Below are 72089 nucleotides of genomic sequence, written 5' to 3' on the forward strand. Positions count from 1 at the left end.
AAATTAAATCCAAAGTATAAGCATAGCTCCCTTCATTGTTTACCGTAAATCATCCAAAACTATCTCTATGTAAACCCCAATAATCGTTTCCTTAAACCTTCAAACTAACCATTATTGTATTGAACAAATGAATCCATGTAAATGACCTATTCATTTTTCAAATTAATCATTATTGTATTAATTAAATTTGTTTCCATTTTTGTAAATCCATAGTTACATGGCAATCAGATAAGTCAGCCTTATTTCTCTGGAACGCTCGTAACGTGTTTGAAAATGCTAAGAGATTTCCCTACCGTGGTCCGTGTTAGTGAATAGTTAAATTAAATAATGATTGTTTAAACAATTATTACAAAGACACGTATTTATTTACAAAAGTTGGCGGGGGCCGAGCAACAAGTTGTGCTCCAACACAGCTTGTGAACGGTCCACCAGTCATCCGTTAAGTCAACTGCTTGATTGGGACCTCACCAAACTCAAATTCCGACAAAGTTAGGTACCAAAGGAAAGGTGTGCCATTTTATAGGCACCAAACTCAAAATATCCCTTATTATAAATATTGTCTACTTATATAACTCTCTTTGTCCCCCAAGGTTTTGTGTAATCTCTTTTTCGACTATTTTGCTCATAACTTCTTCATACGAAGTGGGAATGACCTCATTCTTTTTCTGTTACCTCTGTCTTTCAGTTCCCCCATATACAGAAAATTTTTAGGATTTGGGTTAAATTGGTGTTTCATCCTTATTTTCAATGTAAAGGATGACTTCCCTCTTTATTTTTGGAATCAACATACGTAGAAATGCAATTTGCATAACATGTAGAGCCTTTAAATGTATTATTTTTTACCGCAATCATTTTTTAGAAAATTTTATAAAAAGAGTTTATCTAGTTTATAGTTTGGTTTTAAAAAAAGGATTTCGACTTCTAACGAAGTCACTGACTTCCTTGAGTCAATGCATCCAAAATGCAAGCTTTTTTCGACTCTCAAGCCTCTAGACATGTAATTTGTGAGGAAATATTTTTTCTGAAATTTTCTTTAAAGGGGAGTCTTTCTGTTTCATGATTTGGTCTTGATCATAGAGTTCCGACATCTAACGAAGCCTGCGGACTTCCTTGAGTCATTTGTGTTATGGTATTTTATTCAAATTTTGCAATGATTATCTAGCTTAAAGAAGATCCCATAATCGTTGAGAAGTTATTAACGGTTGCAAACCTTATCTCCTTCTTTCCATGTTTATTATAGGTAATCTGACCTTTTTAAATTAGAAGTTCATTATTGAAGGGATATTTTGAGTTTGGTGCCTATAAAATGGTACACTTTCGCGTTTGGTGCCTAACTTTGTCAAATCTGAGTTTGGTGCCCAGTCAACGAATTGGCGTTGATTGACCGTGTTGACCATCCATTTAGAGTTAAAAATGTGAAATGTCTAATAAAATTCTAAACTTCGTTTTATTCACTAACTGCACCTTATCTTCTACATACTCCATGTTTGAGAAATGAGAGTTGTTGATTTTCATTCACGAGGTTTTAGGTTCCACTCTTAATACCATTGCCATCTTCTTTCATTGCTAATCTCAAATCATACACTGAGCTACTTATTTTCTCATATGACCACCTTTACACAAAATTAAATCCAAAGTATAAGCATAGCTCCCTTCATTGTTTACCCGTAAATCATCCAAAATCTATCTCTATGTAAACCCCAATAATCGTTTCCTTAAACCTTCAAACTAACCATTATTGTATTGAACAAATGAATCCATGTAAATGACCCTATTCATTTTTCAAATTAATCATTATTGTATTAATTAAATTTGTTTCCATTTTATGTAAATCCATAGTTATCATGGCAGTCAGATAAGTCAGCCTTATTTCTCTGGAACGCTCGTAACGTGTTTGGAAAATGTCTAGAGAGATTTCCCTACCGTGGTCCGTGTTAGTGAATAGTTAAATTAAATATTATTGTTTAAAATTATTCACAAAGACACGTATTTATTTACAAAAGTTGGCGGGGGCGAGCAACAAGTTGTGCTCCAACACAGCTTGTGAACGGTCCACCAGTCATCCGTTAAGTCAACTGCTTGATTGGGACCCACAAACTCAAATTCCGACAAAGTTAGGTACCAAAGGCAAAGGTGTGCCATTTTATAGGCACCAAACTCAAAATACCCTTATTATAAATATTGTCTACTTATATAACTCTCTTTGTCCCCCAAGGTTTTGTGTAATCTCTTTTTCGACTATTTTTCATAACTTCTTCATACGAAGTGGGAATGACCTCATTCTTTTTCTGTTACCTCTGTCTTTCAGTTCCCCAAGTATACAGAAAATTTTAGGATTTGGACGCTTAAATTGGTGTTTCATCCTTATTTTCAATGTAAAGGATGACTTCCCTCTTTATTTTGGAATCAACATACGTAGAAATGCAATTTGGATAACATGTAGAGCCTTTAAATGTATTATTTTTTACCAACATTTTTTTAGAAAATTTATAATAAAACTGAGTTTATCTAGTTTATAGTTTGGTTTTAAAAAAAGGATTTCGACTTCTAACGAAGTCACTGACTTCCTTGAGTCAATGCATCCAAAATGCAAGCTTTTTTCGACTCTCAAGCCTCTAGACATGTAATTTGTGAGGAAATATTTTTTGAAATTTTCTATTAAAGGGGAGTCTTTCTGTTTCATGATTTGGTCTTGATCATAGAGTTCCGACATCTAACGAAGCCTGTGGACTTCCTTGAGTCATTTGTGTTTATGGTATTTTATTCAAATTTTGCAATGATTATCTAGCTTAAAGAAGATCCTAATCGTTGAGAAGTTATTAACGGTTGCAAACCTTATCTCCTTCTTTCCATGTTTTATTATAGGTAATCTATGACCTTTTTAAGATTAGAAGTTCATTATTGAAGGGATATTTTGAGTTTGGTGCCTATAAAATGGTACACTTTCGTTTGGTGCCTAACTTTGTCAAATCTGAGTTTGGTGCCCAGTCAACGAATTGGCGTTGATTGACCGTGTTGACCATCCATTTAGAGTTAAAATTGAAATGACTAATAAAATTCTAAACTTTTTATTCACTAACTGCGCCCTTATCTTCTACATACTCCATGTTTGAGAAATGAGAGTTGTTGATTTTCATTCACGAGGTTTTAGGTTCCACTCTTAATACCATTGCCATCTTCTTCATTGCTAATCTCAAATCATACACTGAGCTACTGTTATTTTCTCATATGACCACCTGTTTACACAAAATTAAATCCAAATAAAGCATAGCTCCCTTCATTGTTTACCGTAAATCATCCAAAACTATCTCTATGTAAACCCCAATAATCGTTTCCTTAAACCTTCAAACTAACCATTATTGTATTGAACAAATGAATCCATGTAAATGACCTATTCATTTTTCAAATTAATCATTATTGTATTTTAAATTTGTTTCCATTTTTGTAAATCCATAGTTTCATGGCAGTCAGATAAGTCAGCCTTATTTCTCTGGAACGCTCGTAACGTGTTTGGAAAATGCTAGAGAGATTTCCCTACCGTGGTCCGTGTTAGTGAATAGTTAAATTAAATAATGATTGTTTAAACAATTATTGACAAAGACACGTATTTATTTACAAAAGTTGGCGGGGGCGAGCAACAAGTTGTGCTCCAACACAGCTTGTGAACGGTCACCAGTCATCCGATAAGTCAACTGCTTGATTGGGACCCACCAAACTCAAATTCCGACAAAGTTAGGTACCAAAGGCAAAGGTGTGCCATTTTATAGGCACCAAACTCAAAATACCCTTATTATAAATATTGTCTACTTATATAACTCTCTTTGTCCCCCAAGGTTTTGTGTAATCTCTTTTTCGACTATTTTTCATAACTTCTTCATACGAAGTGGGAATGACCTCATTCTTTTTCTGTTACCTCTGTCTTTCAGTTCCCCACAGTATACAGAAAATTTTAGGATTTGGGATTAAAATTGGTGTTTCATCCTTATTTTCAATGTAAAGGATGACTTCCCTCTTTATTTTTGGAATCAACATACGTAGAAATGCAATTTGGATAACATGTAGAGCCTTTAAATGTATTATTTTTTACCGCAATCATTTTTTAGAAAATTTTATAATAAAAGAGTTTCTAGTTTATAGTTTGGTTTTAAAAAAAGGATTTCGACTTCTAACGAAGTCACTGACTTCCTTGAGTCAATGCATCCAAAATGCAAGCTTTTTTCGACTCTCAAGCCTCTAGACATGTAATTTGTGAGGAAATATTTTTTCTGAAATTTTCTATTAAAGGGGAGTCTTTCTGTTTCATGATTTGGTCTTGATCATAGAGTTCCGACATCTAACGAAGCCGTGGACTTCCTTGAGTCATTTGTGTTTATGATATTTTATTCAAATTTTGCAATGATTATCTAGCTTAAAGAAGATCCTAAATCGTTGAGAAGTTATTAACGGTTGCAAACCTTATCTCCTTCTTTCCATGTTTTATAGGTAATCTGACCTTTTTAAGATATTGAAGTTCATTATTAGAAGGGATATTTTGAGTTTGGTGCCTATAAAATGGTACACTTTGCGTTTGGTGCCTAACTTTGTCAAAATCTGAGTTTGGTGCCCAGTCAACGAATTGACGTTGATTGACCGTGTTGACCATCCATTTAGAGTTAAAAATGTGAAATGACTAATAAAATTCTAAACTTCGTTTTATTCACTAACTGCACCTTATCTTCTACATACTCCATGTTTGAGAAATGAGAGTTGTTGATTTTCATTCACGAGGTTTTAGGTTCCACTCTTAATACCATCGCCATCTTCTTTCATTGCTAATCTCAAATCATCACTGAGCTACTGTTATTTTCTCATATGACCACCTTTTACACAAAATTAAATCCAAAGTATAAGCATAGCTCCCTTCATTGTTTACCCGTAAATCATCCAAAACTATCTCTAATGTAAACCCCAATAATCGTTTCCTTAAACCTTCAAACTAACCATTATTGTATTGAACAAATGAATCCATGTAAATGACTATTCATTTTTCAAATTAATCATTATTGTATTCTTAAATTTGTTTCCATTTTTGTAAATCCATAGTTACATGGCAATCAGATATGTCAGCCTTATTTCTCTGGAACGCTCGTAACGTGTTTGGAAAATGATCTAGAGAGATTTCCCTACCTGGTCCGTGTTAGTGAATAGTTAAATTAAATAATTATTGTTTAAACAATTATTGACAAAACACGTATTTATTTACAAAAGTTGGCAGGGGGAGCAACAAGTTGTGCTCCAACACAGCTTGTGAACGGTCCACCAGTCATCCGTAAGTCAACTGCTTGATTGGGACCCACCAAACTCAAATTCCGACAAAGTTAGGTACCAAAGGCAAAGGTGTGCCATTTTATAGGCACCAAACTCAAAATACCCTTATTATAAATATTGTCTACTTATATAACTCTCTTTGTCCCCCAAGGTTTTGTGTAATCTCTTTTTCGACTATTTTTCATAACTTCTTCATACGAAGTGGGAATGACCTCATTTTTTCTGTTACCTCTGTCTTTCAGTTCCCCACAGTATACAAGAAAAATTGAGGATTTGGGCGATTAAAAATTATAGTTTGATCTTTATTTTCAATGTAAAGGATGACTTCCCTCTTTATATTTGGAATCAACATTCGTCGAAATGCAATTTGCATAACATGTCGAGCCTTTAAATGTATTATTTTTTAAAACATTAATTTTTAGAAAAATTTATAATAAAACTGAGTTCATCTAGTTTATAGTTTGGTTTTAAAAAAAGGATTTCGACTTCTAACGAAGTCACTAGACTTCCTTGAGTCAATGCATCCAAAATGCAAGCTTTTTTCGACTCTCAAGCCTCTAGACATGTAATTTGTGAAGGAAATATTTTTTCTGAACATTTTCTATTAAAGGGGAGTTTTTCTCTTTCATGATTTGGTCTTCATCATAGATTTCCGACATCTAACGAAGTCTGTGGACTTCCTTGAGTCATTTGTGTTTATGATATTTTATTAAAATTTTGCAATGATTATCTAGCGTAAAGAAGATCCTAGAATCGTTAAGAAGTTTCTAACGGTTGCAAACCTTGTCTCCTTCTTTCCATGTTTCATTATGGCTAATCTATGACCTTTTTAAGAGATTAGAAGTTCATTATTTGAAGGAATATTTTGAGTTTGGTGCCTATAAAATGGTAGACTTTTGCGTTTGGTGCCTAACTTTGTCAAAATCTGAGTTTGGTGCCCAGTCAACGAATTGACGTTGATTGACCGTGTTGACCATCCTATTTAAAGTTAAAATTGCGAAATGACTAATGAAATTCTAAACTTCGTTTTATTCACTAACTGCACCTTATCTTGTACATACTCCATGTTTGAGAAATGAGAGTTGTTGATTTTCATTCACGAGGTTTTAGGTTCCACTCGTAATACCATCGCTATCTTCTTTCATTGCTAATCTCAAATCATGCACTGAGCTACTTTTATTTTCTCATATGACCACCAGTTTACACAAAATTAAATCCAAAGTATAAGCATAGATCCCTTCATTGTTTACCCGTAAATCATCCAAAACCTATCTCTAATGTAACCAATAATCGTTTCCTTAAACCTTCAAACTAACCATTATTGTATTGAACAAATGAATCCATGTAAATGACTCTATTCATTTTCCAAATTAATCATTATTGTATTCTTTAAATATGTTTCCATTTTCCGTAAACCCATAGTTACCATGGCAATCAGAGTATGTCAGCCTTATTTCTCTGGAACGTTCGTAACGTGTTTCAAAAATGCTCTAGTGAGATTTCCCTAATGTGGTCCGTGTTAGTGAATTAGTTAAATTAAATATTTATTGTATAAACAATTATTGACAAATACACGTATTTATTTACAAAAGTTGGCAGGGGGCCGAGCAACAAGTTATGCTCCAACACAGCTTGTGAACGGTCAACCAGTCATCCGACAAGTCAACTGCTTGATTGGGATCCTCACCAAACTCAAATTCTGAAAAAGTTAGGTAACAAAGGCAAATATGTGCCATTTTATAGGCACCAAACTCAAAATATCCCTTATTATAAATATTGTCTACTTATATAAATGTCTTTGTCCCCCAAGGTTTTTTGTAATCTCTTTTTCGACTATTTTGCTCATAACTTCTTCATACGTAGTGGGAATGACCTCATTCATTTTCTGTTACCTCTGTATTTCAGTTCCCCACAATATACAAGAAAAAATTTAGGATTTGGGCGATTAACAATTGGTGTTTCATCCTTATTTTCAATGTAAAGGATGACTTCCCTCTTTATTTTTTGAATCAACATACGTAGAAATGCAATTTGCATAACACGTAGAGCCTTTAAATGTATTATTTTTACCGAAATCATTTATTAGAAAGTTTTATAATAAAAATGAGTTCATCTAGTTTATAGTTTGGTTTTAAAAAAAGGATTTCGACTTCTAACGAAGTCACTAGACTTCCTTGAGTCAATGCATCCAAAATTCAAGCTTTTTTCGACTCTCAAGCCTCTAGACATGTAATTTGTGACGGAAATATTTTTTTTAAACATTTTCTATTAAAGGGGAGTCTTTTTGTTTCATGATTTGGTCTTGATCATAGAGTTCCGACATCTAACGAAGCCTGTGGACTTCCTTGAGTCATTTGTGTTTATGATATTTTATTCAAATTTTACAATGATCATATAGCTTAAAGAAGATCCTAGAATCATTGAGAAGTTATTAACGGTTGCAAACCTAATCTATTTCTTTCCATGTTTCATTGTAGGTATTCTATGACCTTTCTAAGAGATTGGAAGTTCATTATTTGAAGGGATATTTTAAGTTTGGTGCCTATAAAATGGTACACTTTTGCGTTTGGTGCCTAACTTTGTCAAAATCTGAGTTTGGTGCCCAGCCAACGAATTGACGTTGATTGACCGTGTTGACCATCCTATTTAGAGTTAAAATTACGAAATGACTAATGAAATTCTAAACTTCGTTATATTCACTAACTGCACCTTATCTTCAACATACTCCATGTTTGAGAAATGAGAGTTGTTGATTTTCATTCACGAGGTTTTAGGTTCCACTCGTAATACCATCGCCATCTTCTTTCATTGCTAATCTCAAATCATGCACTGAGCTACTGTTATTTTCTGCACCTTATCTCCTTCTTTCCATGTTTGATTATAGGTAATTCGTGACCTTTTTAAGAGATTAGAAGTTCATTATTTGAAGGGATATTTTGAGTTTAGTGCCTATAATATGGTATACTTTTGCGTTTGGTGCCTAACTTTGTCAAAATCTGAGTTTGGTGGCCAGTCAACGAATTGATGTTGATTGACCCTGTTGACCATCCTATTTAGAGTTAAAGTTGTGAAATGACTAATAAAAGTCAAAACTTCGTTTTATTCACTAACTGCACCTTATCTTCTACATACTCCATGTTTGAAAAATGAGAGTTGTTGATTTTCATTCACGAGGGTTAGGTTCCACTCTTAATACCATCGCCATCTTCTTCCATTGCTAATCTCAAATCCTACACTGAGCTACTGTTATTTCCTCATTTGACCACCATTTTACACAAAATTAAATCCAAAGTATAAGCATAGCTCCCTTCATTGTTTACCGGTAAATCATCCAAAATCTATCTCTAATGTAAACCCCAATAATCGTTTCCTTAAACCTTCAAACTAACCATTATTATATTGAACAAATGAATCCATGTAAATGACTCTATTCATTTTTCTAATTAATCATTATTGCATTCTTTAAATTTGTTTCCATATTCTGTAAATCCATAGTTAGCATAGCAATCAGATTATGTCAACCTTAATTCTCTGGAACGCTCATAACGTGTTTGAAAAATGCTCTAGACAGATTTCCCGACCGTGTTCCGTGTTAGTGAATTAGTTAAAATAAATAATTATTGTTTAAACAATTATTGACAAATACACTTATTTATTTACAAAAGTATGCAGGGTGGTGAGCAACAAGTTGTGCTCCAACACAGCTTGTGAACGGTCAACCAGTCATCCGATAAGTCAACTTCTTGATTGGGATCCTCACCAAACTCAAATTTTGACAAAGTTAGGTACCAAAGGCAAAGGTGTGCCATTTTATACGCACCAAACTCAAAATATACCTTATTATAAATATTGTCTACTTATATAAATGTCTTTGTCCCCCAAGGTTTTTTGTAATCTCTTTTTCGACTATTTTGCTCATAACTTCTTCATACGTAGTGGGAATGACCTCATTCATTTTCTGTTACCTCTGTATTTCAGTTACCCACAGTACACAAGAAAAAATTTAGGATTTTGGCGGTTAAAAATTGGTGTTTCATCCTTATTTTCAATGTAAACGATGACTTCCCTTTTTATTTTTGGAATCAACATACGTAGAAATGCCATTTGCATAACATGTAGAGCCTTTAAATGTATTATTTTTTACCGCAATCGTTTTTTAGAAAATTTTATAATAAAACTAAGTTCATCTTGTTTATAGTTTGGTTTTAAAAAAAGGATTTCGACTTCTAGCGAAGTCACTAGACTTCCTTGAGTCAATGCTTCCAAAATGCAAGCTTTTTTCGACTCTCAAGCCTCTAGACATGTAATTTGTGACGGAAATATTTTTTCTGAACATTTTCTATTAAAGGGGAGTCTTTCTGTTTCATGATTTGGTCTTGATCATAGAGTTCCGACATCTAACGAAGCCTGGGGACTTTCTTGAGTCATTTGTGTTTACGATATTTTATTCAAATTTTGCAATGATTATCTAGCTTAAAGAAAATCCTAGAATCGTTGAGAAGTTATTAACGGTTGTAAACCTTAACTGCTTCTTTCCATGTTTCATTATAGGTAATCTATGACCTTTTTAAGAGATTGGAAGTTCATTATTTGAAGGGATATTTTGAGTTTGGTGCCTATAAAATGGTACACTTTTGCGTTTGGTGCCTAACTTTGTCAAAAACTTAGTTTGGTGCCCAGTCAACGAATTGACGTTGATTGACCCTGTTGACCATCCTATTTAGAGTTAAAATTATGAAATGACTAATGAAATTCTAAACTTCGTTTTATTCACTAACTGCACCTTATCTTCAACATACTCCATGTTTGAGAAATGAGAGTTGTTGATTTTCATTCACGAGGTTTTAGGTTCCACTCGTAATACCATCGCCATCTTCTTTCATTGCTAATCTCAAATCATGCACTGAGCTACTGTTATTTTCTGCACCTTATCTCATTCTTTCCATGTTTGATTATAGGTAATTTGTGACCTTTTTAAGAGATTAGAAGTTCATTATTTGAAAGGATATTTTGAGTTTGGTGCCTATAATATGGTATACTTTTGTGTTTGGTGCCTAACTTTGTCAAAATCTGAGTTTGGTGGCCAGTCAACGAATTGACGTTGATTGACCCTGTTGACCATCCTATTTAGAGTTAAAATTGTGAAATGACTAATAAAAGTCAAAACTTCGTTTTATTCACTAACTGCACCTTATCTTCTACATACTCCATGTTTGAAAAATGAGAGTTGTTGATTTTCATTCACGAGGGTTACGTTCCACTCTTAATACCATCGCCATCTTCTTCCATTGCTAATCTCAAATCATACACTGAGCTACTGTTATTTTCTCATTTGACCACCATTTTACACAAAATTAAATCCAAAGTATAAGCATATCTCCCTTCATTGTTTACCGGTAAATCATCCAAAATCTATCTCTAATATAAACCCCAATAATCGTTTCCTTAAACCTTCAAACTAACCATTATTATATTGAACAAATGAATCCATGTAAATGACTCTATTCATTTTTCTAATTAATCATTATTGCATTCTTTAAATTTGTTTCCATATTCTGTAAATCCATAGTTAGCATGGCAATCAGATTATGTCAGCCTTAATTCTCTGAAACGCTCGTAACGTGTTTGAAAAATGCTCTAGACAGATTTCCCGACCGTGTTCCGTGTTAGTGAATTAGTTAAATTAAATAATTATTGTTTAAACAATTATTGACAAATACACGTATTTATTTACAAAAGTATGCAGGGTGGTGAGCAACAAGTTGTGCTCCAACACAGCTTGTGAACGGTCAACCAGTCATCCGATAAGTCAACTTCTTGATTGGGATCCTCACCAAACTCAAATTTTGACAAAGTTAGGTTCCAAAGGCAAAGGTGTCCATTTTATAGGCACCAAAATCAAAATATCCCTTATTATAAATATTACTACTTTTATAACTCTCTTTGTCCCCCAAGGTTTTGTGTAATCTCTTTTTCGACTATTCTGCTCATATCTTCTTCATACGAAGTGGGAATGACCTCATTATTTTTCTGTTACCTCTGTCTTTCAGTTACCCACAGTACACAAGAAAAATTTTAGGATTTTGGCGGTTAACAATTGGTGTTTCATCCTTATTTTCAATGTAAACGATGACTTCCCTTTTTATTTTTGGAATCAACATACGTAGAAATGCCATTTGCATAACATTTAGAGCCTTTAAATGTATTATTTTTTACCGCAATCATTTTTTAGAAAATTTTATAATAAAACTAAGTTCATCTTGTTTATAGTTTGGTTTTAAAAAAAGGATTTCGACTTCTAGCGAAGTCACTAGACTTCCTTGAGTCAATGCATCCAAAATGCAAGCTTTTTTCGACTCTCAAGCCCCTAGACATGTAATTTGTGACGGAAATATTTTTTCTGAACATTTTCTATTAAAGGGGAGTCTTTCTGTTTCATGATTTGGTCTTGATCATAGAGTTCCGAAATCTAACGAAACCTGGGGACTTCCTTGAGTCATTTGTGTTTACGATATTTTATTCAAATTTTGCAATGATTATCTAGCTTAAAGAAGATCCTAGAATCGTTGAGAAGTTATTAACGGTTGCAAACCTTATCTGCTTCTTTCCATGTTTCATTATAGGTAATCTATGACCTTTTTAAGAGATTGGAAGTTCATTATTTGAAGGGATATTTTGAGTTTGGTGCCTATAAAATAGTAAACCTTTGCGTTTGGTGCCTAACTTTGTCAAAAACTGAGTTTGGTGCCCAGTCAACGAATTGACGTTGATTGACCCTGTTGACCATCCTATTTAGAGTTAAAATTCTGAGATGACTAATAAAATTCTAAACATCGTTTTATTCACTAACTGCACCTTATCTTCTACACACTCCATGTTTGAGAAATCAGAGTTGTCGATTTTCATTCACGAGGTTTTAGGTTCCACTCTTAATACCATCGCCATCTTCTTCCATTGCTAATCTCAAATCATACAGTGAGCTACTGTTATTTTCTCAAATGACCACCAGTTTACACAAAATTAAATCCATAGTATAAGCATAGCTCCCTTCATTGTTTACCATAAATCATCCAAAACCTATCTCTAATTTAAACCCCAATAATCGTTTCTTTAAACCTTCAAACTAACCATTATTTTATTGAACAAATGAATCCATGTAAATGACCCTATTCATTTTTCAAACTAATCACTATTGTATTCTTTAAATTTGTTTCCATTTTCTGTAACACCATAGTTACTATGGCAATCATATTATGTCAGCTTTATTTCTCTGGAACGCTCGTAACGTGTTTGAAAATTGCTCTAGAGAGATTTTCCCTACCGTGGTCCGTGTTAGTGAATTTGTTAAACTAAATAATTATTGTTTAAACAATTATTGACAAATACACGTATTTATTTACAAAAGTTGGCAGGGGGCCGAGCAACAAGTTGTGCTCCAACACAGCTTGTGAACGGTCAACCAGTCAACCGATAAGTCAACTGCTTGATTGGGATCCTCACCAAACTCAAATTCTGAAAAAGTTAGGTACCAAAGGCAAAGGTGTCCATTTTATAGGCACCAAAATCAAAATATACCTTATTATAAATTTTGTCAACTTATATAACTCTCTTTGTCCCCCAAGGTATTGTGTAATCTCTTCTTCGACTATTTTGCACATAACTTCTTCATACGAAGTGGGAATACCTCATTTTTTTTTATTTTACCTCTGTCATTCAGTTCCCCACAGTATACAAGAAAAATTTGAGGATTTGGGCGATTAAAAATTGGTGTTTCATCCTGATTTTCAATGTAAAGGATGACTTCCCTTTTTATTTTTGGAATCAACATACGTAGAAATGAAATTTGCATAACATGTATAGCCTTTAAATGTATTATTTTTTACCGCAGTCATTCTTTAGAAAATTTTATAATAAAACTAAGTTCATCTTTTTTATAGTTTGGTTTTTAAAAAAAGGATTTCGACTTCTAGCGAAGTCACTAGACTTTCTTGAGTCAAATCATCCAAAATGCAAGCTTTTTTCGACTCTCAAGCTTCTAGACATGTAATTTGTGACGAAATTATTTTTTCTGAAAATTTTCTATAAAATGGGAGTCTTTCTGTTTCATGATTTGATCTTGATCATAGAGTTCCGAAATCTAACGAAACCTGGGGACTTCCTTGAGTCATTTGTGTTTACGATATTTTATTCAAATTTTGCAATGATTATCTAGCTTAAAGAAGATCCTAGAATCGTTGAGAAGTTATTAACGGTTGCAAACTTTATCTCCTTTTTTCCATGTTTCATTATAGGTAATCTATGACCTTTTTAAGAGATTGGAAGTTCATTATTTGAAGGGACATTTTGAGTTTGGTTCCTATAAAATAGTAGACCTTTGCGTTTGGTGCCTAACTTTGTCAAAATCTGAGTTTGGTGCCTAACGAATTGACGTTGATTGACCGTGTTGATCATCCTATTTAGAGTTAAAATTGTGAAATGACTAATAAAATTCTAAATTTCATTTTATTCACTAACTGCACCTTATCTTCTACACACTCCATGTTTATGAAATGAGAGTTGTTTATTTTCATTCACGAGGTTTTAGATTCCACTCTTAATACCGTCACCATCTTCTTCTATTGCTAATCTCAAATCATACACTGAGCTACTGTTATTTTCTCAAATGACCACCAGTTTACACAAAATCCAATCCAAAGTATAAGTATAGCTCCCTTCATTGTTTACCCGTATATAATCCAAAACCTATCTCTAATGTAAACCCCAATAATCGTTTCCTTAAACCTTCAAACTAACCATTATTTTATTGAACAAATGAATCCATGTAAATGACTCTATTCATTTTTCAAATTAATCATTATTGTATTCTTTAAATTTGTTTCCATTTTCAGTGAATCCATAGTTACCATGGCAATCAGATTATGTCAGCCTTATTTCTCTGGAACGCTCGTAACGTGTTTGAAAAATGCTCTAGAGAGATTTCCCTAATGTGATCCGTGTTAGTGAATTAGTTAAATTAAATAATTATTGTTTAAAAAATTATTGATAAATACACGCATTTATTTAAAAAAATTGGTAGGGGTCGAGCAACAAGTTTTGCTCCAACACAGCTTGTGAACGGTCAACCAGTAATCTGATAAGTCAACTGCTTGATTGGCATCCTCACCAAACTCAAATTCTGACAAAGTTAGGTACCAAAGGCAAAGGTGTGCCAGTTTATAGGCACCAAACTCAAAATATCCCTTATTATAAATATTGCCTACTTATATAACTCTCTTTGTCCCCCAAGGTTTTGTGTAATGTCTTTTTCGACTATTTTGCTCATAACTTCTTCATACGAAGTGGGAATGACCTCATTCTTTTACTGTTATCTCTGTCTTTCAGTTCCTCACAGTATACAAGAAAAAATTTAGGATTTGGGAGATTAAAAATTGGTGTTTCATCCTTATTTTCAATGTAAATGATGACTTCCCTCTTTATTTTTGGAATCAACATCCGTAGAAATGCAATTTGCATAACATGTAGAGCCTTTAAATGTTAAGATACAACTAGTTGGCTTGCTTTTATTTTTTCACAAAGATATACTCCCCCGTTCCTAATAAGATGACCTAGTTAAAATTTTATAGTAAATTTAAAAATGATTTGTCTCTCAAACTGTACAACGGATTTTCGTAAACTTTGTATCGTTGGAAAACATTTTAAAACACATATCTAATAAATATAAATATGGCTATCAAATTTTACATATTTCTTATAATAATACTAATCTATTACTCCATTTATTTATGGTGTAGGTCATCTTATTAGGGATGGAGGTAGTATATATACATGAAGGTAAATCAACTCAATTCCAAGTGAGGCACACTTGCATGATTATATTTTATACTATAGGCTGGAGATGGTGTTGTTGTTTTTTTCCTAGGTCGTTATTGTCTAGCTATGATGCACTTGCATCGAAAGAAGGTTCAAAATCCTGAATATGGTTTCTCTGAATATCGACCGCTTAAAAAAGGTTTGTTTTCATTTATAGTCTTCTCCCTCAGCGCCACTGCCATCAAAAGCTAGAGTTCATGTTAGCAGAACTTTGAGAAGTAAGAAAGACGAGAATGGAAAAAGCTGGACGCTGCTTATATTGGATGGGGGAAAGGAGTGTGGGGTTAAGCCTAGGTTACATGCCATATGTGAGTGAATGTTTTCTTAGTATATTGAGTTGGGTATCAGTGTTACTTAACGTCTTTTCCATCATGAATCCTGAAATTGTCTATTCAGCAACCCAACAATTTTGAAATCTGAGAGCTTCTGGCCCCACCGGAATATATTTCAACCAATAGAATCATCATGTTTTTTCGCACCACCAAATTTTCATACGGTAGGACTCCGAAATATTTACAATAGTTGTTAAAAAGACTTGACTCTCAATCAAAAGCAATAACAAACCTAAAAAAAACGATATAGGGATAACAAACCTAAACCTAAAGTGTATTTGCGGCTTTCACAAAACTTCTCCCTCTTCCTTCTCATGAAACCCTACCGATAAAACACCTTCTTCTTCCGCGGTGGTGATCATATCGATTACCTTACCATTTAGTTTGTTTAGGGTTTTCTCTTGATTCTGTTTCTTTTTTTTCTTTTCTTCTTATTGTTTGATGAATGCGCATTTTTGTCTAACGACAACCTAAACATTTTTTGTTATCAGGTAAACCACACCCTGATCATGTACAAGACACACAAAGTTTTTTCTGTTTGATTTGATTTGGGTTTTTTAGTTTTTGGGTTTTCAGTTACAACCTAACCAAGTTGATTGTTTGTTCGTTGTCTCTGTTCAACTTGATTTTCAATTATGTATATTTTTGTTTCAATTTCGCAGGTGAGGGTTAATCTCAATACAAAAGTGATAGACAGGGTTTGCTTTTGATCTCCATTCTATCCCGGGTTTATCCTAAGATTTTTATTTAACTTTGATAGAACTATTCTTTTTTTTGTTTGTTTGTTTCTGTCAGTTTAGCTTTCTTCTAAATTTCAGCTGCAAAGGTAATGTGTTTACCTTGGTGCTGATCATGGGTAACTGAGTGATTTGGAAGGGGAGATAACACTACGGGAAAAACATACTTCGACAACCCCCCACAAGTGTCGTAGTAAATCTACGACGACACTTTTCGATGGGTTGCGGGCGGGTTGCAGAAGGTCCCCGATTTACTGCAACTTCGAGCTAAGAGTTGTTACTTATATAACTCTCTTTGTCCCCCAAGGTTTTGTGTAATCTCTTTTTCGACTTTTTTGCTCATAAATTCTTCATACGAAGTGGTAATGGCCTCATTCTTTTTCTGTTACCTCTGTCTTTCAGTTCCCCATAGTATACAAGAATAATTTTAGAATTTGGGCGATTAACAATTGGTGTTTCATCCTTATTTTCAATGTAAAGGATGACTTCCCTCTTTATTTTTGGAATCAACATACGTAGAAATGAAATTTGCATAACATGTAGAGCCTTTAAATGTATTATTTTTTTACCGCAATCATTTTTTAGAAACTATTATAATAAAACTGAGTTCATCTAGTTTATAGTTTGGTTTTAAAAAAAGGATTTTGACTTCTAACGAAGTCACTAGACTTCCTTGAGTCAATGCATCCAAAATGCAAGCTTTTTTCGACTCTCAAGCCTCTAGACATGTAATTTGTGACGAAAATATTTTTTCTGAACATTTTCTATTAAAGGGTAGTCTTTGTGTTTCATGATTTGGTCTTGATCATAGAGTTCCCACATCTAACGAAGTCTGTATACTTCCTTGAGTCATTTGTGTTTATGATATTTTATTCAAATTTTGCAATGATTATTTAGCTTACAGAAGATCCTAGAATCGTTGAGAAGTTATTAACGGTTGCAAACCTTATCTCCTTCTTTCCATGTTTCACTATAGGTAATCTGTGACCTTTTTAAGAGATTAGAAGTTCATTATTTGAAGGAATATTTTGAGTTTGGTGCCTATAAAATGGTAGACTTTTGCATTTGGTGCCTAACTTTATCAAAATTTGAGTTTGGTGACAGTCAACGAATTGATGTTTATTGACCGTGTTGACCATCCTATTTAGAGTTAATATTGTAAAATGACTAATAAATTCTAAACTTCGTTTTATTCACTAACTGTACCTTATCTTCTACACTCTTCATGTTTGAGAAATGAGAGTTGTTGATTTTCATTCACGAGGTTTAGGTTCCACTATTAATACCATCGCCATCTTCTTTCATTGCTAATCTCAAACCATACACTGAGCTACTGTTATTTTGTCATATGACCACCAGTTTACAAAAAATTAAATCCAAATTATAAGCATAGCTCCCTTCAATGTTTACCCGTAAATCATCCAAAACCTATCTCTAATGTAAACCCCAATAATCGTTTCCTTAAACCTTCAAACTAACCATTATTGTATTGAACAAATGAATCCATGTAAATGACTCTATTCATTTTTCAAATTAATCATTATTGTATTCCTTAAATTTGTTTCCATATTCTGTAAACCCATAGTTACCATGGAAATCAGATTATGTCAGCCTTATTTCTCTTGAACGCTCGTAACGTGTTTGAAAAATGCTCTAGAGAGATTTCCCTACCGTGGTCCGTGTTAGTGAATTAGTTAAATTAAAAAATTATTGACAAATACACGTATTTATTTACAAAAGTATGCAGGGTGGCGAGCAATAAGTTGTGCTCCAACACCGCTTGTGAACGGTCAACCAGTCATCCGATAAGTCAACTGCTTGATTGGGATCCTCACCAAACTCAAATTCTGACCAAGTTAGGTACCAAAGGAAAAGGTGTGCCATTTTATAAGCACCAAACTCAAAATATACCTTATTATAAATATAGTCTACTTATATAACTCCCTTTGTCCCCAAGGTTTTGTGTAATCTCTTTTTCGACTATGTTGCTCATAACTTCTTCATACGAAGTGGGAATGGCCTCATTCTTTTTCTATTACCTCTGTCTTTCAGTTCCCCACAGTATAAAAGAAAAATCTTAGGATTTGGGCGATTAAAAATTGGTGTTTCATACTTATTTTAAACGTAAAGGATGACTTCCCTCTTTATTTTTGGAATCAACATACGTAGAAATGAAATTTGCATAACATGTAGAGCCTTTAAATGTATTATTTTTTACCGCAATCATTTTTTAGAAAATTTTATAATAAAACTGAGTTCATCTAGTTTATAGTTTTGTTTTAAAAAATGGATTTCGACTTCAAACGAAGTCATTAGACTTCCTTGAGTCAATGCATCCAAAATGCAAGATTTTTTCGACTCTCAAGCCTCTAAACATGTAATATGTGACGGAAATATTTTTTCTGAACATTTTCAATTAAAGGGGAGTCTTTCTGTTTCATGATTTGGTCTTAATCATAGAGTTCCGACATCTAACGAAGCATGTGGACTTCCTTGAGTCATTTGTGTTTATGATATTTTATTCAAATTTTGCAATGATTATCTAGCTTAAAGAAGATCCTAGAATCGTTGAGAAGTTATTAACGGTTGAAAACCTTATCTCCTTCTTTCCATGTTTCATTATAGGTAATCTGTGACCTTTTTAAGAGATTAGGAGTTCATTATTTGAAGGAATATTTTGAGTTTGGTGCCTATAAAATGGTAGACTTTTGCGTTTGGTGCCTAACTTTGTCAAAATCTGAGTTTGGTGCCAAGTCAACGAATTGACGTTGATTGACCGTGATGACCATCCTATTTAGAGTTAATTGTGAAATGACTAATAAAATTTTAAACTTCGTTTTATTCACTAACTGCACCTTATTTTCTACATACTCCATGTTTGAGAAATGAGAGTTGTTGATTTTCATTCACGAGGTTTAGGTTCCACTCTTCATACCATCGCCATCTTCTTCCATTGCTAATCTCAAATCATGCACTGAGCTACTGTTATTTTCTCATATGACCACCAGTTTACACAAAATTAAATCCAAAGTATAAGTATAGCTCCCTTCATTGTTTACCCGTAAATCATCCAAACCCTATCTCTAATGTAAACCCCAATAATCGTTTCCTTAAACCTTCAAACTAACCATTATTGTATTGAACAAATGAATCCATGTAAATGACTCCATTCATTTTACAAATTAATCATTATTGTATTCTTTAAATTTGTTTCTATTTTCTGTAAACCCATAGTTACCATGGCAATCAGAGTATGTCAGCCGTATTTCTCTGGAACGCTCGTAACGTGTTTGAAAAATGCTCTAGAGAAATTTCCCTAATGTGGTCCGTGTTAGTGAATTAGTTAAATTAAATATTTATTGTTTAAACAATTATTGAAAAATACACGTATTTATTTACAAAGTTGGAAGGGGGCCGAGCAACAAGTTGTGCTCCAACAAAGCTTGTGAACGGTCAACCAGTCATCCGACAAGTCAACTGCTTGATTGGGATCCTCACCAAACTCAAATTCTGACAAAGTTAGGTAACAGAGGCAAAGATGTGCCATTTTATAGGCACCAAACTCAAAATATCCCTTATTATAAATATTGTCTACTTATATCAATGTCTTTGTCCCCCAAGGTTTTGTGTAATCTCTTTTACGACTATTTTTCTCATAACTTCTTCATACGAAGTGGGAATGACCTCATTCATTTTCTGTTACCTCTGTCTTTCAGTTCCCCACAGTATACAAGAAAATTTAGGATTTGGGATTAAAATTGGTGTTTCATCCTTATTTTCAATGTAAAGGATGACTTCCCTCTTTATTTTTGGAATCAACATACGTAGAAATGCAATTTGCATAACATGTAGAGCCTTTAAATGTTAAGATACAACTAGTTGGCTTGCTTTTTTTTTCACAAAGATATACTCCCCCGTTCCTAATAAGATGACCTAGTTAAAATTTTATAGTAAATTTAAAAATGATTTGTCTCTCAAACTGTACAACGGATTTTCGTAAACTTTGTATCGTTGGAAAACATTTTAAAACACATATCTAATAAATATAAATATGGCTATCAAATTTTACATATTTCTTATAATAATACTAATCTATTACTCCATTTATTTATGGTGTAGGTCATCTTATTAGGGATGGAGGTAGTATATATACATGAAGGTAAATCAACTCAATTCCAAGTGAGGCACACTTGCATGATTATATTTTATACTATAGGCTGGAGATGGTGTTGTTGTTTTTTCCTAGGTCGTTATTGTCTAGCTATGATGCACTTGCATCGAAAGAAGGTTCAAAATCCTGAATATGGTTTCTCTGAATATCGACCGCTTAAAAAAGGTTTGTTTTCATTTATAGTCTTCTCCCTCAGCGCCACTGCCATCAAAAGCTAGAGTTCATGTTAGCAGAACTTTGAGAAGTAAGAAAGACGAGAATGGAAAAAGCTGGACGCTGCTTATATTGGATGGGGGAAAGGAGTGTGGGGTTAAGCCTAGGTTACATGCCATATGTGAGTGAATGTTTTCTTAGTATATTGAGTTGGGTATCAGTGTTACTTAACGTCTTTTCCATCATGAATCCTGAAATTGTCTATTCAGCAACCCAACAATTTTGAAATCTGAGAGCTTCTGGCCCCACCGGAATATATTTCAACCAATAGAATCATCATGTTTTTTCGCACCACCAAATTTTCATACGGTAGGACTCCGAAATATTTACAATAGTTGTTAAAAAGACTTGACTCTCAATCAAAAGCAATAACAAACCTAAAAAAAACGATATAGGGATAACAAACCTAAACCTAAAGTGTATTTGCGGCTTTCACAAAATTCTCCCTCTTCCTTCTCATGAAACCCTACCGATAAAACACCTTCTTCTTCCGCGGTGGTGATCATATCGATTACCTTACCATTTAGTTGTTTAGGGTTTTCTCTTGATTCTGTTTCTTTTTTTTCTTTTCTTCTTATTGTTTGATGAATGCGCATTTTTGTCTAACGACAACCTAAACATTTTTTGTTATCAGGTAAACCACACCCTGATCATGTACAAGACACACAAAGTTTTTTCTGTTTGATTTGATTTGGGTTTTTTAGTTTTTGGGTTTTCAGTTACAACCTAACCAAGTTGATTGTTTGTTCGTTGTCTCTGTTCAACTTGATTTTCAATTATGTATTTTTTTTCAATTTCGCAGGTGAGGGTTAATCTCAATACAAAAGTGATAGACAGGGTTTGCTTTTGATCTCCATTCTATCCCGGGTTTATCCTAAGATTTTTATTTAACTTTGATAGAACTATTCTTTTTTTTGTTTGTTTGTTTCTGTCAGTTTAGCTTTCTTCTAAATTTCAGCTGCAAAGGTAATGTGTTTACCTTGGTGCTGATCATGGGTAACTGAGTGATTTGGAAGGGGAGATAACACTACGGGAAAAACATACTTCGACAACCCCCCACAAGTGTCGTAGTAAATCTACGACGACACTTTTCGATGGGTTGCGGGCGGGTTGCAGAAGGTCCCCGATTTACTGCAACTTCGAGCTAAGAGTTGTAAGCGTAGTTGTGGTTCAAGTTTGGACTACCTTGGGGTTCAGTTGTGATTCTCTTTCGATTTTATTTTGGAAGCCTACACAACTCTTATTTATGTTGGAAGACTTGATTTCACAACATTTAATCAGTGTAGCAAAATTCTATAACACAACTTCTCTAGTGGATGTAAATAACACTATTACACTTATTAGAATGGTTGAAAAATCTTGCACAACACTTATTTATATTGTTATACTTTTTTTCACAACCTTCTTCTTATGTAGTCATAATCTAACACAACATCCTTAAAAGTTGTATATTTAAAAAAAGAACAACTTATGTTTCCAGTGGATGAATATGTAACTACAACTTTTGTTTGGAGTTGTGTGCGTAAAACAATTTTGAAAAACAATTAGGGCCCAAATCGAATTGCAGAAAATAATTCACATTCACATTAACATACTACTGTAACATATTCTCATCCATTCAAGTTAACCTGCCACTCCAATTGCATTACCTAGCTATCTTCAAATCACCTTGTAGAAAAGTGTTGCGCAACAAAAAATAAATAAATAAATGATAGATTCTTTGAACAAGACTTAAAATATCATATATAAATCGTAAAACAGATATTAGCCTCCCCTTAAAATGTGGCAGTAGCATACACGTTGCTAAATGGAAGCGATCCCCCTTTGCTGCACAATTTCTTCTTGGTAAACCAAACAACGATTATGAGCAACATAACGGTAAATGATACGGTAGAGGCACTGGATTAAACGTGAGGAGTCATAGTTCTCAATGAACTTCATATCAGTTGGCATAGCTTTAGCACCTGCAAATCGCTGGTACTCTTCAAGTATAGCAGGCAAACACCAGTTCTGCATTTCCTCAAACAGCCAATAACACAGCCCGTCATATGCTGTTCATGCAAAGGAAAATTTATCAAAAAATGGATACGCTTAATCACTGAGCTACAGCCTGAAAAAAAATAAAGAAAGGAAGTTGACTGTTAGATCATGTTGACATACCTTTCCATGTCTGCAAGGCAGTAGAAATCCCCCATCATGCGGCTGCACATAAAAGACTGTAGTAAGTAATATGCACTTCAGTAGAAATTTGTTATCAGTAGCACATCCAGAATCCACATTTAAAAAGAAAATCGTCATATACGCACCTGATAGTTCACTATTTATTTCTTGGCTTTTTCCATATCCATCCCACTCCAATCATTCAACAAAGAAGATATGGCAGCTGAAACATATCAATTCCAGTTAATATAAAAATAGAAGACAAAAAGATCAAACATATCAAGGATTCCAGTCTATATAAAAATAAAACACAAAAATATCACACACTCGCGTGATTGATAGTCATAGTAACTTAAGTAAATTCCTTACCAGCACAATATACAAATCGGCGGTCCTTCTTTGCACCAGTATAAATAGGCACAAAACTGCAAATAAAGATGAAACAAGGTTATACATATCCATGGAGAAGATGAAACAAGGTTAATCTTTAAATGTATGGAATAACAGAAGCCCTAAACAAATTCTAAGAATAACAAGCAATTTTTCTCATGTAGAGAGACATGAGTGGAATTTCAAGACTCAAATCCCAAATATAAGGAACTAGATTATCTCCTGCTGGTTACACTTTTCACTCAAGCAAGTGTCAAGAATTATTAATTGCTAGGTACGTGTTTAAGACGTGGGCATAAGATAACATTAGTGGGGGCACTTACAGATTGACCAACTGTGTTGTATCTCATGAAAATTTCCAAATCTAAGCTCCATAATTCGTTATTGGAGCCAGACTGAATTGGTTTCTCTATTGGTGTCAGGCTCTGCAGTTGGGTAAGCTTTATAGTATGTCATTGAACATTTGTTTCATCTTCGATCTATAAACTGACCCACGTCTTTGATGTTCAGCAACCCCGTCCATTTTTCATTGATTGTGATCCTTATATTTTTGTACTTCTCCTCCACATAACCAATGCCAGTGTTCTCCCTCTTGTTGCACCTCTGCATTCTCAAGCATTTTCTCGTCGTCCGTCCAAACATCTTGTTTACAACCAAACATCCATACAGACTCAGCATCATCCCCTGTTAGCATACTCAACCCACGGCAAACCTGCATCACTTCCTTCTCAATTTCGTCTCAAGTGCACCACCATTCAGTTCCTGCAGCAGATTTCTTCTTCAAAGAAGCAGCAACCTCTTAGGTGCAGAAACCTTCTCTACACCCCTAGATTTGGTAACGGCAGATTTAGCTTTGACTAATGGAAACCAAAACTAAGCCAAGAGAGTACTGGCAGTGGTAGATTCACTGCAAATAAGAAAAAGAACATCGAGTTAAGAATTCATGGTCACAAACAGAAAAATCATGATCCATAAATGTAATGCGGCTAAGGGAAAACTGATGCATAATTACTTGATCATATACACCTTTTTGAAGGGAGTTACTTCAATCACAAAATAAAATGGTACCTTTAGAAAAGTGTATCTACATCACTAATAACAATTATTAAACAGAAAATCAAACAAAGAACTTAGCAATTTTCACCTGGCAAGACAACTCTCTGAGTTACCCTCCTCTCCTCCAATTTCAGTAACACCTAATTCAGCAAATTTATCAGCAACATCAAATGGGTTTGGCTCATAATTCCTTCTCCCACCACCACCACCACTAATACCACCACCAGCACCCCATCTACCTCCTCCTCCTCCACTACCACCACCTCTAGGTCTAACTCAGGCGATACCTGAAATTGCAAATCAAACACCATTATGTTGAAACAATGACAAAGAAAAAAAAAGTAAAAATACAAAGTGAAATCCCAAACATTATACACAAATAATACTTACAACCAAAAATTGTCAACACCACCAAGTACAGCAGCAACAAGCTTTGATCTAAAAGGATTCCAGACTCTGTACTCAATCACTTTACTACCACCTTTCATTCCACCACCACCACGACCTCCTTCTTTGCTGCCTCCTCTGCCTCTTCCACCACCACGGCCTCAAAATTTTCAAATCAAACATTCCCATCTCTAATCTTTCCCCTAAAACCTCAATTTCAGTTTCAGTCACTTGATTCAGTTACATCCAAGAACCCTAATATATATATATATATTGGGAAAGAACAGAAACCCTAGCTTCTCTCATCTTCATTAAAAACTCATACATCAATCACTAATTCTTCCTCATCATACTGTGTTCACCAAACCCACTTTAATTTCTCAATTTCTAACTCAATTACCGATTCACTGAGAAAACCCTAGTTCTCGATTCATAACAGGACTCGATCGTATTCTTCATAATTAGCAGAAACACCAACTCCTGCTTCTTTTATACATCCTCACGATATAAATTTCTTCAAGCCATACCTCAATTTGACCTCTCGATTTTAAACTGAAGAAGAGCAGAAAAGAAGAACGAAAAAGAAGAAAGAAGAAGATAGAATAAGAAAAGAAAATGAGTTTCAAAGAAGCATGTGAAGAGGGGGAGAGGCGACGGCGATGACGAGTAAAAGATGGGTTGAGTGAATTAGATTTTCTCAAGTAATGACGTCGGTCACTGTGGAGGAGACAAAGAGCAGAGAAGATGAAGATAGAGCAAAACAGATAGAGTTTGAGTGGTTGAGGTGGGTTTGGTGATACAATCCAGAATGAACGGATAGATTTCGTTGAATCCACTCTCACGGATTGAGAAAAACAATCCGACGGTTGATATTGTATTTTTGATGCTCATACAGATCGAGAAGTATTTGTGTTTCTCCGTGTGCTAATACGAACTCATGTATTCGGTTTATTATCAATCTTTGACATGAAAAAAATACAAAAAAAATATTAATAAATTTAGGACATTGTTATCGACATTCTGATACAAAAAAAATCCAAAAAATGTATAAGAATGAATCGGGAAAATGAAAAATCTTGGCATGATACATCATCGAAATCGATAACTATGAATGTCAGTGTCAATTCGAACTTCAAATTCGGTATAACGACAATCAAACTATGAATCATGAAGATTCGGGAGGGTTCTGAATTAAATCTTGGCATGATACATCATCGAAATCGATAACTATGAAGCTCAGTGTGGATTCGAACTTCAAATTCGGTATAACAACAATCAAACTATGAATCATGAAGCTTCCGGAGGGTTCTAAATTAGATCTTGGCATGATACATCATCGAACTCGATAAATATGAAGCTAAGTCTCAATTTAAACTTTAAATCCAGTATAACGACAAACAATCTCGGATATTGTATGCATACCCTGGCTTCGAGGTCGAAAACTGGCCGTAAGTGGACCACTATAAGCCGAAAACTTGGAAAGAATGACTCCATCCATTTACAGGTAAGATTCCTCTTGAAAATTCCCTGAAACTTTAAACAAACCCTCTTTTGGCATTATTCTATGCATAACCTGGCTCTGAGATCGAATGCTGGCTGGAAGTGGACTACTATAAGCCGAAAAATTGATAAGAACGATTAATCCATCCATTTACAGGTAAGATTCTTTCGGAATATTCCCCATAAATTTAAAAAAACCTTGTTCTGGCACATTGTGTGCATACCCTAGATCCGAGGTCAAAACCTGGCCGTGAGTGGACCACTATAAGCCGAAAAATTGGTAAGAACGATGAATCCATCCATTTAAATGTAAGATTCCTTTGGAATATTCCCCGAAACTTTAAACAAACCATATTTTGGCATACTGTATGCATAACCCGACTTTGAGATTGAAACATGGCCCTGAGTGGACCATTATAAGCCGGAAACCTGGTAAGAACGATGAATCCACCCATTTACAGGTAAGATTCCTTCAAAATATTCCCGGAACCTTAAACAAGCCCTATTCTGGCATATTGTATGCATACCCTGGCTCCAAGGTCGAAACCTGGCCGTGAGTAGACCACTATAAGCTGAAAACTTGGTAACAACGATGAATCCATCCATGTACAGGTAAGATTCCTTCGAAATATTACCCGAAACCTTAAACAAGCCATGTTACCCTGACTCCGAGGTCGAAACCTGGTCGTGAGTGGACCATTATAAGCCGAAAACCTGGTAAGAACGATGAATCCACCCATTTACAGGTAAGATTCCTTCTAAATATTCCCCGAAACCTTAAACAAGCCCTATTCTGGCATATTGTATGCATACCCTGGCTCCAAGGTTGAAACATGGCCATGAGTAGACCACCATAAGCCGAAAACTTGGTAACAACGATGAATCCATCCATGTACAGATAATATTCCTTCGAAATATTCCCTGAAACCTTAAACAAGCCCTATTCCGGCATATGGTATGCATACCCTGGCTCCGAAGTCGAAACCTGGTCGTGAATATACCACGCTATAAGCTGAAAACTTGGTAAAAACGATGAATCCATCCATTTACAGGTAAGATGCCCCCGAAATATGCCCATAAACTTTAAAAAAATCCTATTTTGGCATATTGTATGCATAACCTGGCTATGAGATCGAATCCTGGCCGGGAATGGACTATTATAAGTCAAAAAAGTAAGAACGATAAATCCATCCATTTAAAGGTAAGATTTCATCAGAATATTCTCTAAAACCTTAAAAAACCCTCTTTTTGATATTTCTACCCAATCTCGAAACGCCTAAATTTCTAGAATTTAGTGGGGGGTGTTAGAGAAAATAATTTTTAGCAGAAGTGAGAAAATATTAGCAGAACCGGAGACCAAAATATTCTTTTAGCAAAAGGGAGAAAAATTTAACAGAAATGAGAATTTTTTTTGCACAAGTGAATAAAATTTAGCATAAGTGAGAAAAATTTAGCAGAAGTGCTTATACCTCTACGACAACTCTTATAAAGGTCGTCAAAGGTTGACATGAAGTCCTAGTTAACAATTCGTGATTCGGCATACGTATGGAACGACATACGTACGAGTATTATACGGATTCGTAAATATCAAATTCGGTCAGAAATCCGATCAACGGTTCGTGGTTCGGGAGTAATTCGGAACAACATATGTACGTGTATAATTCATTTTTGGGATATTGATGCGGCATTCGAAATTCGGCTATGTTAAATTAGATAAAATAGGTTTTAAATATGGTTACATATAAAATATACGAAAAAATTGGAATATATGTGTAATATATGAAATATTATCAGCAATTAGGGAATAGCCCAGTGGTGGTAGTGTTGTTCTACTAACATAAGGTGGAGGGTTCAATTCTCACCACGCTTAAAATTTTTAAAATCCTTCAAAAACTCCTTCCACGTGTCCGTTCCATAGCAGCGTATGATTCGCGCACACGTATAATCCGCGAATAATGCGGGAATCTCATATAACACGCATAATGTATACGGTGTTTCAATAATGCGTCATACGGACGCGTTCTAGTGCGGGATTGAATAATTCACAAATAGTACGCAATGCGCTGATTAATTACCAACCATTTCTGTATCGGATTGATAATCATTGGATAAAGCAGATAGAATAACAATAACCATTTCTGTATCGGAGATTGGAGATACGGCAGCAGCTAACTCATCCTCAATCTTCTTGAGATCAGCACGTAAAGTGGAGATTGAGTTTGTACCTTGTTTAATTGTCTGAAGACGATTGTGAAGTTGAATCGTATGAGTGGTTGAGACTTTGGAGAATCGACGTTCAATGTTGGTCCATAGCTCATGGGATGTGGTAGCTCCAGCAACATATCCAATAACAGAGTCTAAAATAGTGGATTGTATCCATAGAAGAATTGTTGAATCATCTTGTTCCCATTCAGTGTATTGAGGATTCACTATATTGCGATTTTCATTAACTCTGGATATGAATTTACAAGACAAGGAAAAGAGCCATCAAGATACTTCTGAACTTGAAATTTTCTAAACAAAGGTGTGATCAAAGCTTTCCAGACAAGATAATTATCATCCTTGAGTTTGAGATGAATGATATTAGAGATAGTATTTAAAGGTAAAGACGAAATTCTCGACGATTCTATGAAAGCAAAATTGAAAGTGGATCTAGAAAAATTGAAAGAATGATTGATTAAGAGAAAATGAAATACAGATCGAAATTGAAGTAAAAATAATATCAACAAACTAAAGAACCTCTGAGATTGAAGTAGAGATGTGAGTGAGCGAATCTGTAAAAACTAAAAATCAACTAGTTGGATCAAAACAGAGTGATAAGAGGTAGCAAGAAGTAGGATCGAAAGATACTAAGAGAAGATCTCTTCACCTGAATAATACCTTAGTGATTTTGTAATACATCTCTTCATAAACAAAAAAAATATAGGGTTCTCACATTCTTTCATTTTGCAGAGAAGAGAGCGAAATTGAAAACAAAGTAATGGCTGAATTCAAATAAAAGTGAAACCGTGTTTGGTTTATAAAGACAGATAGCTATTTAAAGAATGTCACACAAGCGTTTACCACACAGAAATTATGAAGCACCCTGAGTGAGTTACTCGGTACCACCACCATTTGAATCTTCAGTCTTTGCACACTCTTGTAAAGCTGTAATATTAGATATGACATTATTTTTTTTTACCGCAATCATTTTTTAGAAAATTTTATAATAAAACTGAGTTTATCTAGTTTGTAGTTTGGTTTAAAAAAAAGGATTTCGACTTCTAACGAAGTCACTAGACTTCCTTGAGTCAATGCATCCAAAATGCAAGTTTTTTTTGAGACATGTAATTTGTGCCGGAAATATTTTTTCTAAACATTTTAAATTAAAGGGGAGTCTTTCTGGTTCATAATTTGATCTTGAGAGAGTTCCGACATCTAACGTAGCCTACGGACTTCCTTGAGTCATTTGTGTTTATGATATTTTATTCAAAATTTGCAATGATTATCTAGCTTAAATAAGATCCTAGAATCGTTGAGAAGTTATTCACATTTGCAGACCTTATCTCCTTCTTTCCATGTTTTATTATAGGTAATCTATGACCTTTTTAACAGATTAGAAGTTCATTATTAGAAGGGATATTTTGAGTTTGGTGCCTATAAAATGGTAAACTTTTGCGTTTGGTGCCTAACTTTGTCCAAATCTGAGTTTGTTGCCCAGTCAACGAATTGGCGTTGATTGACCGTGTTGACCATCCAATTTAGAGTTACAATTGTGAAATGACTAATAAAATTCTAAACTTCGTTTTATTCACTAACTGCACCTTATCTTCTACATACTCCATGTTTGATAAGAGTCATTTACATGGATTCATTTGTTCAATAAAATAATGTTTGAGAAACAACTCTCATTTCTCAAACATGGAGTATGTAGAAGATAAGGTGCAGTTAGTGAATAAAACGAAGTTTAGAATTTGATTAGTCATTTCACAATTTAAACTCTAAATTGGATGGTCAACACGGTCAATGAACGCCAATTCGTTGACTGGGCACCAAACTCAGATTTGGACAAATTTAGGCACCAAACGCAAAAGTGTACCATTTTATAGGCACCAAATCAAAATATCCCTTCTAATAATGAACTTCTAATCTCTTAAAAAGGTCATAGATTACCTATAATAAAACATGGAAATAAGGAGATACGGTTTGCAACTGTGAATAACTTCTCAACGATTCTAGGATCTTATTTAAGCTAGATAATCACTGCAAATTTTGAATAAAATATCATAAACACAAATGACTCAAGGAAGTCCGCGGGCTTCGTTAGATGTCATAACTCTATGATCAAGACCAAATTATGAACCAGAAAGACTCCCCTTTAATGTAAAATGTTTATAAAAAATATTTCCGACACAAATTACATGTCTAGAGCCTTGAGAGTCGAAAAAACTTGCATTTTGGATGCACTGACTCAAGGAAGTCTAGTGACTTCGTTAGAAGTCGAAATCCTTTTTTTCAAACCAAACTATAAACTAGATAAACTCTTTTTATTATAAAATTTTATAAAAAATGATTGCGGTAAAAAAATAATACATTTAAAGGCTCTACATGTTATGCAAATTGCATTTCTACGTATGTTGATTCAAAAATAAACAGGGAAGTTATCCTTTACATTGAAAATAAGGATGAAACACCAATTCCTAATCGTCCAAATCCTAACTTTTTTCTTGTATACTGTGGGGAACTGAAAGAAAAAGGTAACATAAAAAGAATGAGATTATTCCCACTTCGTATGAAGAAGTTCTGAGCAAAATAGTCGAAAAAGAGATTACACAGAACCTTGGGGGAAAAAGACAGTTATACCAGTAGACAATATTTATAATAACGGATATTTTGAGTTTGGTTCCTATAAAATAGCACACCTTTGCGTTTGGTACCTAACTTTGTCAGAATTTGAGTTTGTTGTGGAGCCCAGTCAAGCAGTTGACTTAACGGATGACTGGTTGACCGTTCACAATTTAGATTTTATTTTAATTACTAATTATTTAATTTAACTAATTCACTAACACGGACCACATAAGGGAATCTCTCTAGAGCATTTTTCAAACACGTTACGAGCGTTCCAGATAAATAAGGCTGACATAATATGATTGCCATGATAAATATGGATTTGCAGAAAATGGAAACCAAAATTTAATTGATACAATAATAATTAATTTGAAAAATGAATAGAGTCATTTACATGGATTCATTTGTTTAATAAAATAATGGTTAATTTGAAGGTTTAAGGAAATGATTATCGGCGTTTACACGAGAGATAGATTTTGGATGATTTACAGGTAAACAATGAAGGGAGCTATGCTTATACTTTGGATTTAATTTGTGTAAACTGGTGATCGTATGAGAAAATAACAGTAGTTCAGAGTATGATTTGATATTAGCAATGAAAGAAGATGGTGATGGTATTAAGAGTGGAACCTAATACCCCGTGAGTGAAAATCAACAACTCTCATTTCTCAAACATGGAGTGTGTAGAAGATAAGGTGCAGTTAATGAATAAAACGAAGTTTAGAATTTTATTAGTCATTTCACAATTGTTACTTTAAATTGGATGGTAAACGCGGACAATGAACGCCAATTCGTTGACTTGGTACCAAACTCAGATTTGGACAAAGTTAGGCACCAAACGCAAAAGTGTACCATTTATAGGCACCAAACTCAAAATATACCTTCTAATGATGAACTTCTAATCTCTTAAAAAGGTCATAGATTACCTATAATAAAACATGGAAAGAAGGATATACGGTTTGTAACAGTGAATAACTTCTCAACGATTCTAGGATCTTATTTAAGCTAGATAATCACTGCAAATTTTGAATAAAATATCATAAACACAAATGACTCAAGGAAGTCCGTAGGATTCATTTAGATGTCGGAACTCTATGATCAAGACCAAATTATGAACCAGAAAGACTCCCCTTTAATGTGAAATGTTTAGAAAAAATATTTCCGGCACAAATTGCATTGACTCAAGGAAGTCTAGTAACTTTGTTAGAAGTCGAAATCATTTTTTTTTGAAACCAAACTATAAACTAGATAAACTCAGTTTTATTATAAAATTTTCTGAAAAGTGATTGTGGTAAAAAAATAATGGCATATCTAATATTACAGATTTACAAGAGTGTGCAAAGACTGAAGATTCAAATGGTGGTGGTACCGAGTAACTCACTCAGGGTGCTTCATAATGTCTGTGTGTGAAACGCTTGTGTGACATTCTTTAAATAGCTGTCTGTCTTTGTAAACCAAACATGGTTTCACTTTTATTTGAATTCCGCCATTACTTTGTTTTTAATTTCTCTCTCTTCTCTGCAAAATCAGAGAATGTAAGAACCCTATATTTGATGTGTTTATGAAGAGATGTATTAAAAAATCACTATGGTATCATTCGGGTGAAGAGATCTTCTCTTAGTATCTTTCGATCCTGCTTCCTGCTGCCTCTTATCACTGTGTTTTGATCCAACAAGTTGATTTTTAGTTTTTACAGATTCGTTCACTCACATCTCTACTTCAATCTCAGAGGTTCTTTAGTTTGTTGATCTTATTTTTACTTCAATTTCGATCTCTATTTCGTTTTCTCTTAATCAATCATTCTTCAGTTTTTCTCGATCTACTTTCAATTTTGCTTTCATGGAATCGTCGAGAATTTCATCTTTACCTTTAAATACTATCTCTAATATCATTCCACTCAAACTCAACGATTATAATTATCTTGTCTGGAAAGCTTTGATCACACCTTTGTTTAGAAAATTTCAAGTTCAGAAGTATCTTGATGGCTTTTTTCCTTGTCCTGTAAATTCATATCCAGAGTTAATGAAAATTACAATATCGTGAATCCTCAATACACTGAATGGGAACAAGATGATTCAACAATTCTTCTATGGATACAATCCACTATTTTAGACTCTGTTATTGGATATGTTGCTGGAGCTACCACATCCCATGAGCTATGGACCAACATTAAACGTCGATTCTCCAAAGTCTCAACCACTCATGTGATTCAACTTCGCACTCGTCTTCAAACAATTAAACAAGGTACAAACTCAGTCTCCACTTTACTTGATGATCTCAAGAAGATTGAGGATGAGTTAGCTGCTGCCGGATCTCCAATCTCCGATACAGAAATCGTTTTTGTTATTTTATCTGCTTTATCCAATGATTATGCCTCATTTGCAACCTTGATTTACATTCGAAATCCGCCAGTCAGTAGCACTGAGTTACATAATCTACTTATCAGTGAAGAATTGTTAATCAATCAGCGCATTGCATATGATAGAATTGAGAATGAAGCCAAAGCTTTTGCTGCCATGAGATCTTCTTCATCTGGTTATTATTGTGGTGGTAGAGGTCATAATCATTGAGGAGGCCGAGGAGGAAGAGGTTTCTTAAATTTCTTTCCCAGAAACAACCATTATTCTTCTCCTGCTGCTACTTCAAATGTCTCTGATGATGGACTTTGTCAGATTTTCATTCAACCTGGTCACAAAGCTCTTGAGTGCACTCATCGAATGAATTTCACTTATCACGGTCGTGCTCCATCAAAGAACATTCATGCTATGCTTGCTGCAGATTCAATTCATGATGATTAATCTTACTGGTATGCTGATTCTGGAGCTAAAAATCACATTACTTATGAGGGTGCTTCACTCACTCATTCTTCACCTTATGATGGCTCTGAAGTTATTGCAACTGCACGTGGACAAGGTATGACCATTACACCTTCTGGTAATTCTGTTAAAACTACTGGTGATCATACATTCCATCTAGATAACATTCTTGTAGTCCCCAACTCATCTCACAATCTACTGTCTGTGCATAAATTCACCTCTGACAATCATTGTGCATTAACCTTTGATTCTCATGGTTTTTATGTGAATGATCTGACTTCAGGGAGGATTCTTTTCCAAGGGCCTCATAAAAATGGCATGTATCCTATTCACTTCAGCAATCACATGAACAACCACACCTCTAAAGCTTCATCACCTACAACATTATCCAGCACACTTTCTACAAGTGATCTTCTCCACAAACGCCTAGGTCATCCCTCATTTCAGACTCTTCAACATGTTTGCAAGTCATCCAATATCAATAACATTGCCAAACAATCTCTGTTTTTCAATGATTGTAAGCTAGGTAAAATTCAGAAGCTACCTTTCCAAATGTCTTGTAACAGTGCTAGTAGACCACTAGAGTTACTGCACATTGATCTTTGGGGTCCTTACCATACTGTTTCAGTTAGTGGTTTGTATTACTATGCCAATGTAATTTATGACTACTCAAAATATTATTGGATTTTCACTATGTCTAATAAATCTGATTTTAACAACTTGTTCATTACCTTTTCTACTCAAATAGAAAATCTACTTTCTTGTAAGATTAAAGTTCTTAGAACAGATGGTGGAGGTGAATTTCTATACTCTCTTTTTGAATCCTTTTTATCTACAAAAGTTATTTTTCATGAATTCACTTATCCACACACAACTGAGCAAAATGGTGTAGCTGAAACTAAGCATAAACATCTTCTGAAACTAACGGATGACTGGTTGATCGTTCACAATTTAGATTTTATTTTAATTAACAATTATTTAATTTAACTAATTCACTAACATGGACCACAATAGGGGAATCTCTCTAGAGCGTTCTTCAAGCACGTTACGAGCGTTCCAGAGAAATAAGGCTGACATAATCTGATTGCCATGATAACTATGGATTTACAGAAAATGAAAACAAATTTATTTAATACAGTAATGATTAATTTGAAAAATAAATAGAGTCATTTACATGGATTCATTTTTTGCATTACAAACATGGTTAATTTGAAGGTTTAAGGAAATGATTATTGGGGTTTACATGAGAGTAGATTTTGGATGATTTACGGGTAAACAATGAAGGGAGCTATGCTTATACTTTGGATTTAATTTTATGTAGTCATATGAGAAAATAACAGTAGTTCAGAGTATGATTTGAGATTAGCAATGAAAGAAGATGTCGATGGTGTTGAGTGGAACCTAAAACCTCGTGATGAAAATCAACAACTCTGATTTCTCAAACATGGAGTATGTAGAAGATAAGGTACAGTTCCAACCCGGCCGACTCATTGTTCCAACCTTTCCCCGACTCAAACGATTCAGGGGCTGTAATGTCTTCTAACATGACTGATTTGAAGTCACCTGTCTTTTAACGGTTGTTAACGATTTTTCCGAAAAATCGGGACGGAATAGGTGGAAATTCTATTAAATTTTCCTTAAAAAAAATGTGTCCCCTATTTTCCACCTACGCTTTTCCTATTTTACACCCACACAAATTGCCACCTTTATTTATCCTATTTACCACTCATATCATTTTCATACATCCTAAATACCACCTCTTTGACTTTTTATTCATACCCAAATATAAAACCTGGTTTAATTGGGGGCCAAACATTTTAATTGGGGGTCTTGCACTAGAGGACAAAAAAGGTCACCCAATCCTAATTTGGCTCACCCCTTACCCAAATATTTTTGTTATGACTAATATACCCCTTATCTAATTTGTTATGACTAATATACCCCAAATATTTAATTAGTGTTAATCTTACTTAATTAGAGTTTAACCATTTTTTTTTGTGTTTTATCAAAATTCTCGTACAATAACTTTTTTTTGCCCAGATCTGTATGAAAAGTCCTCATGGTATTGAAAATTTTCAGTGACAACCCTAGACAATCGTTAATTTTCGACTGTTTCAGTTGACGACTCTAAACTGTCGAAGATTCATTAATGGCGGAAATGTACGACAGTTGTGAGTCGCCAGAAATATAATCAATTCCATGATGACCCTATGGAAGAGTCGTTATTGTTTTAATTACGTATACGACGAGTCTAAGAAATCGTTAATGTTTTAGAAGTGTCGTTATAGTGAGTCGTTAGTCTGTAAAAAGAGTCGTTATCTTCGCCGTTAATGGCGAAAATGTACGACAGTTCAGAGTCGTCATATGCTTAATCAGTTCCACGACGACCCTTTAAAATAGTCATTATTGTTTTGATTTAATATGAGACGACTCTAGACTGCTATGAAGTGTCGTTAATTAGGGTCGTCAGTTGAAAAAAAATATTAGTCAAGGATAAAACAATATATTCACGATCGGATTAATACGCCCCTGAAAATTTTGGGGAGCAAATAAAATTTCAATGCCCCCAGTTAGAAGTTCTGGCTCCCAATCAAATTAGGATATTTTTTTTTGAGAGTAATCAAATTGGCGTATAAAACCCTAATAAGTAAACCCAAAAAACCCTAACTTAAGAATTTCTTGTTCTCCTATTCTGGACGACTACATCTGTTCTTGCATTTTAGAGTTTTGATCGTGCAGCCTAATATTCACTTTATCAATTGATTGAGCACCTCCAAGATTCATTGACACACTTAGTAATATTCATTAGAAAATTAAATGAAAAAATCTGAATACTTTCAATAGTTCTGATAAATTTAAATTAAAATGAATATTGAAAAATCTAAACTTATACCAAAATATTTTAAGATGAATTAAATTAAAATGATGGTAGTGGTTTTATTGATGATTGATTCTTTTATTTCTTGAAAAATTAAATGATAAAAGATTAAAAATAGTTAGTTTTTTGGTGTCTAGAATTAAAAAGAATGATCTAAAATTTTTTAGTTATGGATTTTAACTCAAAGGAAGACAAGTGAAGAAAAGAAGACGACGACAAATTGATAATAATTGGAGACAAATTTAATTGATTTTTATAAGTGGTAAATAGGAAAAATAAAATTTAATACATTGTGAGAAGAGTGGCAAGTAGGAAAAGTGTGGTGGCAAATAGGTGATGCCAAAAATAAATGGTAAACTAATGGTGAAAAAAAGCATTAAACTCGGCGAAGAAGAGTATGTCATTTTGGTAATTAAGTTGGTAATGGAAGGGCATTTCTCCGTGACAAGTTGAATATATAAACACATCGAGGCTTCGGGAAAAAAAAAGGATATTTTGACCTTGGGTCACATAAAAGTGACCAGAATTGCGCTTGGGTCACCCCAAATTTTTTATTAGAGTTTGGGTCACGAGACCACGGTTGACTGCGTTGACAATTAAGGAAATTAGTTAAGTACTGAAATGACCAAATAAATATTAGACTTTGATTTATTTACCAACCAAACCATATAACTTCTGTTTGTCACGTGTACGACTACCAATCATTCATAAAAACCAACAGAGATTAAAAACCCTGTTAATCTCTTTCTCCTCCCGTCGACTCTTCTCTTTCCCCTCCTGTAGTCTTTTTTCTAAGGGTGCACACGGTACGGTTCGTCTCGGTTCTTGTCGAGGCCGAGTACCTGTACCTTCCACCTAACGGTTCCAAAATTTTGGACCGGTCCCGGTACCGAGTATTTCGGTACCGGTTTCCGGTTCCATTTCAGACAAATATTTTCCATTCCATAAAGAAATCTAAGCACCTGTTTTTTACCTGTTTTTCAATATCTCAAATACTCATTCAAAGCAACAACTAATAAGTAGCAATATTACTAGCAAATCAAACAAACAACGTCTTGAAAATCTTAAAAAAGAAGTAGCAGTAGGCAGTAGCCACAGACACACACACTAAGTCTTGAAAATGAGAAAATCTGAAAAAAGAACAACTAGCTGTGCATCTAGTGTTGCAGTAGTCTTGAATCTTGATATTTTAATCCATGTCAACATCACTTGTGGTGTCATCAGTGTTAATAGGACCAAGTAACGCTGCAAAAAAAAAATAGCAGTTAGTAACTATTAGACTATATCTATTACTGCCAAACACAAGTAATAATGTAATATGCAAGTGTTTTCAATGTCATGTGCCAATGTACCAACTCTGTTCAATGAGATCTTTAAGCTCTTCTAGTGCCAAGCCCCTAATGGACTCTTACTGTCTGTATTGTAATGTGAGTTCTACCTAATTAGATTTTACACTCATGAAGAAAACAGTGGTAAGAGAGGCAATATCCAAGCGCATTACAAATGTGTGTTTTAACTTCTACAATTAATCGCATGCTTCATCTCAAGGTTAACAACCTTAACTTATACAAGTGTCATATGGTTAAGAGAACAGAACAACTATACACAAGATACCCACATCGGGTTCACAGCTAGGGTGAATGCGAAGATTCGTTTTCTTAAAAGACAATTGCAGTAGCAGTATAAAAAGATTGTTGAAACGTAAACTCATCAAAAAAAAAAAAGTGTATACCAATGAGAAGTGAACCCCGTCGCTGGAGGTATGTAGTTATTGATTTTCTTTACGCACTTGTTCATGTTGAGGTTGAATCTAATACAAAGTCAAAAATGTTCTACTGTTATGAAATTGTAAAGTTCAGGATTTTCTTCTACCTTGTGCAATTGATGCAGTCCTGCGGCTCTTGCCTTTGATAGTGTACCTTGATTTTATTTGTCAGGTAATTGCTATCTCTTTAGTCTCAATATTTGGCCTGTAGAGTGGGGTAATGTAGCTTATGATCAGCAAAATCTGGAAAGTGCAATAAAAATGAAATTTAGAGCCGTGAGTTTTTATCAAAACATAATCCACTATAGTTGTAAATCAAGTGATTTTCCCATTCTATGCACAAACACTATCATTATCAGCAAATCAAAACCACTTGAGCTTTTTAGCAAATGGATTAATTACTTTTGGTGCAAACGAAGCCGTAAGAGCAGTTGAGTTAATCATATTATGAAGAAGGATGATTCCGAGATTGTCATGCCTATCTAGTGACTTAGGTATAATAAAAACAAAAGAAACAAAAGAAACAGTAGAAATACTTACTCCCCCATTAGCAAGAGCAATAGGGATTAACAGATTCCATAAACCCCGACAGTGGATTACATAGAAAAACCAACAATAATTGATAGAAGTTTAGGAAAAGAGGCAAGTGGCCCTGCAGAACCATAACATGCGACATCCCATCCGGAAATACTAAGCAATAAACAAAGAAGAACACATACTCCTCAAGACCTCAACTGGATCAGTTCTTCTTCTTCAGGCTTCTCCTCTGAAACTCGTCTACACCCAGTATTCTGGAAAAAAAAATTTTAAAAATTTTAAAAACAAAAATCCGTCAATCTCAATCACAGATTCACAAGCATACACAAATTAAAAATTAAAAATTACTTACCCCGTGATTAAAAATCTAAAATTGTTCATCTAATTTTCTTCACACCGGAATTAGAAAATAGGCAAAAACGAAGAGACCCAGTTAACAGACGGAGTAATACAGTTTGAATCGTTTGATGTGAAGGTTAAGTGGTTAACAGAGAAGAAGTGAAGAAGTTCTTCTCCTTCTCGGAGAGAGGAGACGAGAAAAAACAGAAGAAAGGGAACTGAAACCTAACGCCTAACCTATTATGTTAGCTTATATACCCCCTTTAATCTAACGACTGATACGGATCCCTTATCCCATAAATCTAACGGTTATGATTATTCGGAACTTCAGTCCGGTACGGGACGATTCTTATATTGGACCGCATACCTATACCCACAGACCTCGGTTCCTATTTTTTGAATCGGACCCGTATCTTGTACCTCGATTCGGTCCAAAATCAAATGCGATTCCATCAGTTCCGGTTCGGTCCGGCGGTCCGGCTCAGTTCCTGTTCACCCTTACTTTTTTCTAATTCTCTCTTAATCCTCTTTTTGCTGCGACTTAATTCTCGCCGAATCTCTCCAGTTTTCTTCGATAAACATCATTCATTGAGAATTCAAGTGACAATCTCGAGTTTTCGTCGAAATCGTTAATCTCATTTTGATTCAGGTAGGATTCAACTGGTTTCCTCTCTAGTATCTTCGTCGAAATCACAATTTCAGTATATCTTCTTCCTTCACGCCACATAAAAAGAATACGAACCCTAAATTTCTTTCGTAGTCAGAAGCAGAAGTAGTTTCAAAAGAGGATTACCATTCCGATGAGAACAAGGTTGCAGTAGTTAAGGTAACATTGAATCTACTCTTTCTATTATTACATCTATAAATAAATTCTATTGATTTTTGTCTAGGGTTTTGATTTTGTCTTATAAATAGATCATGAAATTGAGCATCTATGTATTGAAAGAACTGCACAGAGATTGAATTAATCGAATTGAATTACCTTTCGTGCATTGAGATTTTTGTTTAGAGGAATTTGGGTTTTGTTTTTTTGTTTTTAAGGTAATGTAATCAAACTGAATTGATCATGTCGGGGTAGTGGTTAACTTATTCGTCTCTAATTTACGTTGATTACTGAATGACCCTGGTTGTGTATGGGTTTTCGGTGATTGCTATCATTCTTATTTGACTGCAACTCCTATCCTTAAATTGGTTTACTGAATGACCCTGAAATTCTAAGTTGCGTTTTATAGACCTTCCAAGGTAGGTGTCTCAATTGTGTAGAATTTGATTTTCCTCAATTGTGTGGTGTTTTTATATGCAGAGGCGCTGACCACATTGAATATGACACTAGATCCTGTATTTGGATATGTTTTTATACCTGAAATTTTCATGAATCTGCTTATGTAGTAAGAAGACTGGTATCCAATTTACTTCTCTTAAAATCTTGTTTAATAACATCATGTACTGATGGACTGGTTACTGTCTGAGACACACCTTGAGTAAGTTGTAATTACTGGGGCAGTAGGTTACACCCTATGGAGTTGTTGAGGGATTAGGTACTTAGGAATGATAATCTCTTACAAGCGTATAAGAATTCGTTGGAGAAATGGGGAGAGTTCTAGAGTCAACTTGTCACCAATTAGAGAGTCAAAAACTGATTCATAGTAGAGCTCACATGCAAGAAAGATTTGATAGATTGCTAACAACTTCTGAATGTGAATGAGAAGAATGGAAGATCCTTCATTGTTCGCCAGAGGTAGATTATCAACTGCTGGTCAATTAACTAACTGTGATAGTTGAAGTAAACAAACTAGCATTCTAAGTTTAGTTTTTCCCACTACTTAAGTTTGATTGTTTCATAAATGGAGCCACTATTCGTACACTTAAGAAAAACATGTAATTAAGCAGTGCCATAAGATAAGAACAATAGGGCTTTGAGAAGGAGTGCGACTCCTTCCGGTAGTTGGGCTCGAAGGAAACTGCCATTCTTTTTTATTCGAAGGAAACTCCCCGAGTCTATTATACTCTCATCGGCCATATATCTCATGCTTTTATGGCGGCACAAAATCATTAATCCTGAAACATAAGATTGACATGGAAGCATAAAGAACCAACCTTCATGATACGACAGTACACAAAACGCACACGAGATGCGGTATATCATAAGCAAAAATTGCATACAAATAACATAAAACATAAAAGGCCATTCATCTTACTAGTGTCAAAATCTCCCGACGTACCGCCTGGGGCACGGTCATCATGATTGCTCACTCTTTACTGTCTTGTTGGTCCAATAGTCGAGGGTGCATAATTGTTTCATTTCATTATCGAATTCATAATCACTGGTCAATATAGATTCATATCTCGTACGCAGCTAGACTTTGCATTTTCTTAGTTTTTTTCCATGAGTTTTTCCTTACTACTACATGATATAGTAAGGAGCTAAATGCCGATAGATACTTATAGCAAGACTCATCTTTAGGAAACAGATAATGCTATCCTCTGGTTGACCTTCCTTTTGGGGCTAGTCGAGTGGAAGTCAATCCATCACCAATATAAGCCCAGGACTTATAAATAAACGAAGAGTTCACTAGCACCAGGCTAGAGAATATAATATGAATTACTGTGGCTACTTTGCTACTTTGTCTTGGGGAATTCTAGTTGCAAATTCTAATCTAGTTTCAATGCATTTTTCATGAATTCGAATTAAAGTTACGTTCTTAAGTTCAAGTTTTTATGTGATTATTTAAGAATGATTTCCTTTTCACTTAATGCTTTTGTATATATCTTATTTCTGGTTTCAGTAGGCTCTTTGCATTAGTGACAAGATGTCTACCAGGAAACGTCGTGTGGCTGATGCTCCTGCAGCTGAAAAGGAGGATGAAGGAAATATGTCTGATACTCCTTACGAGGTTAGCTAGGTTTTCCCTCAGATATGTTGTTTTATATCACGGCATTCTTGAATTTTAAGGATACAGGGTTTTTCATAAGTTGAAAGTAATTGGGGTGCGAATATGGAGCTATGCTTTTCTGTTTTCGAGATCTTTTGTTGAGTTTCATTAGTTTTTGTTTTCCTCTCCTTCTCTTTCGAGTAGCATTTTATACTATCAATTTTCTGTTTTAGCTAACTTGTATTTTTGTGTTTTGCAGTTACTTGGAGCAACATCTGCAATGATTGATCCACCTCCTAAAAGACCTAGAGGTCGCCCACCTAAGCCCAAATCTACTTCAGTCAGTTCATTAAAGAAGAAAACCGAAGAGCCAAAACCAGTAGGTCGACCTAAGAAGGCTCCTAAAAGACCAGGTAGACCGCCGAAGCCAGCAAAGCCTGTCAATGTTGAAGAAGGTGGCTCTGATGCTGCTGCTGATATAAACAACGAGTTGCATGCTCAGATTTATGCCCTAAATTCCAAGCTTCAGGTAAATTTTCTGTAGCACCATCTAGCTCTACCCTAGAATGCGTTACACGGATACTTCAAATGTAAGCCCGTGTCCCATGTCCATACGTATGGACACGGATACTGACACTGACACTTGTTGGTCACAGCTCCAATTCTAAGTGATTAAAAAATTATTACTTTACTCACATAAAATACTTCTGTGGTAGTAAATAGAAGGCTCAAGTTAGAAAAACCCAATGAGCTTGCCACATATGTGATTCTAATTAGAGCACACGTTAGCAAGCCTACTAGCCATCACAAAAGATGTTGTACCGTCTTTGGATGAGCCTGGTTTAGATCCTTCCTCTTTTGATGAAGAGAATGCAACTGTTGAGGTCTAGGACCATTTGCAATCCCGTCACTTGTATTCATATTGAAGTAAGACCTTAGTACTGGTTTATTATGACCAACTTTCTAAAGCAATATAATCAAAAATCTAAGGATGTAATATAGTATTGTCTGCAAAGCTACACTTTTGTTCGCGAGAGTTCTCACTTATGAACGGACAATTAACATTAGAATTGTGTCATCATTTATATTTCTGTATATCTTTTATTAGTAATATTTTCATTTATATGTACTACTGCCTGTCCTCGTATCATGAATTTCTAGAATTGCCGTGGCGGTTTCCATGTAACGCAGACCCTAGGTATTTCTCGACATTGCTGCAAACTTGGTAATCAAAGTCTGTTTTGTTTTGTAGGTTGCTGATTCGAAGGTTGCAGAGTTACTGATGCAGTCAGAAACACGGGAAGAAGTGATTCGCAACTTAGAAGAAGAGCTTAGCGAGACAGAGAAAATACGTAAAAAGCTTCATAATGAAATAATGGTAACGTTTGTTCTTTTTTTTCTTCAGTCGAATTACAAGTTTAAAATTTCCTTTTACTAACTATACGTCTAAATTGGATTCAGTTGCTTAAAGGCAAAGTACGTGTTTATTGTCGAGTACGACCTTTTATACCTGATAACCGTCTAGATAACAGAATGAGTACGATAACATACCCTAAATCAATGGAGTTTAAAGGCTGCAGCCTCGAGTTAATGCATAAGGATCAGAAGTGTAGGTTTAAGTTTGATAAGGTATTTAGCGAGGAGGCATCCCAAGAAGATGTATTCGTAGAGGTTTCGCCATTGATACAGAGTGCACTTGATGGCGATAAGGTGAGTCTTAATGTGTTTTGCTGGTCAGGTATGAATACATTGCCTGCTCATTCATTTAGGAATTCTTTATTATTACGATCATGGATTGCATTCTTAATAACAGGTGCACTCTTTTTAGAAAGAAATCCTCCCAGACTTAAATGAACTTTTGTCCTCGGAGTTTTGTCAAGCTTCTTTTGAAAAATGTCGTTGTCTTACTCGTTGTGACTGCTTCTGCGTAGTTTTGTGATCCTTGCATTTTTTGTAATGATTTACTAATGTGCTTCCCTTTTAAGATTTCGGGTTTATGGTCTAAAATAAAGTCGAACAACTTCGTGTTTGTAGATTTGTGTTTTTGCCTATGGTCAGACTGCGTCTGGCAAGACTTACACAATGATGGGTAGGGCAGAACCTGGAAAAGACAGAGGATTGATACCTCGTTCATTGGAGCAGATATTTAAATGTAGCCACGAACTTGAATCCAAGGGATGGGTCTATACAATAAAGGTTTAAAAGTCATTCATCTGTCCATTTTTTTTACATTAATTTTTTTAGTTTCTTTGAATTGTTCTATGAATATTTCGTTTTTGTATGTCTTTATTTGAATTCGGAATTGCTGGTGTATATGATGTTATTTTGTTCTGTTTTGAAGCTGTCCATTCTAGAACTACATTTGAAGACAATAAGAGATTTGCTAGTACCACTGCCTGCTAGAGCAAGGCGGAAGAGCCGCTCCGATGCAGATAAATGCTGCACAATACATGAAGACAGAGATGGGAATCCAGAACATCTTCAAGACCATCTTCAAGACCAGAAATTTCGACAACAGTCAGGTTGGAAACATGATAATTCCCATCTCTGTCTTCATGTATTGTGCAGCATTTATCTGCATCGGAGCGGCTCTTCCGCCTTGCTCTAGCAGGCAGTGGTACTAGCAAATCTCTTATTGTCTTCAAATGTAGTTCTAGAATGGACAGCTTCAAAACAGAACAAAATAACATCATATACACCAGCAATTCCGAATTCAAATAGAGACATACAAAAACGAAATATTCATAGAACAATTCAAAGAAACTAAAAAAATTAATGTAAAAAAAATGGACAGATGAATGACTTTTAAACCTTTATTGTATAGACCCATCCCTTGGATTCAAGTTCGTGGCTACATTTAAATATCTGCTCCAATGAACGAGGTATCAATCCTCTGTCTTTTCCAGGTTCTGCCCTACCCATCATTGTGTAAGTCTTGCCAGACGCAGTCTGACCATAGGCAAAAACACAAATCTACAAACACGAAGTTGTTCGACTTTATTTTAGACCATAAACCCGAAATCTTACAAGGGAAGCACATTAGTAAATCATTACAAAAAATGCAAGGATCACAAAACTACGCAGAAGCAGTCACAACGAGTAAGACAACGACATTTTTCAAAAGAAGCTTGACAAAACTCCGAGGACAAAAGTTCATTTAAGTCTGGGAGGATTTCCTTCTAAAAAGAGTGCACCTGTTATTAAGAATGCAATCCATGATCGTAATAATAAAGAATTCCTAAATGAATGAGCAGGCAATGTATTCATACCTGACCAGCAAAACACATTAAGACTCACCTTATCGCCATCAAGTGCACTCTGTATCAATGGCGAAACCTCTACGAATACATCTTCTTGGGATGCCTCCTCGCTAAATACCTTATCAAACTTAAACCTACACTTCTGATCCTTATGCATTAACTCGAGGCTGCAGCCTTTAAACTCCATTGATTTAGGGTATGTTATCGTACTCATTCTGTTATCTAGACGGTTATCAGGTATAAAAGGTCGTACTCGACAATAAACACGTACTTTGCCTTTAAGCAACTGAATCCAATTTAGACGTATAGTTAGTAAAAGGAAATTTTAAACTTGTAATTCGACTGAAGAAAAAAAAGAACAAACGTTACCATTATTTCATTATGAAGCTTTTTACGTATTTTCTCTGTCTCGCTAAGCTCTTCTTCTAAGTTGCGAATCACTTCTTCCCGTGTTTCTGACTGCATCAGTAACTCTGCAACCTTCGAATCAGCAACCTACAAAACAAAACAGACTTTGATTACCAAGTTTGCAGCAATGTCGAGAAATACCTAGGGTCTGCGTTACATGGAAACCGCCACGGCAATTCTAGAAATTCATGATACGAGGACAGGCAGTAGTACATATAAATGAAAATATTACTAATAAAAGATATACAGAAATATAAATGATGACACAATTCTAATGTTAATTGTCCGTTCATAAGTGAGAACTCTCGCGAACAAAAGTGTAGCTTTGCAGACAATACTATATTACATCCTTAGATTTTTGATTATATTGCTTTAGAAAGTTGGTCATAATAAACCAGTACTAAGGTCTTACTTCAATATGAATACAAGTGACGGGATTGCAAATGGTCTTAGACCTCAACAGTTGCATTCTCTTCATCAAAAGAGGAAGGATCTAAACCAGGCTCATCCAAAGACGGTACAACATCTTTTGTGATGGCTAGTAGGCTTGCTAACGTGTGCTCTAATTAGAATCACATATGTGGCAAGCTCATTGGGTTTTTCTAACTTGAGCCTTCTATTTACTACCACAGAAGTATTTTATGTGAGTAAAGTAATAATTTTTTAATCACTTAGAATTGGAGCTGTGACCAACAAGTGTCAGTGTCAGTATCCGTGTCCATACGTATGGACATGGGACACGGGCTTACATTTGAAGTATCCGTGTAACGCATTCTAGGGTAGAGCTAGATGGTGCTACAGAAAATTTACCTGAAGCTTGGAATTTAGGGCATAAATCTGAGCATGCAACTCGTTGTTTATATCAGCAGCAGCATCAGAGCCACCTTCTTCAACATTGACAGGCTTTGCTGGCTTCGGCGGTCTACCTGGTCTTTTAGGAGCCTTCTTAGGTCGACCTACTGGTTTTGGCTCTTCGGTTTTCTTCTTTAATGAACTGACTGAAGTAGATTTGGGCTTAGGTGGGCGACCTCTAGGTCTTTTAGGAGGTGGATCAATCATTGCAGATGTTGCTCCAAGTAACTGCAAAACACAAAAATACAAGTTAGCTAAAACAGAAAATTGATAGTATAAAATGCTACTCGAAAGAGAAGGAGAGGAAAACAAAAACTAATGAAACTCAACAAAAGATCTCGAAAACAGAAAAGCATAGCTCCATATTCGCACCCCAATTACTTTCAACTTATGAAAAACCCTGTATCCTTAAAATTCAAGAATGCCGTGATATAAAACAACATATCTGAGGGAAAACCTAGCTAACCTCGTAAGGAGTATCAGACATATTTCCTTCATCCTCCTTTTCAGCTGCAGGAGCATCAGCCACACGACGTTTCCTGGTAGACATCTTGTCACTAATGCAAAGAGCCTACTGAAACCAGAAATAAGATATATACAAAAGCATTAAGTGAAAAGGAAATCATTCTTAAATAATCACATAAAAACTTGAACTTAAGAACGTAACTTTAATTCGAATTCATGAAAAATGCATTGAAACTAGATTAGAATTTGCAACTAGAATTCCCCAAGACAAAGTAGCAAAGTAGCCACAGTAATTCATATTATATTCTCTAGCCTGGTGCTAGTGAACTCTTCGTTTATTTATAAGTCCTGGGCTTATATTGGTGATGGATTGACTTCCACTCGACTAGCCCCAAAAGGAAGGTCAACCAGAGGATAGCATTATCTGTTTCCTAAAGATGAGTCTTGCTATAAGTATCTATCGGCATTTAGCTCCTTACTATATCATGTAGTAGTAAGGAAAAACTCATGGAAAAAAACTAAGAAAATGCAAAGTCTAGCTGCGTACGAGATATGAATCTATATTGACCAGTGATTATGAATTCGATAATGAAATGAAACAATTATGCACCCTCGACTATTGGACCAACAAGACAGTAAAGAGTCTTTACTGTCTTGTTGGTCCAATAGTCGAGGGTGCATAATTGTTTCATTTCATTATCGAATTCATAATCACTGGTCAATATAGATTCATATCTCGTACGCAGCTAGACTTTGCATTTTCTTAGTTTTTTTCCATGAGTTTTTCCTTACTACTACATGATATAGTAAGGAGCTAAATGCCGATAGATACTTATAGCAAGACTCATCTTTAGGAAACAGATAATGCTATCCTCTGGTTGACCTTCCTTTTGGGGCTAGTCGAGTGGAAGTCAATCCATCACCAATATAAGCCCAGGACTTATAAATAAACGAAGAGTTCACTAGCACCAGGCTAGAGAATATAATATGAATTACTGTGGCTACTTTGCTACTTTGTCTTGGGGAATTCTAGTTGCAAATTCTAATCTAGTTTCAATGCATTTTTCATGAATTCGAATTAAAGTTACGTTCTTAAGTTCAAGTTTTTATGTGATTATTTAAGAATGATTTCCTTTTCACTTAATGCTTTTGTATATATCTTATTTCTGGTTTCAGTAGGCTCTTTGCATTAGTGACAAGATGTCTACCAGGAAACGTCGTGTGGCTGATGCTCCTGCAGCTGAAAAGGAGGATGAAGGAAATATGTCTGATACTCCTTACGAGGTTAGCTAGGTTTTCCCTCAGATATGTTGTTTTATATCACGGCATTCTTGAATTTTAAGGATACAGGGTTTTTCATAAGTTGAAAGTAATTGGGGTGCGAATATGGAGCTATGCTTTTCTGTTTTCGAGATCTTTTGTTGAGTTTCATTAGTTTTTGTTTTCCTCTCCTTCTCTTTCGAGTAGCATTTTATACTATCAATTTTCTGTTTTAGCTAACTTGTATTTTTGTGTTTTGCAGTTACTTGGAGCAACATCTGCAATGATTGATCCACCTCCTAAAAGACCTAGAGGTCGCCCACCTAAGCCCAAATCTACTTCAGTCAGTTCATTAAAGAAGAAAACCGAAGAGCCAAAACCAGTAGGTCGACCTAAGAAGGCTCCTAAAAGACCAGGTAGACCGCCGAAGCCAGCAAAGCCTGTCAATGTTGAAGAAGGTGGCTCTGATGCTGCTGCTGATATAAACAACGAGTTGCATGCTCAGATTTATGCCCTAAATTCCAAGCTTCAGGTAAATTTTCTGTAGCACCATCTAGCTCTACCCTAGAATGCGTTACACGGATACTTCAAATGTAAGCCCGTGTCCCATGTCCATACGTATGGACACGGATACTGACACTGACACTTGTTGGTCACAGCTCCAATTCTAAGTGATTAAAAAATTATTACTTTACTCACATAAAATACTTCTGTGGTAGTAAATAGAAGGCTCAAGTTAGAAAAACCCAATGAGCTTGCCACATATGTGATTCTAATTAGAGCACACGTTAGCAAGCCTACTAGCCATCACAAAAGATGTTGTACCGTCTTTGGATGAGCCTGGTTTAGATCCTTCCTCTTTTGATGAAGAGAATGCAACTGTTGAGGTCTAGGACCATTTGCAATCCCGTCACTTGTATTCATATTGAAGTAAGACCTTAGTACTGGTTTATTATGACCAACTTTCTAAAGCAATATAATCAAAAATCTAAGGATGTAATATAGTATTGTCTGCAAAGCTACACTTTTGTTCGCGAGAGTTCTCACTTATGAACGGACAATTAACATTAGAATTGTGTCATCATTTATATTTCTGTATATCTTTTATTAGTAATATTTTCATTTATATGTACTACTGCCTGTCCTCGTATCATGAATTTCTAGAATTGCCGTGGCGGTTTCCATGTAACGCAGACCCTAGGTATTTCTCGACATTGCTGCAAACTTGGTAATCAAAGTCTGTTTTGTTTTGTAGGTTGCTGATTCGAAGGTTGCAGAGTTACTGATGCAGTCAGAAACACGGGAAGAAGTGATTCGCAACTTAGAAGAAGAGCTTAGCGAGACAGAGAAAATACGTAAAAAGCTTCATAATGAAATAATGGTAACGTTTGTTCTTTTTTTTCTTCAGTCGAATTACAAGTTTAAAATTTCCTTTTACTAACTATACGTCTAAATTGGATTCAGTTGCTTAAAGGCAAAGTACGTGTTTATTGTCGAGTACGACCTTTTATACCTGATAACCGTCTAGATAACAGAATGAGTACGATAACATACCCTAAATCAATGGAGTTTAAAGGCTGCAGCCTCGAGTTAATGCATAAGGATCAGAAGTGTAGGTTTAAGTTTGATAAGGTATTTAGCGAGGAGGCATCCCAAGAAGATGTATTCGTAGAGGTTTCGCCATTGATACAGAGTGCACTTGATGGCGATAAGGTGAGTCTTAATGTGTTTGCTGGTCAGGTATGAATACATTGCCTGCTCATTCATTTAGGAATTCTTTATTATTACGATCATGGATTGCATTCTTAATAACAGGTGCACTCTTTTTAGAAGAAATCCTCCCAGACTTAAATGAACTTTTGTCCTCGGAGTTTTGTCAAGCTTCTTTTGAAAAATGTCGTTGTCTTACTCGTTGTGACTGCTTCTGCGTAGTTTTGTGATCCTTGCATTTTTTGTAATGATTTACTAATGTGCTTCCCTTTAAGATTTCGGGTTTATGGTCTAAAATAAAGTCGAACAACTTCGTGTTTGTAGATTTGTGTTTTTGCCTATGGTCAGACTGCGTCTGGCAAGACTTACACAATGATGGGTAGGGCAGAACCTGGAAAAGACAGAGGATTGATACCTCGTTCATTGGAGCAGATATTTAAATGTAGCCACGAACTTGAATCCAAGGGATGGGTCTATACAATAAAGGTTTAAAAGTCATTCATCTGTCCATTTTTTTTACATTAATTTTTTTAGTTTCTTTGAATTGTTCTATGAATATTTCGTTTTTGTATGTCTTATTTGAATTCGGAATTGCTGGTGTATATGATGTTATTTTGTTCTGTTTTGAAGCTGTCCATTCTAGAACTACATTTGAAGACAATAAGAGATTTGCTAGTACCACTGCCTGCTAGAGCAAGGCGGAAGAGCCGCTCCGATGCAGATAAATGCTGCACAATACATGAAGACAGAGATGGGAATCCAGAACATCTTCAAGACCATCTTCAAGACCAGAAATTTCGACAACAGTCAGGTTGGAAACATGATAATTCCCATCTCTGTCTTCATGTATTGTGCAGCATTTATCTGCATCGGAGCGGCTCTTCCGCCTTGCTCTAGCAGGCAGTGGTACTAGCAAATCTCTTATTGTCTTCAAATGTAGTTCTAGAATGGACAGCTTCAAAACAGAACAAAATAATCATATACACCAGCAATTCCGAATTCAAATAGAGACATACAAAAACGAAATATTCATAGAACAATTCAAAGAAACTAAAAAAATTAATGTAAAAAAATGGACAGATGAATGACTTTTAAACCTTTATTGTATAGACCCATCCCTTGGATTCAAGTTCGTGGCTACATTTAAATATCTGCTCCAATGAACGAGGTATCAATCCTCTGTCTTTTCCAGGTTCTGCCCTACCCATCATTGTGTAAGTCTTGCCAGACGCAGTCTGACCATAGGCAAAAACACAAATCTACAAACACGAAGTTGTTCGACTTTATTTTAGACCATAAACCCGAAATCTTACAAGGGAAGCACATTAGTAAATCATTACAAAAAATGCAAGGATCACAAAACTACGCAGAAGCAGTCACAACGAGTAAGACAACGACATTTTTCAAAAGAAGCTTGACAAAACTCCGAGGACAAAAGTTCATTTAAGTCTGGGAGGATTTCCTTCTAAAAAGAGTGCACCTGTTATTAAGAATGCAATCCATGATCGTAATAATAAAGAATTCCTAAATGAATGAGCAGGCAATGTATTCATACCTGACCAGCAAAACACATTAAGACTCACCTTATCGCCATCAAGTGCACTCTGTATCAATGGCGAAACCTCTACGAATACATCTTCTTGGGATGCCTCCTCGCTAAATACCTTATCAAACTTAAACCTACACTTCTGATCCTTATGCATTAACTCGAGGCTGCAGCCTTTAAACTCCATTGATTTAGGGTATGTTATCGTACTCATTCTGTTATCTAGACGGTTATCAGGTATAAAAGGTCGTACTCGACAATAAACACGTACTTTGCCTTTAAGCAACTGAATCCAATTTAGACGTATAGTTAGTAAAAGGAAATTTTAAACTTGTAATTCGACTGAAGAAAAAAAAGAACAAACGTTACCATTATTTCATTATGAAGCTTTTTACGTATTTTCTCTGTCTCGCTAAGCTCTTCTTCTAAGTTGCGAATCACTTCTTCCCGTGTTTCTGACTGCATCAGTAACTCTGCAACCTTCGAATCAGCAACCTACAAAACAAAACAGACTTTGATTACCAAGTTTGCAGCAATGTCGAGAAATACCTAGGGTCTGCGTTACATGGAAACCGCCACGGCAATTCTAGAAATTCATGATACGAGGACAGGCAGTAGTACATATAATGAAAATATTACTAATAAAAGATATACAGAAATATAAATGATGACACAATTCTAATGTTAATTGTCCGTTCATAAGTGAGAACTCTCGCGAACAAAAGTGTAGCTTTGCAGACAATACTATATTACATCCTTAGATTTTTGATTATATTGCTTTAGAAAGTTGGTCATAATAAACCAGTACTAAGGTCTTACTTCAATATGAATACAAGTGACGGGATTGCAAATGGTCTTAGACCTCAACAGTTGCATTCTCTTCATCAAAAGAGGAAGGATCTAAACCAGGCTCATCCAAAGACGGTACAACATCTTTTGTGATGGCTAGTAGGCTTGCTAACGTGTGCTCTAATTAGAATCACATATGTGGCAAGCTCATTGGGTTTTTCTAACTTGAGCCTTCTATTTACTACCACAGAAGTATTTTATGTGAGTAAAGTAATAATTTTTTAATCACTTAGAATTGGAGCTGTGACCAACAAGTGTCAGTGTCAGTATCCGTGTCCATACGTATGGACATGGGACACGGGCTTACATTTGAAGTATCCGTGTAACGCATTCTAGGGTAGAGCTAGATGGTGCTACAGAAAATTTACCTGAAGCTTGGAATTTAGGGCATAAATCTGAGCATGCAACTCGTTGTTTATATCAGCAGCAGCATCAGAGCCACCTTCTTCAACATTGACAGGCTTTGCTGGCTTCGGCGGTCTACCTGGTCTTTTAGGAGCCTTCTTAGGTCGACCTACTGGTTTTGGCTCTTCGGTTTTCTTCTTTAATGAACTGACTGAAGTAGATTTGGGCTTAGGTGGGCGACCTCTAGGTCTTTTAGGAGGTGGATCAATCATTGCAGATGTTGCTCCAAGTAACTGCAAAACACAAAAATACAAGTTAGCTAAAACAGAAAATTGATAGTATAAAATGCTACTCGAAAGAGAAGGAGAGGAAACAAAAACTAATGAAACTCAACAAAAGATCTCGAAAACAGAAAAGCATAGCTCCATATTCGCACCCCAATTACTTTCAACTTATGAAAAACCCTGTATCCTTAAAATTCAAGAATGCCGTGATATAAAACAACATATCTGAGGGAAAACCTAGCTAACCTCGTAAGGAGTATCAGACATATTTCCTTCATCCTCCTTTTCAGCTGCAGGAGCATCAGCCACACGACGTTTCCTGGTAGACATCTTGTCACTAATGCAAAGAGCCTACTGAAACCAGAAATAAGATATATACAAAAGCATTAAGTGAAAAGGAAATCATTCTTAAATAATCACATAAAAACTTGAACTTAAGAACGTAACTTTAATTCGAATTCATGAAAAATGCATTGAAACTAGATTAGAATTTGCAACTAGAATTCCCCAAGACAAAGTAGCAAAGTAGCCACAGTAATTCATATTATATTCTCTAGCCTGGTGCTAGTGAACTCTTCGTTTATTTATAAGTCCTGGGCTTATATTGGTGATGGATTGACTTCCACTCGACTAGCCCCAAAAGGAAGGTCAACCAGAGGATAGCATTATCTGTTTCCTAAAGATGAGTCTTGCTATAAGTATCTATCGGCATTTAGCTCCTTACTATATCATGTAGTAGTAAGGAAAAACTCATGGAAAAAAACTAAGAAAATGCAAAGTCTAGCTGCGTACGAGATATGAATCTATATTGACCAGTGATTATGAATTCGATAATGAAATGAAACAATTATGCACCCTCGACTATTGGACCAACAAGACAGTAAAGAGTGAGCAATCATGATGACCGTGCCCCAGGCGGTACGTCGGGAGATTTTGACACTAGTAAGATGAATGGCCTTTTATGTTTTATGTTATTTGTATGCAATTTTTGCTTATGATATACCGCATCTCGTGTGCGTTTTGTGTACTGTCGTATCATGAAGGTTGGTTCTTTATGCTTCCATGTCAATCTTATGTTTCAGGATTAATGATTTTGTGCCGCCATAAAAGCATGAGATATATGGCCGATGAGAGTATAATAGACTCGGGGAGTTTCCTTCGAATAAAAAAGAATGGCAGTTTCCTTCGAGCCCAACTACCGGAAGGAGTCGCACTCCTTCTCAAAGCCCTATTGTTCTTATCTTATGGCACTGCTTAATTACATGTTTTTCTTAAGTGTACGAATAGTGGCTCCATTTATGAAACAATCAAACTTAAGTAGTGGGAAAAACTAAACTTAGAATGCTAGTTTGTTTACTTCAACTATCACAGTTAGTTAATTGACCAGCAGTTGATAATCTACCTCTGGCGAACAATGAAGGATCTTCCATTCTTCTCATTCACATTCAGAAGTTGTTAGCAATCTATCAAATCTTTCTTGCATGTGAGCTCTACTATGAATCAGTTTTTGACTCTCTAATTGGTGACAAGTTGACTCTAGAACTCTCCCATTTCTCCAACGAATTCTTATACGCTTGTAAGAGATTATCATTCCTAAGTACCTAATCCCTCAACAACTCCATAGGGTGTAACCTACTGCCCCAGTAATTACAACTTACTCAAGGTGTGTCTCAGACAGTAACCAGTCCATCAGTACATGATGTTATTAAACAAGATTTTAAGAGAAGTAAATTGGATACCAGTCTTCTTACTACATAAGCAGATTCATGAAAATTTCAGGTATAAAAACATATCCAAATACAGGATCTAGTGTCATATTCAATGTGGTCAGCGCCTCTGCATATAAAAACACCACACAATTGAGGAAAATCAAATTCTACACAATTGAGACACCTACCTTGGAAGGTCTATAAAACGCAACTTAGAATTTCAGGGTCATTCAGTAAACCAATTTAAGGATAGGAGTTGCAGTCAAATAAGAATGATAGCAATCACCGAAAACCCATACACAACCAGGGTCATTCAGTAATCAACGTAAATTAGAGACGAATAAGTTAACCACTACCCCGACATGATCAATTCAGTTTGATTACATTACCTTAAAAACAAAAAAACAAAACCCAAATTCCTCTAAACAAAAATCTCAATGCACGAAAGGTAATTCAATTCGATTAATTCAATCTCTGTGCAGTTCTTTCAATACATAGATGCTCAATTTCATGATCTATTTATAAGACAAAATCAAAACCCTAGACAAAAATCAATAGAATTTATTTATAGATGTAATAATAGAAAGAGTAGATTCAATGTTACCTTAACTACTGCAACCTTGTTCTCATCGGAATGGTAATCCTCTTTTGAAACTACTTCTGCTTCTGACTACGAAAGAAATTTAGGGTTCGTATTCTTTTATGTGGCGTGAAGGAAGAAGATATACTGAAATTGTGATTTCGACGAAGATACTAGAGAGGAAACCAGTTGAATCCTACCTGAATCAAAATGAGATTAACGATTTCGACGAAAACTCGAGATTGTCACTTGAATTCTCAATGAATGTTTATCGAAGAAAACTGGAGAGATTCGGCGAGAATTAAGTCGCAGCAAAAAGAGGATTAAGAGAGAATTAGAAAAAAGTAAGGGTGAACAGGAACTGAGCCGGACCGCCGGACCGAACCGGAACTGATGGAATCGCATTTGATTTTGGACCGAATCGAGGTACAAGATACGGGTCCGATTCAAAAAATAGGAACCGAGGTCTGTGGGTATAGGTATGCGGTCCAATATAAGAATCGTCCCGTACCGGACTGAAGTTCCGAATAATCATAACCGTTAGATTTATGGGATAAGGGATCCGTATCAGTCGTTAGATTAAAGGGGGTATATAAGCTAACATAATAGGTTAGGCGTTAGGTTTCAGTTCCCTTTCTTCTGTTTTTTCTCGTCTCCTCTCTCCGAGAAGGAGAAGAACTTCTTCACTTCTTCTCTGTTAACCACTTAACCTTCACATCAAACGATTCAAACTGTATTACTCCGTCTGTTAACTGGGTCTCTTCGTTTTTGCCTATTTTCTAATTCCGGTGTGAAGAAAATTAGATGAACAATTTTAGATTTTTAATCACGGGGTAAGTAATTTTTAATTTTTAATTTGTGTATGCTTGTGAATCTGTGATTGAGATTGACGGATTTTTGTTTTTAAAATTTTTAAAATTTTTTTTTCCAGAATACTGGGTGTAGACGAGTTTCAGAGGAGAAGCCTGAAGAAGAAGAACTGATCCAGTTGAGGTCTTGAGGAGTATGTGTTCTTCTTTGTTTATTGCTTAGTATTTCCGGATGGGATGTCGCATGTTATGGTTCTGCAGGGCCACTTGCCTCTTTTCCTAAACTTCTATCAATTATTGTTGGTTTTTCTATGTAATCCACTGTCGGGGTTTATGGAATCTGTTAATCCCTATTGCTCTTGCTAATGGGGGAGTAAGTATTTCTACTGTTTCTTTTGTTTCTTTTGTTTTTATTATACCTAAGTCACTAGATAGGCATGACAATCTCGGAATCATCCTTCTTCATAATATGATTAACTCAACTGCTCTTACGGCTTCGTTTGCACCAAAAGTAATTAATCCATTTGCTAAAAAGCTCAAGTGGTTTTGATTTGCTGATAATGATAGTGTTTGTGCATAGAATGGGAAAATCACTTGATTTACAACTATAGTGGATTATGTTTTGATAAAAACTCACGGCTCTAAATTTCATTTTTATTGCACTTTCCAGATTTTGCTGATCATAAGCTACATTACCCCACTCTACAGGCCAAATATTGAGACTAAAGAGATAGCAATTACCTGACAAATAAAATCAAGGTACACTATCAAAGGCAAGAGCCGCAGGACTGCATCAATTGCACAAGGTAGAAGAAAATCCTGAACTTTACAATTTCATAACAGTAGAACATTTTTGACTTTGTATTAGATTCAACCTCAACATGAACAAGTGCGTAAAGAAAATCAATAACTACATACCTCCAGCGACGGGGTTCACTTCTCATTGGTATACACTTTTTTTTTTTTGATGAGTTTACGTTTCAACAATCTTTTTATACTGCTACTGCAATTGTCTTTTAAGAAAACGAATCTTCGCATTCACCCTAGCTGTGAACCCGATGTGGGTATCTTGTGTATAGTTGTTCTGTTCTCTTAACCATATGACACTTGTATAAGTTAAGGTTGTTAACCTTGAGATGAAGCATGCGATTAATTGTAGAAGTTAAAACACACATTTGTAATGCGCTTGGATATTGCCTCTCTTACCACTGTTTTCTTCATGAGTGTAAAATCTAATTAGGTAGAACTCACATTACAATACAGACAGTAAGAGTCCATTAGGGGCTTGGCACTAGAAGAGCTTAAAGATCTCATTGAACAGAGTTGGTACATTGGCACATGACATTGAAAACACTTGCATCTTACATTATTACTTGTGTTTGGCAGTAATAGATATAGTCTAATAGTTACTAACTGCTATTTTTTTTTTTGCAGCGTTACTTGGTCCTATCAACACTGATGACACCACAAGTGATGTTGACATGGATTAAAATATCAAGATTCAAGACTACTGCAGCACTAGATGCACATCTAGTTGTTCTTTTTTCAGATTTTCTCATTTTCAAGACTTAGTGTGTGTGTCTGTGGCTACTGCCGACCCGAAACTAATTTTCTTACATTTATCCCACACGTGTGCAAAAATCGAAATACCAATACGGACAACCATGACCAATGGAAATGGTACAAAATGTCTTATAATAACCTAAAATGATTGTTAGTAGAAGCATTTTGAAAAAGAATACACAGAAGTGCAACAATTAGCCTGCCCCGAAACTCCCTTTCTAACATCTATCCCAAACGTGTGCAAAAATTGAAATACCAATACGGACCCCCATGACCAGTGGAAATGGTTCAAAATGTCTTATAGTAATTTAAAATGATTGTCTGTGGAAGGTTTTTGCAAATAAATGCACAGAAGTGCAACAATTAGCCTGCCCCGAAACTCCCTTTCTTACGTTTATCCCATATATGTGCAAAAATCGAAATACGAATACGGACCACCATCACCAATGAAAATGATTCAAAATGTCTTATTATAACCTAAAATGATTGTTTGTAGAAGGAATTTGCAAAGGAATACACAGAAGTGCAACAATTAGCCTGCCCCGAAATTCCCTTTCGTACATTTATCCCATACCCGTGCAAAAATCGAAATACAAATACGAACCACCATGACCAATGGAAATGGTTTCTAAATGTATTATAATAACCTAAAATGATTGCCTGTAGAAGGATTTTGCAAATGAATGCACATAAGTGCAACAATTTGTCCGACACGAAACTCATTTTCTTACATTTATCCCATACATGTGCAAAAATCGAAATACCAATACGGACCACCATGACCAATAAAAATGGTTCAAAATATCTTATAATAACCTAAAATGATTGTCTTAGAAGTATTTTGCAAAATAATACACAGAAGTGCAACAATTAGCCTGCCCCGAAACTCCCTTTCTAACATTTATCCCAAACGTGTGCAAAAATCGAAATGCCAATACGGACAACCATGACCAATGAAAATGGTTCAAAATGTCTTATAATGATCTAAAATGATTGTCTGTAGAAGGATTTGGAAAAGAATACACAGAAGTGCAACAATTAGCCTTCCCCGAAACTCCCTTTCTAACATCTACCCAAAACGTGTGCAAAAATCGAAATACCAATACGGACCACCATGACCAATGGAAATGGTTCCAAATTTCTTATAATAACCTAAAATGATTGTTTGTAGAAGGATTTGGAAAAAGAATACACATAAGTGCAACAATTAGCCTGCCCCGAAACTCCCTTTCTAACATCTATCCTAAACGTGTGGAAATATATAAATAATAATACGTACCACCATGACCAATGGGAATGGTTACAAATGACTTATAATAATCTAAAATTATTGTCTGTAGAAGGATTTTCCAAAAGAATACACAGATGTGCAACAATTAGCCTCCCTCGAAACTACCTTTCTTACATTTATCCCATACGTGTGCAAAAATCGTAATACCAATATTGACCACCATGACCAATGCAAATGGTTCAAAATATCTTATAATAATCTAAAATGATTTTATGTAGAAGGATTTTGCAAATAAATGCACAAAAGTTCAACAATTAGCTTGCCCCGAAACTCTCTTTCTTACGCTTATCCCATATGTGTGCAAAAATCGAAATACCAATACGGACCACCATCACCAATGGAAATGGTTTAAAATGTCTTATAATAACCTACAATGATTGTTTGTAGAAGTATTTTTCAAAAGAATACACAGAAGTGCAGCAATTAGCCTGCCCCGAAACTCCCTTTCTAACATTTATCCCAAACGTGTGCAAAAATCAAAATACCAATACGGACAACCATGACCAATGAAAATGGTTCAAAATGTCTTATAATAATCTAAAATGATTGTCTGTAGAAGGATTTGTAAAAAGAATACACAGAAATGCAACAATTAGCCTTCCCCGAAACTCCCTTTCTAACATCTATCCAAAACGTGTGCAAAAATCGAAATACCAATACGGACCACCATGACCAATGGAAATGGTTCCAAATGTCTTATAATAACCTAAAAAGATTGTCTGTAGAAGAATTTGGAAAAAGAATACACAGAAGTGCAACAATTAGCCTTCCCCGAAACTCTCTATCTTACATTTATCCATACGTGTGCAAAAATTGAAATACCAATACGGACCACCATGACCAGTGGAAATGGTTCAAAATGTATTATAATAATATAAAATGATTTTCTGTAGATGGATTTTGCAAATAAATGCACAGAAGTGCAACAATTAGCCTGCCCCGAAACTCCCTTTCTTACGTTTATCCCATATGTGTGCAAAAATCGAAATACGAATACGGACCACCATCACCAATGGAAATGATTCAAAATGTCTTATTATAACCTAAAATGATTTTTTGTAGAAGGAATTTGCAAAGGAATACATAGAAGTGCAACAATTAGCCTGCCCCGAAACTCCCTTTCTTACATTTATCCCATACGCGTGCAAAAATCGAAATACCAATACGAACCACCATGGCCAATGGAAATGGTTTCTAAATGTATTATAATAACCTAAAATGATTGCCTGTAGAAGGATTTTGCAAATGAATGCACATAAGTGCAACAATTTGTCCGACACGAAACTCATTTTCTTACATTTATCCCATACGTGTGCAAAAATCGAAATACCAATACGGACCACCATGACCAATAAAAATGGTTGAAAATGTCTTATAATAACCTAAAATGATTGTCTGTAGAAGGATTTTGCAAAATAATACACAGAAGTGCAACAATTAGCCTGCCCCGAAACTCCCTTTCTTACATTTATCCCATACGCGTGCAAAAATCGAAATACCAATACGAACCACCATGACCAATGGAAATGGTTTCTAAATGTATTATAATAACCTAAAATGATTGCCTGTAGAAGGATTTTACAAATGAATGCACATAAGTGCAACAATTAGTCCGACACGAAACTAATTTTCTTACATTTATCCCATACGTGTGCAAAAATCGAAATACCAATACGGACCACCATGACCAATAAAAATGGTTTAAAATGTCTTATAATAACCTAAAATGATTGTCTGTAGAAGGATTTTGCAAAATAATACACAGAAGTGCAACAATTAGCCTGCCCCGAAACTCCATTTCTAACATCTATCCCAAACGTGTGGAAAAATATAAATACCAATACGTACCACCATGACCAATGGGAATGGTTCCAAATGTCTTATAATAATCTAAAATGATTGTCTGTAGAAGGATTTGGCAAAAGAATACACAGATGTGAACCAATTAGCCTTCCTCGAAACTACCTTTCTTACATTTATCCCATACGTGTGCAAAAATCGAAATACCAATACTGACCACCATAACCAATTGAAATGGTTCAAAATATCTTATAATAATCTAATATGATTTTCTGTAGAAGGATTTTGCAAATAAATGCACAGAAGTTCAACAATTAGCCTGTCCCGAAAATCTTTTTCTTACGTTTATCCCATATGTGTGCAAAAATCGAAATACCAATACGGACCACCATCACCAATGGAAATGGTTCAAAATGTCTTATAATAACCTACAATGATTGTTTGTAGAAGGATTTTGCAAAAGAATACACAGAAGTGCAACAATTAGCCTGCCCCGAAATTCCCTTTCTAACATTTATCCAAAACGTGTGCAAAAATCGAAATACCAATGCGGACAACCATGACCAATGAAAATGGCTCAAAATGTCTTATAATAATCTAAAATGATTGTCTGTAGAAGGATTTGGAAAAAGAATACACAGAAGTCCAACAATTAGCCTTCCCCGAAACTCCCTTTCTAACATCTATCCAAAACGTGTGCAAAAATCGAAATACCAATACGGACCACCATGACCAATGGAAATGGTTCCAAATGTCTTATAATAATCTAAAAAGATTGTCTGTAGAAGAATTTGGAAAAAGAATACACAGAAGTGCAACAATTAGCCTTCCCCGAAACTCCATTTCTTACATTTCTCCAATACATGTGCAAAAATCGAAATACCAATACTGACCACCATGACCAATGGAAATGGTTCATAATGTCTTATAATAACCTAAAATGATTGTCTGTAGAATGATTTTGCAAATAAATGCACAGAAGTGTAACAATCACCCTGCCCCAAAACTCCCTTTCTTACATTTATCCCATACTTGTGCAAAAATCGAAATACCAATACGAACCACCATGACCAGTGGAAAGAATTTCTAAATGTCTTATAATAACCTAAAATGATTGTCTGTAGAAGTATTTTGCAAATGAATGCACAGAAGTGTAACAATTAGTCCGACCCGAAACTCATTTTCTTACATTTATCCCATACGTCCGCAAAAATCGAAATACCAATACGGACCACCATGTCCAATGAAAATGGTTCAAATGTCTTATAATAACCTATAATGATTATTTTTACAAGGATTTTGCAAAAGAATACACAGAAGTGCAACAATTGGCCTGCCCCGAAACTCCTTTTCTAACATTTATCCCAAACGTGTGCAAAAATCGAAATACCAATATGGAATACCATGAGCAATGGAAATGGTTCAAAATGTCTTATAATAATCTAAAATGATTGTTTGTAGAAGGATTTTGCAAATAAATGCATAAAAGTGCAACAAAGGGCCTGCCCCGAAGCTCTTTTTCTTACATTTATCCTATACGTGTGAAAAAATAAAAATATCAATACAGACCACCATGACCAATGGAAATGGTTCAAAATTTCATATAATAACCTAAAATTATTGTATGCAGAATAATTTTGCAAATAAATGCACAGAAGTGTAACAATCACCCTGCCCCGAAACTCCCTTTCTTACATTTATCCCTTACGTGTGCAAAAGTCGAAATACCAATACGGACCACCATGACCAATGGAAATGATTCATAATGTCTTATAATAACCTAAAATGATTGTATGCAGAATAATTTTGCAAATAAATGCACAGAAGTGTAACAATCACCCTGCCCCGAAACTCCCTTTCTTACATTTATCCCATACGTGTGCAAAAATCGAAATACCAATACGAACCAACATGACCAGTGGAAAGGATTTCTAAATGTCTTATAATAACCTAAAATGATTGTCTGTAGAAGGATTCTGCAAATGAATGCACAGAAGTGCAACAATTAGTCCGACCCGAAACTAATTTTCTTACTTTTATCCCATACCTGTGCAAAAATCGAAATACCAGTACGGACCACCATGACCAATGGAAATGGCACAAAACGTCTTATAATAACCTAAAATGATTGTATGCAGAAGAATTTTGCAAATAAATGCACAGAAGTATAACAATCACCCTGCCCCGAAACTCCCTTTCTTACATTTATCCCATAGTGTGCAAAAGTCGAAATACCGATACGGACCACCATGACCAATGGAAATGATTCATAATGTCTTATAATAACCTAAAATGATTGTATGCAGAATAATTTTGCAAATAAATGCAAAGACATGTAACAATCACCCTGCCCCGAAACTCCCTTTCTTACATTTATCCCATACGTGTGCAAAAATCAAAATACCAATACGAACCAACATGACCATTGGAAAGGATTTCTAAATGTCTTATAATAACCTAAAATGATTATCTGTAGAAGGATTTTGCAAATGAATGCACAGAAGTGCAACAATTAGTCCGACCCGAAACTCATTTTGTTACATTTATCCCATACGTCCGCAAAAATCGAAATACCAATACGGACCACCATGACCAATAAAAATGGTTCAAAATGTCCTATAATAACCTAAAATGATTGTTTGTAGAATGATTTTGCAAATAAATGCACAAAAGTGTAACAATTACCCTGTCCCGAAACTCGCTTTCTTACATTTATCCCAAACGTGTGCAAAAATCGAAATACCAATACGAACCACCATGACTAATGGAAATGGTTTCTAAATGTCTTATAATAACCTAAAATGATTGTCTGTAGAAGGATTTTGCAAATGAATGCACAGAAGTGCAACAATTAGTCCGACCCGAAACTAATTTTCTTACATTTATCCCATACGTGTGCAAAAATCGAAATATCAGTATGGACCACCATGACCAATGGAAATGGTACAAAACGTCTTATAATAACCTAAAATGATTGGCTGTAGAAGGATTTTGCAAAAGAATACACAGAAGTGCAACAATTAGCCCGCCCCGAAACTCCTTTTCTAACATCTATCCCAAACGTGTGGAAAAATATAAATACCAATACGGAACAACATGGCCAATGTAATTGGTTTCTAAATGTCTTATAATAACCTAAAATGATTGTCTGTAGAAGGATTTTGCAAATGAATGCACAGAAGTGCAACAATTAGTCCGACCCGAAACTAATTTTCTTACATTTATCCCATACGTGTGCAAAAATCGAAATGCCAGTACGGACCACCATGACCAATGGAAATGGTACAAAACGTCTTATAATAATCTAAAATGGTTTTTTGTAGAAGGATTTTGCAAATAAATGCACAGAAGTGCAACAATTAGCCGAACCCGGAACCCCGAACCCTAAACCCTGAACCCCGAACCCTGAACCCCGAACCCTGAACCCCGGACATGGTTTGCCTTTCGCATAGTAGCATGAGAATTAGGGTTTGGCATAAATGATGTCGTTCAATTCTAAGGGTTATGCCATGGAACATGACACATGTATATATATATATATATATATATATAAAAGGTACCGTTGGACGGCTAAGATCTGCATCTTAGATGGAAGGGTGGTCGTCGATTGTTGCAACCCTTCGTTTTGGCAGCCAACGCGTGGTAACCTTTGGCCCAACGCCAATCCCTAATTTTCGCCGCGCCCAAAACTAATGCCAAACCCTAGTTTTTGGCCGCGCATGCCAAAATCCTAGCTTGGCCACGTCTCCATGCCATGCCGACCCTACTACATGTCGCTGGCTGCCAAAACTAAGGGTTGCAACGATTAACGGCCACCCTTCCATCTGAGATGCAGATCTCAGCCGTCCAAGGTCGCCAGCCAACGCGTGGTAACCTTTGGCCCAACTCCAAGCCCTAATTTTGGTCGCGCCCAAAACTAATGCCAAACCTTAAACGGTGGAATGATGTCGGTCAATGGATTCTCTTCAACCATGCCACATCCCCTAACTATATCCTTTGAAAAGACGTTCTGTAAATGGTGGAATGATCCAATGGATTCTATTGGTAGTCCTTCAAACCATTTCAGAGCTTCCCCTGCCAGGCTCGCAACGAAATATTTACACATTACTGCGTCATTGTTTTCCCACTGCAACAGAGATCGTGTGTAAGCTTTCACATGTTGTATTGCACAGGCGCTTCCATCAAATATGCTAGTGAATGCTGATAAACTGCACTTAGACGGTATCACTGCCCTTTGAATCTGCTTTGTAAAGGGAGTTTTCCCAGCTTCCTCCACTGCTTCCTCTAGTTGTCTCCTTCCACCATTTCTATTCGCAGTCATCATTTCTCTTAATTCCGCCATTTCTTTAAGAATTTCTTCACTGAAGCTTTGATCTATATCTTCGCGCATAATTTTTTTTTAATCTTGCTTGCCTCAGTCTATTCTCATGATTATTCCGACGTACTGCCTCTTGTATCTCATATTCTTCAGCTTCTTCTCTTCTTCTCCTACGCCTGTCAATGTTCGTTTCGATCTGTGCTCTATCATGTCGTTCTTCTTCACCTGTGCGATCATGTCGATGTCTTGACATTTCTCTTTCTAGTGGTGCAACCCATCCTTTCTCTATATCATCCATGCGATGACGTTCGCGCCGCCTTACTCGATTATCATGATTATTTTGACGTAATGCTTCTTGCAATTATCTCTCTTCAATTTCTTCCCTTCTTCTTTGTCTGTCTCTTTCATTCCTCACACTAATAACTTCCCTTTCACGCTCGTTCTCTGCTCTTAACATTTCTCTTCCATGCAATATCATTTGTCCTTGCCTCAGATCCTCTTCTTCTCTTACAAAATTGTTATGTTTGCGATGTAGAAGTTCACGCGGATGCTCATATCGATTAGTTCCCAAATCTTGAGCTACATCCCTTCTCCTTTGTTGGTCATGTGGATTATCATCTACTTGCATGTTTTCTTCAATAGCTTCCATGCGTTGTCTTCGCCTAATATCTTCTTGATTAGATCGACTTTGCTTTGATGAACTCCTGCTTGATCTCGACCTGGATCGTGTAGCACTTCTCGATCTCTGTTCTTGCAATCTAAGATTCTCTTCTCTTAATTCATCATTCTGACGTATCAAATTCGCACGCTCTTCACCTTCTCTTTGTCGTTCTGCAATCAATATTTGAATAAGCTATGCAATTGTCATATTCTCATCATTCCCCTCAATTCTTCCTGTATCCCCAGTTCTTTATGTTTCCTCTTCAGTTGAACTTGTTTGCGAAGTATGAACGCTCACTCTATCATAATCAATATCATTATTCCGCTCTTGTTCACGCTGAGGTCAAATTGGATTTTCGTTTCCTTGATTTTCTCTTACTCTTTCTTCTTGTTGATCAAGATTTGTAATTCTTCTTCTTTCAGCAATTATATTGCTCCTTATGGATGTTGTTCCCTGTTCAATAGTAGATCCAAGTCTCGCCATCTTCAATTTCCAGATCATACTTTTTCCAAGATTCTATGAATTCACTACCAGGATTTATCACCCATCCATGTTTCTAGCGCCAAAAATGTAGTTGCAGAAAAACCTACAACCAAATCCCAATGTATCTAAAACAATCACTCAAGTAATCATAATGAATTCTTTATTAATTTTCAAGGATTATAATTGGATACAATGGACAACAATGACTTTACAATGACTTTACTTGCTCTCCAAATAAACTTTCTCTCCTAGTTTCTTGTCTAACACACACTAAAATATCTCTCTCCTACGTGATGACCTCTTTCCTTTATATAGTGATTCCTCATAGTGGATGACAGCTAAGAGATCCACTATTTTTTGGAATCATTGTGCGATACATTCGCTCATTTACACTCACTCATTCTCGCACAACTTATACTTCGCATAGAACATCACACTTTACTCGTGACTTTGCTGACATCATCCAATACGTCACTTCAACTTTGCCATGTGCGATAGTCCTCGCTTACATCAGATAATCCTTACTTTGTATACTTATTATTTGTGGGATATTCCACTCCTACAACATACATCGGTATAATAATGATTTTGAAGTATCATGTACGTATGTACGTCCTTACCATACACAACAGTCGTTTTCAATTTACTGTGACCTTATCTAATAGGTATCCTACTGTTTTCTCTTGCTGGTGAACCAACGAGTTTTAAAACAGAACTCAAACGTATATCGACAGGCGAGATGCCATTTATTCTTCAAAGTCTTTTTAAAGTTGTGATGTTTAGACTAATGAGTATACTTATACGCATACGTCCTTTGCATGTGGCTTAAAACAGAGAGACGCATGCAATAGTAATATTCTCTCAACCACTGCCTTGAAACCGCGGCACAGCGGTGATTTGAAAATATTTTTCTGTTTGTCGCGTTAATATTTTTATACGTGAAGATTTGATCTCTTTCTTTTGCTTGTGATGCAAATGACATTACACCAACTTTTCATTTAGGATTTTGGATAATTTTAGACTTACATATTGTACAATAATTTTATCTTTTCCTGGCCAATGGCTTTACTACTGACTAGAAAATTGAAGCAAACAAAAGATTAAAGAAAAGTAATTTTATTCAATGGTGCACTTACGTGGAAATGCTTCTTAAGTTTACATACATGCAAGATTTACTACCAAACCAAATAAAGAAAGAAAAAGAAAAACTAAAGGAACAGACATGAAAGAAAGAAAAGAAACAATCCAGACATTTGTTATTCTTGATTTCTCCTAGTGCTTGATGAAGATTCTTAATTGCTCATTAAAGTACATTTTTTGAGCAAACAAGAAGAAAACCGAGAGGGCTTTAGATACTTCATCAATAGTGGTAAGGAGGAGGAGGAGATGTGTATAGGTAAATTGGGGTGGGTTTGTGGATTGGGGTAGGTTTGTACACTGGAGTTGGTGGATGGGGCTTGTACACTGGTGTAGGAGTGGGTTTGTAGACTGGGGTTGGGGGTTTGTACACTGGAGTTGGCTTGTAAACGGGAGTTGGGGGTGGTGGTGACTTGTACGTATAAACGGGATGAGGAGTGGGCTTGTAAACTGGAGTAGGGGGTTTGTAAATTGGAGTTGGCTTGTAAACGGGAGTTGGAGGTGGTGGTGACTTGTACTTATAAACGGGATGAGGAGCGGGCTTGTAAACTGGAGTGGGGGTTTGTAAATTGGAGTTGGCTTGTAAACGGGAGTTGGGGGTGGTGGTGACTTGTACGTATAAACGGGATGAGGATGGGGCTTGTAAACTGGAGTGGGGGGTTTGTAAATTGGAGTTGGCTTGTAAACTGGAGTGGGGGGTTTGTAAATTGGAGTTGGCTTGTAAATGGGAGTTGGGGGCGGTGGTGACTTGTACGTATAAACGGGATGAGGATGGGGCTTGTAAACTGGAGTGGGGGGTTTGTAAATTGGAGTTGGCTTGTAAACTGGAGTGGGGGGTTTGTAAATTGGAGTTGGCTTGTAAATGGGAGTTGGGGGTGGTGGTGACTTGTACTTATAAACGGGATGAGGAGCGGGCTTGTGAACTGGAGTGGGGGGTCTGTAAATTGGAGTTGGCTTGTAAACGGGAGTTGGAGGTGGTGGTGACTTGTACTTATAAACTGGATGAGGAGCGGGCTTGTAGACTGGAGTAGGAGGTGGTGGCGACTTGTACTTATAAACCGGAGTAGGTGGGGGTGGTGATTTGTATTTGTAAACTGGATGAGGAGTTGGCTTGTAAACTGGAGTTGGTGGTGGTGGTGACTTGTACTTGTATACCGGAGTGGGAGTAGGCTTATAGATTGGAGTTGGTGGTGGTGGTGATTTGTACTTGTAGACCGGGGTAGGAGTGGGGGGCTTGTAAACCGGAGTAGGAGGTGGGGGTGACTTGTAATGATAAACTGGAGTTGGAGTAGGTTTGTAGACTGGAGTAGGTGGAGGTGGGGATGCATAGTGGTACACTGGAGTTGGGGGTGGTGGTGAGCTGTAATAGTAAACATTTGCTACGGTTTGGAAAGGAAGGCTGAGAGATATGAGAACCACCAAAAATGTTGTGAAAGAAGCCATTGAGGAGGCTCCTGCTGATCTTGCCATTTTCCTTTCTTATTACTAATGGTGTTGTTGTTATGATCTTAATGTACATTACTTATAAAGTTGCATCATTCTTAAATAGAAAATCCCCTAGTTGTGGAAAAATGAAAAAGAAAATATCAATTATGGAACTAATCTTTGTCTCTACCATCCATTATTGAAACCATCTTGTCTCTAATCAACTTTGATGTGAAGTTTTGCACTGGTTATTTGACTGGGGTTTTGTTTAATTTTGATATTAGTGGTTAGGTATATAAAATCTTGGTATTTAGTTAAGCTGTCACATGGTTTGTCCTTTTTTATTTGCAAGACATTTTCGGTATATGCTTCATGGCTGCTTATGGTGTAAACACACAACGAAACAGTTGACTCTGGCACCCTGTGTATCTCATAGCTGGAATGGAGCCAAGTACGAAATTGTTTAAAAGTTGTCCTGATACAATAAGCATATATGTATTTTTTATTTTCACCGTGTTTACTAATAATGTAGGTTCTTTTTAGAAATCTTGCAATCAGTGATTGGAGTTGGAAAGTTTAATAATGCAGGTTATTTTCAGTGTGTAAAGGTCGTATGCTTTGCACTTTCGACATATACATCGGTAGATTCATTCTACCTATAATTGGATCCCTACTGATACATAACTAGCACATTCCGTCACCTTTACCAAACGAATTTTCGTCTTGCTTTATTTTCCATGCATTTTAATTCATTAGCGCTAAAAAGTCTTTGTTCCAATAATTAGTGCACGTATACTATACAAATACTTATTTTGTTGCTTGAAACAGGGACGCAAGAAACAGTCACATACGGCGGTCAACTTCATTACCCAATTTGATTGCTACCAGCAAGTTGTGTTGCGGTGACCAGGAAGCTAGTCTTTACTGTCGGTGACTAGAGTAATAATAGTTTATAGTTTATTATACCTGAAGATATGATCTGTTCTATTTGTTTTTTCATGCAATATTTGTCTTCGTTCTGAACAATTATTCATCAACTTTTGTCTTGGTAAGTAAATGGTAAACACAAAATTTTCAACGAGTCATTTTCCGATCCTATTTAAAAAATGAATAATCTTGGCATATTCTGATTGCTTTTACTGGAATTTTCATCTACTTTCAACCCTCTTTCTGTGCTATGGGGACACGGCTGCTTTCCTATTACTATGTGGTGTGAACTGTGAAGTGATGCAAACACATGGCCAAACACTCTTGACTTACAAGGTTTTGCATCTGATCTTTTACTGTTTTTGTGGTCATATTTTGTTGATTTTTTGAGACAAAGGATATACATTTGTGATAACGCTAGTCATTCGTGTCGTGTAAGGTGGCAATAACGGTCAATGTCTAGAGTTTAATTGCAGGCGTGTAACTTGGAGCATACAGGTCTCTGCCGTGTACTGTTTAGTCGGTAGTGTTGCTTTCTTGGTTACTTGTGGCTTTGGTGTTTTTAAAGAATGGGTTAAAAAGAAATCATGGTGCATCTGGCAACATATAGTATGCTTTTGAAACAAAATCACATCATAGATCAATGAATAATGTTCTAACATGCCGGCAGAAATGCAAGCTGGTTAAAACTATATTCCAAAGAGTTATAAGAAGAATTAGTGATATCCCAATGATTTTGAGTTCAAAATTCATCTGCATTCAACTCTTTTTCAATAAATAAATAAAAAACATAATAATCTGAAATTAGGATCCAAATCCAAAGTACTTTTTGTTAAAGATGATCAGGGAAAGGAACCAGTAGTGTCGACATGGCCAGAAAAAGAAGGGAAAATTTTGGAATCAAAACATAGAAAATTCAGTCACACACAAGTCAAACGGTCACACCAGCAAGTTTACATTACATGCAAGAATTACAGTTGAATAGTGTGTTTGGGGCTACGCACTTTATATGAAGTGTCACATTCATAAAAATTATAAAATCTACAAGTTGTGGAAAATTGAAAAAGAAAAAAACAAGATGAAAGAAAAAAGCATCGAATTATTGAGCCTAATCTTTGTCTGTGCCATTTGATTTATTTGAGAGATGTGAAACTTTAGTTTGGCATTGCACTGATTCGTTGACTTGGTTTTTATGGCTGTTATACACTGACAAATAGATTAGTCCTTTGGATCCTTCTTTTCCTGATCTTTTGATGCATTATTGTCCTTCCTGATGGTGAAAAATTATTTTATCACTACTTCTCTTCAAGTAAAGCACAAATCATTGCAAGGACTACTTTTACTACATGGTATAAATTTACCTTTTTTAGTTTAAGGTTAGAAAATCTTGTCACTCCTTTCTTCCTCTGAATGATGATATCTTCTTCTATTTTTTACTTTCAACTTTTCTTTGTATCATGGAAAAACTTGCGGCGGCTTTCCTATGAATCATTGAGGGAGAGAAGTCATGTAAACACACTCATTTTACTCAGTCTAAAGATAAACAAAATGGCTCTTTTTTTTTTTTTTTTTACTTTTAATGAAAAAAGAGGTACAAATGGCTTGCAAACAAATGAATAGTCCATACTAACTGTTCACGAAATAGGCTAATTCATACATGTACGTGTGCATGTATGTATCATGACAATGGAAATAGGCTAATTAATACGTGTGCGTGTGCATGTATTCATCTTAACAATGGAAACAGGCCATACAACAGAACTCGACAATGGAAGCTTTCATATATCTTTAGTGTTGTAGGTGCGCAGTGCCCGCTTATAGTGTAATTAATATGTTTGATTAGATTATGATGTTAAATGGAGCTGCTTTAAACGAAATTTCTTAATGGAGTTTCCTTTTGAATTGTGCAAACGCTATAAAAGCTTGAAACAAAAGTTGGGAGAAAACAAATTATTGGGAAGTATATAATTATGAGAATACATTGGTGCTCTTACGTGGGAATGCATTTGAAGTTTACATACTGGTACAAAGATTACTAATAAAAGATAGAAAACAGAAGAATAATGAAGTCCACCATCTGTGGTTCTTTCCTTCTTGTACACTAAATCGGTATGGAGATGCTTTACTCTCTTATTGAAGTACATATAGGAAATACAGGGATGAAACCTAGCGGAGATTTAGGTAATTCATCAATAGTGGGGAGGAGGAGGTGATGCATACAGGTAAACTGGGGCGGGCTTGTGGACAGG

At 35.6% G+C, this 72089-nt stretch overlaps 4 protein-coding genes and 1 pseudogene across 7 annotated transcripts; 2 read left to right on the forward strand and 3 right to left on the reverse strand.

Annotated features, from left to right (window-relative positions):
* The first annotated feature begins 39831 nt into the window (after window positions 1–39831).
* LOC113322876 (kinesin-like protein KIN-14H) lies at window positions 39832–44175 on the forward strand. The gene is made up of 5 exons (XM_026571058.1): window positions 39832–40111; window positions 42072–42179; window positions 42418–42687; window positions 43411–43536; window positions 43620–44175. The coding sequence occupies exons 2-5, from the start codon at window positions 42096–42098 to the stop codon at window positions 44010–44012; spliced, it is 873 nt and encodes a 290-aa protein (XP_026426843.1). The 5' UTR covers window positions 39832–40111; window positions 42072–42095; the 3' UTR covers window positions 44013–44175.
* Window positions 44176–44361: 186 nt separating this feature from the next.
* On the reverse strand, window positions 44362–47257 carry LOC113322864 (kinesin-like protein KIN-14H). Of its 2 annotated transcripts, XM_026571042.1 has the most exons (6): window positions 47145–47257; window positions 46637–46906; window positions 45788–45913; window positions 45456–45704; window positions 44970–45131; window positions 44362–44824 (listed from the first exon to the last, which is right to left on the reverse strand). In XM_026571042.1, the coding sequence occupies exons 1-6, from the start codon at window positions 47226–47228 to the stop codon at window positions 44558–44560; spliced, it is 1158 nt and encodes a 385-aa protein (XP_026426827.1). In that variant the 5' UTR covers window positions 47229–47257; the 3' UTR covers window positions 44362–44557. The 2 variants fall into 2 exon arrangements, with proteins under 2 accessions (XP_026426827.1, XP_026426835.1); XM_026571050.1 differs by lacking the exon at window positions 44362–44824 and having other exon boundaries at window positions 45022–45352.
* Window positions 47258–48314: 1057 nt separating this feature from the next.
* Window positions 48315–49861, forward strand: LOC113322899 (high mobility group protein HMGI-C-like). Its single transcript, XM_026571084.1, has 3 exons — window positions 48315–48427; window positions 48666–48935; window positions 49659–49861. Exons 1-3 carry the CDS (start codon window positions 48344–48346, stop codon window positions 49842–49844), a joined length of 540 nt encoding a protein of 179 aa, XP_026426869.1. The 5' UTR covers window positions 48315–48343; the 3' UTR covers window positions 49845–49861.
* An 884-nt stretch (window positions 49862–50745) lies between these two features.
* LOC113322881 (kinesin-like protein KIN-14H) lies at window positions 50746–55545 on the reverse strand. Of its 3 annotated transcripts, none has more exons than XM_026571069.1 (7): window positions 55451–55545; window positions 53384–53488; window positions 52877–53146; window positions 52029–52154; window positions 51697–51945; window positions 51211–51372; window positions 50746–51068 (listed from the first exon to the last, which is right to left on the reverse strand). In XM_026571069.1, exons 2-7 carry the CDS (start codon window positions 53465–53467, stop codon window positions 50802–50804), a joined length of 1158 nt encoding a protein of 385 aa, XP_026426854.1. In that variant the 5' UTR covers window positions 53468–53488; window positions 55451–55545; the 3' UTR covers window positions 50746–50801. The 3 variants fall into 3 exon arrangements, with proteins under 3 accessions (XP_026426854.1, XP_026426851.1, XP_026426862.1); XM_026571066.1 differs by having other exon boundaries at window positions 53384–53491; XM_026571077.1 differs by lacking the exon at window positions 50746–51068 and having other exon boundaries at window positions 51263–51593; window positions 53384–53491.
* An 11908-nt stretch (window positions 55546–67453) lies between these two features.
* Window positions 67454–72089, reverse strand: part of LOC113275399 — a 6376-nt pseudogene continuing 1740 nt past the window's right edge.

This window comes from Papaver somniferum, chromosome 1 (assembly GCF_003573695.1).
Source record: "Papaver somniferum cultivar HN1 chromosome 1, ASM357369v1, whole genome shotgun sequence".
NCBI classification, from domain to species: Eukaryota; Viridiplantae; Streptophyta; class Magnoliopsida; order Ranunculales; family Papaveraceae; genus Papaver; species Papaver somniferum.

What these genes read in the sequence shown, in the direction of transcription:
- LOC113322876 (XM_026571058.1), top strand. Translation starts at nt 42,096, where the DNA reads ATGTCTACCAGGAAACGTCGTGTGGCTGATGCTCCTGCAGCTGAAAAG. An exon ending in TGTCTGATACTCCTTACGAG is followed by an intron (nt 42,180 to 42,417) that starts GTTAGCTAGGTT and finishes TGTGTTTTGCAG; the next exon opens with TTACTTGGAGCAACATCTGC. An exon ending in CCCTAAATTCCAAGCTTCAG is followed by an intron (nt 42,688 to 43,410) that starts GTAAATTTTCTG and finishes TTTGTTTTGTAG; the next exon opens with GTTGCTGATTCGAAGGTTGC.
- LOC113322864 (XM_026571042.1), bottom strand. Translation starts at nt 47,228, where the DNA reads ATGTCTACCAGGAAACGTCGTGTGGCTGATGCTCCTGCAGCTGAAAAG. An exon ending in CCCTAAATTCCAAGCTTCAG is followed by an intron (nt 45,914 to 46,636) that starts GTAAATTTTCTG and finishes TTTGTTTTGTAG; the next exon opens with GTTGCTGATTCGAAGGTTGC. An exon ending in AGCTTCATAATGAAATAATG is followed by an intron (nt 45,705 to 45,787) that starts GTAACGTTTGTT and finishes AATTGGATTCAG; the next exon opens with TTGCTTAAAGGCAAAGTACG.
- LOC113322899 (XM_026571084.1), top strand. Translation starts at nt 48,344, where the DNA reads ATGTCTACCAGGAAACGTCGTGTGGCTGATGCTCCTGCAGCTGAAAAG. An exon ending in TGTCTGATACTCCTTACGAG is followed by an intron (nt 48,428 to 48,665) that starts GTTAGCTAGGTT and finishes TGTGTTTTGCAG; the next exon opens with TTACTTGGAGCAACATCTGC. An exon ending in CCCTAAATTCCAAGCTTCAG is followed by an intron (nt 48,936 to 49,658) that starts GTAAATTTTCTG and finishes TTTGTTTTGTAG; the next exon opens with GTTGCTGATTCGAAGGTTGC.
- LOC113322881 (XM_026571069.1), bottom strand. Translation starts at nt 53,467, where the DNA reads ATGTCTACCAGGAAACGTCGTGTGGCTGATGCTCCTGCAGCTGAAAAG. An exon ending in TGTCTGATACTCCTTACGAG is followed by an intron (nt 53,147 to 53,383) that starts GTTAGCTAGGTT and finishes TGTGTTTTGCAG; the next exon opens with TTACTTGGAGCAACATCTGC. An exon ending in GTGCACTTGATGGCGATAAG is followed by an intron (nt 51,373 to 51,696) that starts GTGAGTCTTAAT and finishes TCGTGTTTGTAG; the next exon opens with ATTTGTGTTTTTGCCTATGG.